At 39.0% G+C, this 72,089-nt stretch overlaps 1 pseudogene; it reads right to left on the reverse strand.

Annotated features, from left to right (window-relative positions):
• Window positions 1–31,054: 31,054 nt before the first annotated feature.
• Window positions 31,055–31,141, reverse strand: LOC122701182 (annotated as a pseudogene).
• Window positions 31,142–72,089: the final 40,948 nt, after the last annotated feature.

Below are 72,089 nucleotides of genomic sequence, written 5' to 3' on the forward strand. Positions count from 1 at the left end.
TTGTTTTGACATTGTTTTCTTTTAAGTCAGCTTGAACATTTTTTGTATATAGAGTGAGGTAGGGATCCAAATCCATCAATCAATCTCAATCTTTTTATTGCATTTTCCTATTTTTATTCTATGTTTGGCAAATTCATTAAATCCTTTCATGCCTCAGAATAATTTTTTTCAGGAGATACTATCAGGATTTCAGATTGAAATTTTGAGAATAGTTTTATGTATATTATTCAGACACATGATTGATTATATCACAAATGTATTTAGCATCTGCTGTCCAACTGTGAGAGTTATGTTCTTGAAAATTATGCAGCAGAAGAATCTGTGGTTGAGGAAAAGATGTTATGAAAAAATAGAAATAGGGGACCAGGTTCCAAGTAAATATGTGAAGGCTTTTTGGAATGGTTTTTCCATTCACCAAATTAAGACAAGTAAATTCCTACTCAAAATATTATGGGCACAGTGCAAATCATTGCCATTCACAATTCTTCAAGCTTGGTGGTTTCAGCCTTTTCACTGAGATTCTTGAATGTTTGTTTTTCTCTGTTTACACAAGATGGATTGAAAGAGGATAGGAATATTTTTCCTTCCAGGGATAGATTCAGGTTCTGTGGAGCCTGAAGATGATACAATTTGGAGGACCTTCTTTAAGTAAAAGAATACAAGCTTAAAAATGCACTGTTAGGTACTGGTTAGATGTGAATACTGATTTAGAATGAGAGAAATCAAAACAAATAACACATTTAAGGAAAGCTAACCAGTTCTACAAACTTCCCAAAATTCAGAAAATAGCAGTACTTTTTATTAATAAACTGTTGATGCATTTAGTGTGCATACTTTTCCTTACATTTTATATAAAAATTTTATAGTCTAGCTTTCTTCCTTGGTGGCTAAGATGGTAAAGAATCTGCCTGCAATGTGAGAGACCCAGGTTTGATCCCCTGAGTTGGGAAAATCCCCTGGAAAAGGGAACAGATATCTGCTCCAGTATTCTTCCCAGGAGAATTCCATGGACAGAGGAACCTGGTGGGGTCACAGGGGGTTGCAAAGAGTTGGACACAGCTGAGTGACTAACACTTTCACTTTTCTTTAGAGAGAATAAGATACATCAGTCCTTCCTCTAGCATGCTTTGTTTAAGGAGAGGTTTGAGGGGTAAGGGGCATGCAATTGGGAGGGCTGAAGGTGATGTGACAGTGGATGTGGCCTACAGCACCTAGCACTGGAAGCATGTATATGGTAGAAAAGAAATACATGGATTTGATTATGAACTATGTAAATATATCCTATTGATCCCAAACATATCTCCTGAACATATCTCTCCTCAACTCCCCCATATCCAGATCCCCAAAATGCCTGCAGCAACCCCAATGCTAAATAATGAGGGTAATGGAGGGGAAGTCTAAATGGAAAGAATACCAGTCTTGATCAGGTTTTAAAAGTATCTTACTTTTGAAAATTTTACAAAAATATGTGATTCATTGCCAAGGCTCTTCTCAGGGCCCTTGAAGGGCGCCATGCAAATGAGGGACAATGAAGTTTAAGCTTATTATTAGTTTTCATAGTAAATTTGCCTTCATATATCAGATATTCCATTCATTCCATGTTTAATGTCTTCATCATTTAATATCTAAGTCTTGCTATGATTGTTGTCATTGTTTTTGAGATGTAAAAGTACTTAGATAACTGATATAGAAAATATTTCTATCATCCCAAATGGGTGGGTATCACCTAGTATGCAGTATTACTGAGTTTTAACTCTTCCTGGAAATCTTTCTGTAAGGATGTTAGAATTTGTCAGAGCACTATGAATTATCTCCATTACCCTCCTCCACCTGTGCCTTAAAGCTTTCCTCTCTTACAAATGGCCTGACTTCATTTTTTATTTTTAATAGTCCTCATTTTGCCTTGCATCTTTTTTTTAAAATTTATTTATTTATTTATTTTTGTCATACATTGATATGAATCAGCCATAGATTTACACGTATTCCCCAAGCAACAACTTTATTGAGATATAATGTGCTTACCATATGATTTTCCTATGTAGAGTGTAGAATTCAGTGACTCTAGAATACGCAGTACAATAGTATATATTCAGTATTTAGTATATATGTACTTATGTGTCCATCACCACAATTTTAGAACATTTTTATTACTCCCAAAAGAAATTTTACACCCTTGTCTATTATTCCTTGAGTCCCCATATCTCTATCCTTAGGCAACCACTTAATCTACTTTCTGTGTCAATAAATTTGGCAACTATCAGCATTTCATATAAATTGACTCTCACAATATGTGATCCTTATGATTACCTTCTTTCACTTTGCATAATATTTTCAAGTTCATCCATTTTGTAGCATGTATGAGCACTTCATTTATTTTACTTCTGAAAAATATTCCATTGTATAGATATACCACATTTTATTTATCCAATTATCACTTAATGTATATCTGTACTATTTCCACCTCTTAACTATTATTAATAATATTTTGAATATTTGTGTACACATTTTGGTGTAGATGTATGTTTTAAGTTCTGAGTATATATTTGTGGGTAGAATTGCTGGATCACAAAATAAATCTATGTTTAACATGTTCAGGGACTGCCAAACCATTTTCCAAAGTGGCTGCACTATTTTCCATTCCCACCAGCAGTGTATGAGAGTTTTGATTTCCGCACAGCCTTATCAATGCTTTTAATCTAATATTTTATTCCAGTCATCCTAGAAAGTGTGAAGTGGTATCTTATCATGGTTTTGATTTGCATTTTCCTGATAAATGATGCCAACTTTACTTTGTCACAATTTTCTCTGTCTCAAAGGTGCCAGCAGAAGAATCTCTACTCTTCTTTCCCTGCCTTTTGCTGTATCTTCTTTCTTTATACCCCCTAGTATCTGTTAGTTCAGGGCAGAACTTGGAAATCAGTCCAGATATTTCCAGGAAGGATTTGATATAGGGATTTAGAAATTCGGAAGGACCAGGGGAGCAGAAGCAAGGGGGCTGCAGCTTATCTATTGATTTCAAGGGTTTAGATGGTAGCTAGCATCCAAAGATCAGGAAACTGCTCTACTGTGGCTTCTGCTGCCTCTGTCATTGTCTGTCTCCATCTGGAATCCCAAGGCTGACTACAGAAACTCACGTCCCTTTGAACCTTGCAATTAGTACCAATAGCAGCAGGAAGAGGGCCTCTTCCTCACTCCCCGAATTCCTGCAAATGTATTTCATTGGAATAATTTAATATACATCTTGAACTTACTGTTTTTCATGTTCAAGACCCATCTGTACAGAAAAGTATATAGAAAGGGCTGAGAATTAATGCTAAGTACTCATGACCATAACCAGCCACTGTTAGTTCCCTCATAACCTGATTGAGAGCATTGATTATGAATTCATGAGCTGGTTGAAAGCATTGATTATGAATTCATGACCTGGTTGAAAGCACTGATTATGAATTCATGACCTGGTTGAAAGCATTGATTATGAATAGTTCCTCTCTCCCATATCTTTTGCTATCAGTGACAGCAATGGGCCTGGGGTTTGGCTGCAGGTATAGTGATAAAATTGTGAATTTAAAGGAACCAAGAAAGACTCAATTTATATCAGATTTATATTGGAAAGGGTAACAAGTTCAACTTGAAAGAAAGATTTAGCTCAGAAAAATTCTGAATTATGGGGAGAGAAGAGTCAGTTTGGGCTGCATCTTGAGGAACTATTAATATCTGAGGAGGCTGAAGGGTAGGATTAGGAGGGTGGTACAAGTCTGTGCTGAACTGAGGGCTACTCATTACAACTAGACGGGTGAAGAGAGCTTTATACTTTTGAATATAATATAGAGTGATCCTGTGGGCATTTTTCAAGAGACTGGGTTAGTGATTTAAATTGCCTCTCAATTTTTTATGAATTTCATATTTAATGCCTTTTTCTGAATGTGACACTATGCTGAGCCCAATTGAGGAGGAACCCACCTTTATTCTGAATTCATCCTCCTTCTCTAATTATTATTAAGAAGAGTTGCTCAATTTTTATGTGAACTGAACTGAAATTTTGATGGTTGGGTAAGAAGACATCAGATATGAAAATAGCAGAACTTGGAGAGAGATATTTGTATTTAGTGGGATCTCTGTTGTCTCACACCTATGGCAGAGGCTCCCTAGGGACACCCCTTACCCTTCTATATGTCTGAACTTCTTAGTTGAGATGGAGAAGAAGATGATAAGGAAGGAAGGGGACACTTGACTTTCATTGGAATAACTATCTCTAATCTAGGGGGCTTCCAGCAGTAAAGAATCTGCCTGCAATGCAGGAGATGCAGGAGCTGTGGGCTCGATCCCTGGGTCAGGAAGATCCCCTGAAGGAGGAAATGGCAACCCCACTCCAGTATTCTTGCTTGGAAAATCCTGTGGACAGAGGAGCCTAGTCAGCTACAGTTCTTGAGGTCACAAGGAGTCAGACACTACTGAGCTACTGAGCACACAGCATGCATCCTCAACCCAATTGATGAGAACCTCTTTGTAATCAAACCATTCTGTAAATTGTGTTTAAAGCCTGTTCTGTTATGTTTGAAATAGGTTTAACGGTATTCATTGTGAAAAAGATTTGACAATTTTAATAGACTCAGCAAGAAACAGCTTTTCTTATTTTATAATAAAACTACTTAAAATGGAAGAGTTTTGAGAGTAGAGTTAGTTATTTTTAATACAGATCTTAGTGAAAAACAAGTCTAACCAGCCTGATAAGCTTCAGAAGAGGCACTGATTCATTGTGTGTTTGTTAAGTAGAGCAGGAGAAATTTGGGGAATTTCTCTTCTGAGGAAAATAATAAGGATGCTAGATTCTTTTTTTTTTTTTTAAGAAATAAGCTTTATTTATTTTTTAATTTTAGACTGTGTTGGGTTTTTGTTGCTGTGCACAGGCTTTCTCTAGTTGCTGCAAGTGGGGGCTACTCTCTAGTTGCGGTGCAAAGCCTTATCATTGTAGTGGTGGCTTCTCTTGTTGTGGAGCGTGGGCCCCAGGATGTGTGGGCTTCAGTTGTCGTGGCATACAGGCTCAGTTGCCCTGCAGCATGTGGGATATTCCCAGACCAGGGATTGAACTGGTGATCCTTGCAATGCAAGGTGGATTCTTAACCACTGGCCCACCAGGGAAGCCCCAGGACGGTAGAATCTTTGCCCTAGTGTTCCGTTTTGATTTAGGCATTGGTTCAGGTTGGAGGAAGATTCATTTCTAATCCCAAAGAGAATCCACAAAACACCTTAGAATTAAGCAAAGAGAAAGATTAAATTAGAATACATTGGAAAGCAGAGGTGAAAAGCTTTTTTTCCTTTTTCAGAGATAGAACTAAAGAATCATTCATTTTTTTTCATTTATTTTTATTAGTTGAAGGCTAATTACTTTACAATATTGTAGTGGTTTTTGCCATACATTGACATGAATCAGCCATGGATTTACATGTGTTCCCATCCTGAACCCCCCTCCCACCTCCCTCCCTATCCCGTCCCTCTGGGTCATCCCAGTGCACCAGCCCTGAGCACTTGTCTCATGCATCCAACGTGGACTGGCGATCTGTTTCACACTTGATAATATACACGTTTCGATGCTGTTCTCTCAGATCATCCCACCCTCGCCTTCTCCCACAGAGTCCAAAAGTCTTTTCTATACATCTGTGTCTCATTTTCTGTCTTGCATATAGGGTTATCATTACCATCTTTCTAAATTCCATATATATGCATTAGTATACTGTATCAGTGTTCTTTTAACAAATAGCTTGAATATTAGAATCAAAGGCAGTTTCATAATTTTAGGATTGGAATGGACTTTAGAATTTATCTTGTCTTGTTCCCTCATGTTTCTGAAGAGGATGCTGAAAAGTGCAGAAGATTGAGAAATTTTTCCTTAAGGTTATACAGATTGAATTTTGCTTCTCGTCCATTATATCATCTACTGTGTTAGGATCTATATGCTAAGAGGCCATAATGGAATTTAGTGGTGTCTCCTTTATATGAAAGTCACAACTACTGAAACAGTTTGGAGTGGAAGATAGGAGTAGAAGAGTCACTGAGAGCAATGCATGTGATCTAAAAGATTTCACTGAAAGACCTAAGTATGTTTGCTACCCAAGTTTGAGCAGCAGAGACAATGAGGAGAATCAGAGTTAGGGTTGTGCCTCAATATTATATCGTTCTGTAACTTACTAAAGGCTGTGGCCCTGTGCTAATTTACCTCTTATGAAGAGTAGTTTACAAATCAAGATTTTAAAATACAGTGACATTCATGAATGAGTTGTCTGTTTTTAGTTTGGGTATCAGATCATCATGTATAAACATGAAGATAATGGAATTTCATAATTGTGTTGCCTACAATTGCCTACAAACAATTGCCTTTTTGTTTGCTGTCCTAATAGAGGAAGTTAGCTGTTGCTTATGTATAAGAGGACTTCTTGTATAAGATAGTTTATCAACTGGTCCATCACTAGTGTTTGCGTGATGCTAACAGGGAGCTATTCCTTTGATTAAGCCTTTCTTCATCCGACTACATTTTTAAAATCCATGTACCCATGGAAAAGTAGGTGTGAGGAAATAATTTCCACCTACTTGACAGTTGGCCCTACATTCCAATGTTTGGAATAATGATTTTCAGGGATTGCAAGACCCTGCATCGTTAGTTTATTCTCTCCACTCCTGTTATAAAAACAGATTCTAGTTCTTAAATTGGACGATGGGTTTGGATGTCTTTTGTATTATTATGCTTCATAGCATGTATGTTTCACATATATTCTTTTGTATATATAGAATTTTGCATCATAAAATATTTAAAATTAAGTTATTGCATGCAATGGAAACTTGAGAATAGGGGTCATTTAAAGTTTTCACAAATGTCAGTATTTTTAAACAAAACACTTAAAATATCTTGACCAAGAGCATATCATACTTTGAAAGCAAATGTCTGAACAGGAAGTATCTTTTTAATTGTTTTTGTTTTCAACTATATTCTTACTAGGGTCTAGTCTAGCTAGATACTGCATTATATGGCTTATTTAAAAGAGTCACAATTGTTCTTAGGACATATGAAATGCTCCATGCAGATTTCAGACTGGCTATATGACTGCTGTTGGTTCCACATCCAAACTTAAAGTGGAATTTTCAAAACATGGGAGATCTAAATCAGAGGAGTAAAATTGGCAGTTCATTTTGGAAACAGTGTGAATAACATTCAGTTGGATGTGTAGTCCTGGCCTTTAGTGTGGTAGGAAATGGGGAATGGGAGGAGGACTTTCTTGCTCTGAGTTTTTGAGACTGTGGATGTGCAATGCCCACTAAGGCCAGTGACTTCATAAGGAATGATGCACAGTTCTGCTCTCTGTCTATTCTGAACAGACAACCCAGGGTTTGAGTGTTGCTTATTATATTAGAGTTCTCCAGAGAAAAAGCTAATAATAAATACACACACACACACATGTGCATATAAATAGATAGAGATATTTTTTAATGAAGAGTTGGTTCATGTGATTAATGGGGGTGAGAATTCCCATGATCTTCCCTCTGCTAAGGGGAGACCTATGAAAGCTGGTGGTATGATACAGTCTGAGTTTGAAGGCCTGAGAACCAGGGGAGCCAATGGTGTAAATTCCAGTCTGGGGCAGGAGAAGATGATATGTCCCAGTTTAAGCAGTGAGACAGGAAAAAAAAAAGGAAATAAATTCCTCCTTCTTCTACCTTTTGTTCCATTGAGGCCCTCAGTGGATTGGATGAATGCCCCATCACACTGGAGAGAGCCATCTACTTTACCGAGTCCACAAAGTCAAAAGGAATCATTCTTACCTGGAATCATTCTCATAGACACACCCAGAAATAATGTTTAATCTGGGCACTGCATGGCCAGTGAGGTTAGCACATAAAATTAACCATTACACTTGTGCTATGACTACATCATTCCCTGGAATAATTGATAGGATTGGGTTTTTCTGTACCTGTTATGTCCTTTCCCAAGAAGCAACAAAAGTGAACCTGGCTTGAGTGCAAGGCAGCAAATAAAATGGTTCACTAATATACTTCTATAAGAATAAAGCATTTTTACATCCTACCAAAATGTATTCTCATCCTTTATTTTACTGAATCCTCCATCAATCCTGGTAGTTATATGGCTCAATTTTTCTTATTCTCATTTTATGGGTGATTAAACAGGTCTAGAGAGGTGAAGTGACTTGCTCAAGATTGCTTGGCTAGTAAATGGCAGAACTGGATCTAGATTATGGATTAAGATAATAGATCAAGTCTTCTGTTTCTTAATATTGCTTTCTCTTCTTGAAAATAACCATAAAATATGCTGTTGCTGAGTTGACCAATTTGTGTATTCAACTAACTCTGTGTTCTGCTTTCAATTTCTGAAAGAAAGCAGGGAAAGGAAGGAATTCCACTTTTGAACCTGTTGTTTCTTTAAACTAAGATGTTCCACATTCTTTCTTGCATTGGTATAGTAAGTGACAATTCAAATTTTTAGAATTTCTATAAATGCTTAATATAGAACCATGAAAAATTTAGTTTATGGGAGAAGGTGGTCTGCTTGTTTTCTGTGTTATCTCATTACTCTGCAGTGCCACTTAAAGTGGGTTTGGGCCCCAGTGGAAAAAATTGGACACCTCCTAGCAAGGGGGAGATTTGTATTGAAATGAAACTAGTAAATCAAGACTACCTTATTGGGTTTATGGTTCACCTCAAAAGTGTGGTTTGTATTGATATACCATGTCCACAAAGAGGTATCATCAACAAGGCCTGATCACATCCAGTCCCATCACTTCATGGAAAATAGATGGGGAAACAATGGAAACAGTGACAGACTTTATTTTCTTGGGCTCCAAAATCACTGCAGATGGTGACTGTAGCCATGAAATTAAAAGACACTTGCTCCTTGCAAGAAAAGCTATGACCAACCTAGACAGCATAATAAACAGAGACATTATTTTGCCAACAAAGTGTGTGTAGTCAAAGCTATGGTTTTTCCAGTACTCATGGATGGATGTAATATTGGACCATAAAGAGGGCTGAGTGCTGAAGGATTGATGCTTTTGCACTGTGGTTTTGGAGAAGACTCTTGAGAGTCCCTTGGAGTGCAAGGAGATCCAACCAGTCCATCCTAAAATAAATCAACCCTGAATACTCATTGGAAGAACTAAAGCTGAAGCTGAAGCTCCAATACTTTGGCCACACGATGCGAAGAATTGACTCGTTGGAAAAGACCCTGATGCTGATTGAAGATTGAAGGTGGGAGGAGAAAGGGATGACAGAAGATGAGATGGTTGGATGGCATCACTGATTCAATGGATATGAGTTTCAGTAAGCTCTGGGAGTTGGTGATGGACAGGGAAGCCTGGTGTGCTGCAGTCCATGGGGTCGCAAAGAGTCGGACACGACTGAGCGGCTGAACAGGACTGAACTTCTCAGCCCTGGTATTTTGTTTGTTGTTGTTTAATCACTAAGTTGCATCTGACTCTTTACAGCCCCACGGAACCTGTCAGGCTCCTCTGTCCATAGGATTTTCCAGGCAAGAATATTGGAGTGGGTTGCCATTTTCTCCTCCAGGGGATCTTCCTGACCCGGGGATAGAACACACATCTCTTGTTTTGTAGACAGATTCTTTACCACTGAGCCACCTGGGAAGCCTGATATTTTGTCAGGTGGGTTTATATAATTTGGTCCTCTCTTTGGGCTAGCTTACCTCTTGTTCCAGGGACAGTGGGTGCTGGGTGTGTTGTATATCCTGAAAGACCCAAATGTTACTGTGCATTCTTTCTGCAGTTCTGCTTTCATCTGCAGCTGTGGTTGGTATCAGAGTCCTCCCCAGATCCCTGATCCACCCTACGAGGTAACCCCAGAGCCTCTTGTTCCTTGTGGCTGCCTGTTAGCCTGGACTGGCAGTGCCTTTTGTTTCCAAATTGACCACAGCTGCACTGAACTGTAGCCTTATGTTTCCCTGTGTCTGGTCACAAGCTTGTGGTCACTCAGGACAGCTCCCCAAAGAGCAGTTGTTCAGGTCAGATGTTAGCAAGGTCAATAAAAATAATAACAAGAAATATGAAACATTTAAAAGGGTCATTGAACTTCTCAAAATGAAACTGTTATGTAATCACAGAATCTTGTTTTATTGTTCTCATTGGGCTGGAAATGATAAATGTATGCACATAAAATTAAAACCATAAGATAAGCTGGGGAATTTCAATAGAGCCTGTTCCTACTTCTTCCATTTTTAGAGTGAAAGGCTGCTCCCTCAAGCACCCGGTTTGGAAGATTCATTTTTGAAACTTGTGGTTATTTCTGTTGTCCTCCTAAAGGTATAAACAGATACTGACAGGGAACAGCAGATAACACACATAAATTAGGTCTTACTTGGAGGGCTCTGTGAACTGCAGAATGCTGCCACCCCCAAAGCAGGCAGGGGCTACTCTGTTCGAGAAGATGTCCTCTCCAGGCCCTGTGTTGCTGAATCTTCTGATTTCAACTTGAATCAGAAATCTGGGTTTTAAATCTTGGTAAGTAATTCACCTTAACAACAACAGCAGCAGCACTTGGGGACAGGCCAACAAAAACACATCTGGGGGCCAAGGTCACTGGTGTGCTGCCCCTGGATTTCACATTTCTTCAGACTATAGCCCAAGAAATGCCCTTCGTATAGTTTTCTGTTTTCCCTTCTCATGTAGCTACACAATAATTATTGATTTAAAATGCAGCAGGAAAAAGAAATTAATGAAGCTCTAATATTAAAATAGCTATGAGTCAGAAAAGAGAAAAGTACAGCGGATAACTAATCTACAGTTGCTCTGTACAATATTCTGGCCTTTCCAGTTTATGCTTTTCTTCTCCCTGCCTCTGTGTGTAGCCTACTTTTACTTCTTTTTTGTCCCCCTCTTTCCTATTTCATTCCTGGTCTACCCTGATCCCTCTGTCTGCAGGATCAGTCCTGAAAGTTTTCAAGCCTCAAACCTGGCTGCTGGCTGAACTTGACTCTGCCCGTGTGGCTAGAGCTTTTCATCCGAGTCAGCTCTCCTCTCCCTCCAGAATGTAGTCTCTGTTCCAGAACTCAACCCACTTCTCTCTGGTAATTTGTGCTCACATTTCTTCAGTTCTCCAATGTCTGGGTCTCTGTGCTTTTAATGATTTAATTCTACTTCCTAGTCAAAACTCTCCTGGCTCATGGTCCAAGCATAACAGTTGATGGAACACATTACTGTTATGCATCTAACATCAGATATGTGTTTTTATATATTTATAATTTTTACATATGATTAAAAGTTAACATATTACAAAGTTATAACATCATCAGAGAATGTCACAGTGTCTCTGCATGTAGATAGTAAAGTGTTATTAGTTCATATCAATAATTTTATTAAATACTGAATTTGTGCAAAGAAAGACTACAATGTATGTGGAAGATATTAAATTAACACTAAAACACAAATGTGAGTCCTATTCAGTTTAATATATGGAATGTTTCAGTACTTTTGAAGGTCCTTTTATGTCCATTAAGAACACATCTGCCTTTCCCTGGCCTTTTAGAGTAAACAAATGTGCTTAATTTCATGTTTGTTATTCTTCTGCTTTGTTTGAAAAAGTAAAAATTTGTTTCATGTTGCAGGTTTTGGATTTTACATATAAGAAATTGTACTGTATGTGGTTCTCTTGACTAACAGTTTTGCTGAATTTTGTAGTTTGAGATTTATCCATGTTGATGGGGCTACGTGTATTTAATTATTTTCTATTTCTGTGTAATATTTCATTGATTATCTATTCTACAATTTATCTTCCAACTACTGGTATGAATAGTAGGACTGTTTCTGTTTTTCCCTATTACAAAAATTGTCATTATGAATTACTATGCTCTCACTGTAGCTGGCTAGGAGTGAACTGTAGGATATGCATATAGATAGTCCACATACATGCAACAAAGCCAAATTGTTTGCCAAAGCAATTGCACAAATTTACACTCCCGCACCAGCAATGTATGCATTTCTGTTGCTTTAAATCTTTGCTAACTTTTGTCATTTTTAGATTTTTTTACTTTTTGCTAACCTGTTGGTTGTACAATAGTATCTTTTCATGATTCTAATTTTCATATAATGCAATTCAAATTGATCATCTTTTTAGATGCTTGTGTTTCCTCTTCTGTAAAGTGACTGCTCCTTTCACTGTTTTTTGCTTTTCTTTTTTTTTGTATTTTTCTAGCTTATTAGTACTTCTTTATAGGTTTTGAATATGAATCCTTGGTCATTCCTATGTGCTACAAATTTTCTTTCAGTTTTTAGTTTGTCTTTTTATTCTTTTTTTTTTTTTTCGTGGTATACTTCCACCAACAGAAGTGCTCAGTTTAATTTAGTTGACTACATTAATCTTTTCATTTATAACTTATGATTGTGTGTGTGTCTTTTTAAAGGAATCCTCTACTTTCAAGATCATATTTTCCTCTCTGTAATACATATTGATATCTGTTGGGGTTTCCCTCTATATCTACATTCTTCTTCTTCAGGAGCATCTTGGCTACTTTTAAAATTATAGTTGATTTACAATATTTTATTAGTTTCAAATGTACAGCAAAGTGATTCAGTTATATATATATCATATATATATATTCTTTTTCAAATTCTCTTCCATTATAAGTTATTACATGATGTTGAATATAGTTCCCTGTGCTATGCAGTAGGACCTTGTATACAGTAGTTTATATATAGTAATTTGTTAATCCCAAACTCATAGTTTATCTCTCCCTCAGCTTGTCCCTTTTGGTAACCATAAGTTCTTTTTCTATGTCTGTAAGTCTGTTTTTTTGATTTTTTTCCTTTTTTAAATAAATTTTAGAACCAGTTTATAAAGCTTTGTGGAAAGTCTGAATTAAAAACACTAACTTTATTTATTTCTGACTGTGCTGGGTCTTTGTTGCTGCATGGACTTTTCTCTAGATGTGGAGAGTAAGAGCTACTCTCTAGCATGGTGCACAGGCTTCTCACTGCAGTGGCTTCTCTCGTTGCAGAGCATGGGCTCTATGGCGAGCAGATCTCAGTAGCTTTGCAGTTCCCCGGCTCTGGAGCACAGGCTCAGGAGTCATGGTGCATGGGTTTAGTTGCTCTGCAGCCTGTAGGATCTTTCCAGATCAGGGACTGATCTGTGTCTCCTACTTGGGCAGTCAGATTCCTTACCATCCAGCCACTAGGGAAGCCCAAAAGCCTGGATTTTTATTAGAATTAATTTATCTCAGATTGATTTGAGAAGAAGTTACCTTTTTATGGTTTTAAGTCTTCATATCTATGAACGTAATATTTTTTAATTGATTTAGAACTTCTTTAATTTCATTTAATGCAATTTTGTTGTTTTACATATAAGATGCTCACATACCTTTTATTACATTTATTTCTAGATACCTTGTATTTTTGTTGCTATTATAAATGGTGTTTTAAGAAGCATTAGTTAAATGGATCTTTTTTGGTATAAAGTAAAACAATATAATTGTACACATTGATTTCTGTCCAGCTACTTTGCTAAACTAATAATTCATCTGATTCTCTTGGGTTTTGTACAGGGAAAATGAAATTATCTATAAATAATGACAGATTGTTTTTTCTTTTCCAGTCCTTACCTGTTTTCCCTTACCAAAATGTGCTTACTGGGACCTCTAGCACATTATGGTAAGGAGAATGATCATGATGATATGAGCATCCTTCTATTTTTCTTGATATTAATGGAATTGCTTTCAATTTTGCCATGATGTATGATGTTTTCTGTGAGCTTTTTGTAGATTCTTTAAAAAAATCATATTAAGGAAGTTTCCCTCAATTTGCTCTGATTAAATTTTCTTCATGACAAAGAGATGCTGAACTATGTCAAAGGCTCTTTATTCATCTATTGAGATGTGTGTGAGAGATGAGACTTGCTGCCAGAGCCACGTTCGAGTAGGACTTGCTCTCTGGTTAAGGGCATGCAGGAAGCAGAATGCCTCCTGCCTGGCAGCTTGTTTCTGGTCTCCTGGCCCAGGCTCACAGATTTCCCAGAGCAGCCTTCTTCCAGAAACTGAGCAAGGTGAGGGTGTCCTCGGATGTGGGGTAACTCTGACAGGGCTCCCTGCTGCTTGGCGGAGCTTTTGTTGGGCCTGTATTATAGTTCAACTTTCCCCTCTGCCCAGTCCTGCTGTCCTCCCTTCCTTCTACAGACCTTGATTCCTAATAAATGTTCGATATTCCAAACTCAGTCTCAGGGTTTGCTTTGGGGGAACCCACCTTGTGAAAACATGATTGTTTTTCCTTTACTCTGCTCATGTAATGAATTGTATTAATTGGTTTTTCTGATATTAAATCAACCTACATTTCTGTGATAAGCTCAAATTTATCATTTTCCATTATCTTTTTTATACCTTGATGGAATATGTTAATTATTATTATTTTAGATTCCTATCATCTATAAGTATGAATGAAACTGGTCTGACATTTCTTATATGTATAACCCTTTTTTGCTTTTATTATCAAGGCTTTTTCTAGACTCATTAAATGAGTTAGGGAATTTTCCCTTTTTTCCCTCTATTTTGGCAGAGTTTTTGTGAAAAGATAATTTTAAAAATAACTCACCAGAAAACTTATCTATCTGGTGTTTCCTTAGAAAAAAATTTTCTTTCTTTTCCTAGTCAGATTATATGGTGTCCTTTATGAAACCTTGTGATAGTTCCCCGACAAGGAACAATCTCCCCAGTGATTCTGGGGAGAATCTGAACACAATTAGAGAAAATATTACAGGAAAATTTCCCTAGCTGATCAACTAAATGCATGCATGCATACTAAGTCGCTTCAGTCATATCCAACTCTTTGCAACACTGTGGACTGTAGCCCTCCAAGCTTCTCTGTCTATGGGATTCTCCACGCAAGAGTATGAAGTGGGTTGCCAAGCCCTCCTCCAGAGGATCTTCTGACCCAGAGATTGAACCTGTGTCTCCTGCAGCTCCTACATTGCAGGCAGATTCTTTACTGCTAACCCACCGGGGAAACCCTAAGGGAAGGTTAATGGGCGGTTCTTCTGTGTGATCACCATGGACAGTAGTTGTCTGGGGACTCCAGGTAGCTATATTCATTCTTTTCCTCTACCCTATATCTTACTGGTGTTATGGTCCAGAAAATCTCCCTGTGAGCACTGGTGAAGGCACACGTTTCTCCCAGTTTGAAGTCAAGGAGCATACACAATGCACTAACTCAGCACTAGCTTAGGCCTCTGGAAATCTGAGATCTAGTCTTGGCTCTGCTATACGGAAATGACCTTGGGCAAGCGGTGAAGTTCTTACATGGGCGTCTTCATCTATAACCAGAATTATACATTTCTTTTTTTTTTTTTTAGTAAATAGATGAAATATGCATGCTTAGCATCATCTAAAGTGACTATCTTTACTCTCCTCCAGAATAATATGCAAACCTGAAGATACTTTAATTTTGGTTATCTACCATCTGACTTATACTCCACAGTTAGACTGTATTTTAGTTTTTTGCTTTAAATTTAGATACTATTGTTGTTTTATATTTGTCCACATATGCGCCACGTTCTTGTTTTACTCTATGTTACATTTCATATCTTCCCACTAGTATAGCTTTTTCTTTCTGCTGGTAGTACATCCTTTAGAATTTCCTGTAGGTCTATGTTGGCAGACTCAGTTTCTGTCTGAAAATATAATTGGCCCTTGAACAATGGGGGGTGGTGGTTAGGAGAACCAACCCCTCATGGATTCAAAAATATACATACAGCTTTTACCTCCTCCAAAACTTAATTACTGTTAGCCAGGAGAGGCAGGCACACTCAGTGTAACTTCATGGAAATACATCGTAATTTCTGTCTGACTTTAGCTTTTTCATTTTTGTAAAAATGTTTCTATATGGTACCAAACTTTCTTTCACAATTTGCTTTAGTTTCAGTGCCCATATCATAGAAGGTACATCTGGCAAAAGAAGTCAAAATCACTCTTGAATAATCTGAAGGCTTCTGCAGGATTGTTTAATGCCAATTTGTTATGTGACTGCTTCTTCTATATCTTATTCCTCAATGTCTGACGTTGGTTCAGAAGCACTCATCTCCATCAAGTCATCTTCTGTTAATTCCTCCGGTGCAATGTCTTTTAGCTTTTGAATTTCTCTAAGATTCATATCTTCCAACCCTTCTTACCTTTTTTTTCCGGCCATATCTATAATTTCTTTCATGATTTCCTTGACTGGATCTGTTGTACATCTTGTGGAGTCCTGTGCAACATTTGGACAAAACTTTCTCCAGCAAGTATTTATTTGTTTGGATTTCATGATTTCATAGCTTTTTCTATAACAACAATGACATCTTTAATGATATAATCCTTCCAGACTTTCATGATCTTTTCTCTATTAGAGTTTTCTTTTATAGCATTGACAGTCCTTTCCATAGAATACTGTGCATGCTGTGCAGTCACTCAGTAGTGCCTGACTCTTTATGACTCCGTGGACTGTAGCTTGCCAGGCTCCTCCATCCATGAGGATTCTTCAGGCAAGAACACTGAAGTGGGTTGCCATGCCCTCCTCCAGGGAATCTTCCCAACCCAGGGATCAAACCCAGGTCTCTCACATTGCAGGGCAATTCTTTACCGTATGAGCCACCAATGAGCCTTAAAACTCTCTATGACTCCCTGATCTAGAGGCAAGTAGACCACTTCAACATTTTTGGTGTTGAACTCTTGGGCTTCTGGGTGGCCAGAGGCATTGTCCAATCTCAAAAGAATTTTTAAAAGCAGTCCCTTACTAGCACAGTACTTCCTGAGCTCAGGGATAAAGCATAGATGGAATCAATCTGGAAAGTGGTTCTCATTGTCCAGGCATTCTTGCTATACAACCAACAGAACGGCAGCTGGTGTTTACCGTTTCCCTTCAAGGCTTGGGACTTAGCAGCTTTTTCAGGCAGATATTCTTTCACCTCAATGATTTTTTTTTCTTTTTTCAAACTTTTTATTTTATACTGGAGTATAGCCAATTAATGGGTTTCCCTGGTAGCTCAGTTGGTAAAGAATTTGCCTGCAATGTAGGAGACCCCAGTTCAATTCCTGAGTCAGGAAGATCCCGTGGAGAAGGGACAGGCTACCCACTCTAGTATTCTTGAACTTCCCTGGTGGCTCAGAGAGTAAACGATCTGCCTGCAATGCGGGAGACCTAGGTTCGATCCCTGGGTTTGGAAGATCCTCTGGAGGAGGGTACTACAACCTACTCCAGTATTCTTGCCTGGAGAAATCCCACGGACAGAAGAGCCTGGCGGGCTACAGTACATGGGGTTGCAAAGAGTCGGACACAACTGAGTGACAAAGCATAGCACATAGCCGATTAAAATCCTCAATGATTTTTTTAATGGTGTCTGGGAAATCATTCACTGCCTCTTGGTTGGCTGAAGCTGCTTCTCCTGTTATCTTGACATTTAGAAAACCAAACCTCTTTCTAAAATTATCAAACCATCCTTTGCTGGCATTAAATTCTCCAGCTTTAGAACCTTCATATTCCTTTTACTTAAAGTTGTCATATAATGACTGTTTTTTATCTAATCACACTAGAATCTATAGCCATGCCTTTCTTATTGCAATCTTGCACCCAAATAAAAGCTGCGTTTGAGTACAAGATAAAACGATACTTCACAAAAAGTGCAAGGTTTCCGCACCTGCTGTCATAGCTGCAGCAACACCTTCACAAATTTCCTTTTTTTCTTCTCTTTTTCACAATGATTCTTACTCTGGACTTAATTATTTTGAAATGGTGGCCATCTGCAGCTGCAGACCTCAGTCTGTAGTACATATGAAGCAATTTACCTTTTTTTTTTTTTGTAATGTCATGGCTTTTCTCCACCTCTTGGGAGCACTTCCAGCATCATTAGTGGCACTTCATATAGGTCCCGTGGTGTTATTCAAGGTTTACACTATTGCGCTAAATAGGATGAAAATTTTGTAAGAACTGTGAGAGATCACTTTTTACTGCAGATATGCAAATTACCAGAGAGACAAACTGCTCATGTGGAGATGATTAAGATCAAATGGCATTTTAAGCAAATACTTGTAACAGAATTCACTGCAGTACCAACAGGAATGGCTACAAATTATTATATTGCAGTAGTACAGCATATAATATAGTTAAATTTATACAGTTATGATATAATACTGCATATTTATGTTTTCTAAGTTGTGAATAGAGCCATGTACAGTCTTTTAAGTTTTTGTGCACGTTCAGTTCAGTTGCTTAGTCGTGTCCAACTCTTTGCGATCCCATGGACTACAGCATGCCAGGCCTCCCTGTCCATCACCAACTCTCAGAGTTTACTCAAACTTGTGTCCATTGAGTTGGTGATGCCATCCAACCATCTCATCCTCTGTCTTCCCCTTCACCTCCTGCTCTCAATCTTTCCCAGAATCAGTGTCTTTTCAAATGAGTCAGTTCTTCGCATCAGGTGGTCAAAGTATTAGAGTTTCAGCATCAACATCAGTCCTTCCAATGAACACCCAGGACTGATCTCCTTTAGGATGGACTGGTTGGATCTCCTTGCAGTCCAAGGGACTCTCAAGAGTCTTCTCCAACATCACAGTTCAAAAGCATTAATTTTTTGGTGCTCAGCTTTCTTTATAGTCCAACTCTCACATCCATACATGACTACTGGAAAAACCATAGCCTTGACTAGATGGACTTTTGTTGACAAGGTAATGTCTCTGCTTTTTAATATGCTGTCTAGTTTGGTCATAACTTTCCTTCCAAGGAATAAGCTTTTTTTTATTTCATTGCTGCAGTCACCATCTGCAGTGATTTTGGAGCCCCCCCAAATAAAGTCAGCCACTGTTTCCACTGTTTCCCCATCTATTTGCCTTGAAGTGATGGGACCAGGTGCCATGATCTTTGTTTTCTGAATGTTGAGCTTTAAGTCATCTTTTTCACTCTCCTCTTTCACTTTCATCAAAAAGCTCTTTACTTCTTCTTCACTTTCTGCCATAAGGGTGGTGTCATCTGCATATATGAGGTTATTGATATTTCTCCTGGCAATCTTGATTCCAGCTTGTGCTTCTTCCAGCCCAGCGTTTCTCATGATGTACTCTGCATATAAGTTAAATAAGCAGGGTGACAATATACAGCCTTGACATACTCCTTTTCCTATTTGGAACCAGTCTGTTGTTCCATGTCCAGTTCTAGCTGTTGCTTCCTGACCTGCATACAGATTTCTCAAGAGGCAAATCAGGTGGTCTGGTATTCCAGTCTCTTTCAAAATTTTCCACAATTTATTGTGATTCACACAGTCAAAGGCTTTGGCATAGTCAATAAAGCAGAAATAGATGTTTTTCTGGAATTCTCTCACTTTTTCGATGATCCAGTGGATGTTGGCAATTTGATCTCTGGTTCCTCTGCCTTTTCTAAAGCCAGCCTGAACATCTGGAAGTTCACAGTTCACGTATTGCTGAAACCTGGCTTGGAGAATTTTGAGCATTACTTTACTGTGTGTGAGATGAGTGTAATTGGGCGGTAGTTTGAGCATTCTTTGGGATTGCCTTTCTTTGGGATTGGAATGAAAACTGACATTTTCCAGTCCTGTGGCCACTGCTGAGTTTTCCAAATTTGCTGGCATATTGAGTGCAGCACTTTCACGGCATCATCTTTTAGGATTTGAAAGAGCTCAACTGGAATTCCATCATCTCCGCTAGCTTTGTTCATAGTGATGCTTCCTAAGGCCCACTTAACTTCACATTCCAGGATGTCAGGCTCTAGGTGAGTGATCACACCATCGTGATTATCTGGGTCATGAAGATCTTCTTTGTACAGTTCTTCTGTGTATTCTTGTCACCTCTTCTTAATATCTTCTGCTTCTGTTAGGTCCATACCATTTCTGTCCTTTATTGAGCCCATCTTTGCATGAAATGTTCCCTTGGTATTTTTAATTTTCTTGAAGAGATCTCTAGTCTTTCCCATTTTATTATTTACTCTATTTCTTTGCACTGATCACTGAGGAAGGCTTTCTTATCTCTCCTTGCTATTGTTTGGAACTCTGAATTCAAGTGGGTATCTCTTTCCTTTTCTCCTTTGCTTTTTGCTTCTCTTCTTATCACAGCTATTTGTAAGGCCTCAGACAGCCATTTTGCTTTTTTGCATTTCTTTTTCTTGGGGATGATCTTGATCCCTGTCTCCTGTACAGTGTCATGAACCTCCATCCATAGTTCTTCATGCACTCTGTCTATCAGATCTAGTCCCTTAAATCTATTTCTCACTTCTACTATATAATCATAAGGGATTTGATTTAGGTCACACCCAAATGGTCTAGTCTCTTCCCTGGTGGCTCAGATGGTAAAGCATCTGCCTACAATGTGGGAAACCCTGGCTTGGGAAGATCTCCTGGAGAAGGAAATGTCAACCCACTCCAGTGTTCTTACCTGGAAAATCCTATGGACAGAGGAGCCTGGTAGGCCACAGTCCATGAGGTTGCAAAGAATCAGACACAACTGATGGACTTCACTTTCTTTTCTTTGAATGGTCTAGTAGTTTTCCCTACTTTCTTCAGTCTGAATTTGTCTGAATTTGTCAATTTGTCTGAATTTGTCAATTAGGAGTTCATGATCTGAGTCACAGTCAGCTCCCCGTCTTATTTTTGCTGACTGTATAGAGCTTCTCCATCTTTGGCTGCAAAGAATATAATCAGTCTGATTTCGGTGTTGACCATCTGGTGATGTCCAAGGGTATAGTCTTCTCTTGTGTTGTTGGAGGAGGGTGTTTGCTATGACCAGTTTGTTCCGTACTCCAAGGCCAAATTTGCCTGTTACTCCAGGTGTTTCTTGACTTCCTACTTTTGCATTCCAGTCCCCTATAATGAAAAGGACATCCTTTTTGGGTGTTAGTTCTAAAAGGTCTTGTAGGTCTTCATAGAACCGTTCAACTTCAGCTTCTTCAGTGTTACTGGTCGGGGCCTAGACTTGGATTACTGTGATATTGTACGGTTTGCCCTGGAAATGAACAGAGATCATTCTGTGGTTTTTGAGATTGCATCCAAGTACTGCATTTCAGACTCTTTTGTTGACTACAATGGCTACTCCATTTCTTCTAAGGGATTCCTGCCCACAGTAGTGGATATAATGGTCATCTGAGTTAAATTCACCCATTCCAGTCTATGTTAGTTCACTGATTCTTAGAATGTCGATGTTCACTCTTGCTGTCTCCTGTTTGACAACTTCCAATTTGCCTTGATTCATGGACCTAACATTCCAGGTTCCTATACAATATTGCTCTTTACAGCTTTAGACCTTGCTTCTATCACCAGTCACATCCACAACTGGGTGTTGTTTTTGCTTTGGCTCCGTCCCTTAATTCTTTCTGGAGTTATTTCTCCACTGATCTCCAGTAGCATATTGTGCACCTCCCAACCTGGGGAGCTCATCTTTCAGTGTCCTATCTTTTTGCCTGTTCATACTGTTCATGGGGGTACTCAAGGCAAGAATACTGAAGTGGTTTGCCATTTCCTTCTCCAGTGGACCATATTTTGTCAGAACTCTCTGCCATGACCCGTCCGTCTTGGGTGGTCCTACATGGCATGGCTTAGTTTCATTGAGTTAGATAAGGCTGTGGTCCGTGTGATCAGATTGGCTAGTTTTCTGTGATTGTGGTTTCAGTCTGTCTGCCCTCTAATGCCCTCTCTCAGTGCCTACTATCTTACTGGGATTTCTCTTACCTTGGACATGGGTTATCTCTTCATGGCCTTTGCTCCTGACTGTGGACGTGGGGTATCTCCTCTAGTCCGCTCGCCATTTCCACGCCATGCAGCGGCTGCTCACTGCTCCAAATTTTAATAAACTTAAACTTTTTGGATACATTTGTGTATATTTTGTGGTTGTTGTTTAGTTGCTAAATTGTATCCAACTTTTTTGCGACTCCATGGATTGTAGCTCACCTGGTTCCTCTGACCATGGAATTTCCCAGTCGAGAATACTGGAGTGGGTTGCCATTTCCTTCTCTAGTGGATCTTCCTGACCTAGGGATCGAATCTGTGTCTCTTGCATTGGTAGGCAGATTCTCTACCACTGAACCACCATGGACGCCCATATTTTGTGGTAGTAGATGATAAAATAGACTAATATTTACATCTATTTTATGCATTCATGACATACTTAACATTTTCTTATTTTTTGGATATTTTTAGGCTACCCAGTTTGGGTTTTTTCATGTTGTTGCAAATGTCCAAAATGTTTTCCAATATATTTACTGAAAAAGATTCACCTATAGGTGGACCTGTGTAATTCAAGCCTGTGTTGTTCAAGAGTCAACTATATCTATATTTCACCCTCAGTTTTTTCAAAAGACTTTCACTAGGTATGCATTTTTAGTTTGTCCTAGAATTTTGATTATATTATTTTGCTGTCTTCTGGCTTCCACTGTTGTGATGGATATTGAAGGATCTGCCATCAATTTGATATTGGGTTCTTTGTATTATCTCTCTGACTTGTTCCTGTTGTTGTTTGGCTTCTCATTCATGTCTGACTCTTTGCAGCCCCATGCACTGTAGCATGCCAGGTTTCCCTGTCCTTTATCATATTTCTGAGCTTGCTCAAACTCATGTCCATTGAGTCAGTGATGTAATCCAACCATCTGGCCCTCTGTTGTTCTTTTCTCCTTTTGCCTGCAATCTTTCCCAGCATCAGGGTCTTTTCTAATGTGTTGGCTCTTTGCATCAGGTGGCCAAAGTTCTGGAACTTCAGCTTCAGCATCAGTCCTTCCAATGAATGTTTAGGCCTGATTTCCTTTAACAATTGACTGGCTTGATCTCCTTGTAGTCCAGGGACTCTCAAGAGTCTTCTCCAACACCACAGTTCAAAAGCATAAATTCTTTGGTGCTCAGCCTTCTTTATGGTCAAACTCCATACATGACTACTGGAAAAACCATAGCTTTGACTAGATGGACCTTTGTCAGCAAAGTAATGTCTCAAGTTTTTAGGTTTGTCATACTGCTATCTAGGTTTGTCATAGCTTTTTTTGTAAGGAGCAAGTGTCTTTTAATTTTATGGTGGCAGTCACCATCTGCAGTGATTTTGGAGCCCAAGAAAATAGTCTGTCACTGTTTCCCCATCTATTTGCAATGAAGTGATGGGAACTTACTATCCTGAAATTTCCTTTTAATTTATCTAAATGTGGATTTAAACATGTTTTTCTTCTGGGCAGTTACTGAGATTTTTGAACTTGATTTACAATCTTCAACTCTTAGTCATTCTTAGAAGATTCTTAGTCATTCTCTTTGTTTATTGTATCTCCTTCTTCCTTCTTTCCTTCCTTTCTTTCCTGCTGGACATCTACCAGAGATTGTTAGATTTTTTACTCTATCCCTCATGATTTTTAACTTAATTTTTTTGGAGTTTTTGTCTATTTATGCTGCATTCTGAATGTCTTTGTATTGTAGTTTACAGATTGTCTCAGCTGTGCCTAATTTATCATTGATTTCATGCAGGTATGTTTTTAAAATTCATTAATTTATTTTAATTGGAGGCTAATTACTTTACAATATTATGGTGGTTTTTGCCATAAATTGACATGAATCAGCCATAGGTGTACATGTGTCCCCCATCCTGAACCCCCCTCCCATCTCCTTCCCCATCCCATCCCTCTGGGTTGTCCCAGTGCACCAGCTTTGAGTGCCCTGTTTCATGCATTGAACTTGGACTGGTCATCTCTTTCACATATGATAACATACATGTTTCAGTGCTATTCTCTCAAATCATCCCACCCTCGCCCTCTCCCACAGAGTCCAAAAGTCTGTTCTTTATAACTGTGTCTCTTTTGCTGTCTTGCATATAGAGAGTTGTCATTACCATCTTTCTAAATGCCATATATATGCACTAATATACTGTATTGGTGTTTTTCTTTCTGACTTAATTCACTCTGTATAACAGGCTCCACCTTCATCCACCTCATTAGAACTGATTCAAATGCATTCTTTTTAATAGCTGAGTAATATTCCATTGTGTATGTGTACCACAGCTTTCTTACCCATTCATCTGCCAGTGGACATCTAGGTTGCTTCCATGTTCTAGTTATTGTAAACAGTGCTGCAGTGAACATTGGGGTGCACGTGTCTCTTTCAATTCTGGTTTCCTTGGTGTGTATACCCAGCAGTGGGATTGCTGGGTGATATGGCAGTTCTATTTTCAGCTTTTTAAGGAATCTCTACACTGTTCTCCATAGTGGCTGTACTAGTTTGCATTCCCACCAACAGTGTAAGAGGGTTCCCTTTACTCCACACCCTCTCCAGCATTTAGTTTGTAAACTTTTTGATAGCAGCCATTCTGACCAGCTTGAGATGGTACCTCATTGTGGTTTTGATTTGCGTTTCTCTGAAAATGAGTGATGTTGAGCATCTTTTCATGTGTTTGTTAGCCATCTATATGTCTTTGGAGAAATGTCTATTTCTTTGGCCCATTTTTTGATTGGGTCATTTATTTTTCTTGTATTGAGCTGCATGAGTTCTTTGTATATTTTTGAGACTAAGTCTTTGTCAGTTTCTTCGTTTGCTATTATTTTCTCCCACTCTGAAGGCCATCTTTTCACCTTGCTTATAGTTTTTTTCATTTTACAAAAACCTTTAAGTTTAATTAGATCCCATTTGTTTATTTTTGCTTTTATTTCCATTACTCTGGGAGGTAGGTCATAGAGAATCCTGCTGTGGTTTATGTCAGAAAGTGTTTTGCTTATGTTTTCCTCTAGGCGTTTTATAGTTTCTGGTCTTACATTTAGATCTTTAATCCATTTTGAGTTTATTTTTGGGTATGGTGTAGCATTCTAGTTTCATTTTTTTACTGGTGATTGATCAGTTTTCCTAGCACCGCTTGTTAAAGATCTTGCCTCCTTTGTCAAAGATAAGGTGTCCATAGGTACGTGGATTTATCTCTTTCTATTTTGTTCCATTGAGCTATATTTCTGTCTTTGTGCCAGTACCATACTGTCTTGATGACTATAGCTTTGTCACATAGTCTGATATCAGGCAGATTTAGTCTTCCAGTTCCATTCTTTCTCAAGATTGCTTTGGCTATTCAAGGTTTTTTTGTGTTTCCATACAAATTGTGAAATTATTTGCTCTAGTTCTGTGAAGAACACCATTGGTAGCTTGTTAGGGATTGCATTGAATCTATAGATTGATTTGGGTAGTATATTCATTTTCACTCTATTGATTCTTCCAATCCATGAACATGGTATATTTCTCCATCTATTTGTGTCATCTTTGATTTCTTTCATCAGTGTTTCATACTTTTCTATATATAGGTCCTTTGTTTCTTTAGGTAGATTTATTCCTATTTTATTCTTTTTGTTGCAATGGTGAATGGGATTGTTTCTTTAATTTCTCTTTCTGTTTTCTCATTGTTAGTGTGTAGGAATGTAAGGGATTTCTGTGTATTAATTTTGTATCCTGCAACTTTACTATATTCATTGATTAGCTCTAGTAATTTTCTGGTGGTGTCTTTAGGGTTTTCTACATAGAGGATCATGTCATCTGCAAACAGTGAGAGTTTTACTTCTTTTCCAATCTGGATTCCTTTTATTTCTTTTTCTTCTCTGATTGCTGTGGTTAAAACTTCCAAAACTATGTTGAATAGTAGTGGTGAGAGTGGGCACCCTTGTCTTGTTCCTGACTTTAGAGGAAATGCTTTCAATTTTTTGCCATTGAGTATGTTTGCTATGGGTTTATCATATATGGCTTTTATTATGTTGAGGTATGTTCCTTCTATTCCTGCTTTTTGGAGAGTTTTAATCATAAATGAGTGTTGAATTTTGTCAAAGGCTTTCTCTGCATCTATTGAGATAATCATATGGTTTTTATCTTTCAATTTGTTAATGTGGTATATCACATTGACTGATTTGCAAATATTGAATAATCCTTGCATCCCTGGGATAAAGCCCACTTGGTCATGATGTATGATCTTTTTAATATGTTGCTGGATTCTGTTTGCTAGAATTTTGTTGAGGATTTTTGCATCTTTGTTCATCGGTGATATTGACCTGTAGTTTTCTTTTCTTGGTCATGCAGGTATTTTTAAATTTCAAATATTATATTTTCTTAAAGTATTATTTTTTTCAAAATTTCTTCATTTATTTTCTATTACTTTCTTCACATGTTTTAAGTATTCTTTCTAATATCTTTAAACATATTAAATATACTTATTTTATGATCTGAGTTGATAATTTCAGTGGATAAATCTTTTTTTTTTTTTTAATTTTTTTATTAGTTGGAGGCTAATTACTTCACAACATTTCAGTGGGTTTTGTCATACATTGATATGAATCAGCCATAGATTTACACTTATTCCCCATCCCGATCCCCCCTCCCATCTCCCTCTCCACCCGATTCCTCTGGGTCTTCCCAGTGTACCAGGCCCAAGCACTTGTCTCATGCATCCCACCTGGGCTGGTGATCTGTTTCACCATAGATAGTATACATGCTGTTCTTTTGAAACATCCCACCCTCACCTTCTCCCACAGAGTTCAAAAGTCTGTTCTGTATTTCTGTGTCTCTTTTTCTGTTTTGCATATAGGGTTATCGTTACCATCTTTCTAAATTCCATATATATGTGTTAGTATGCTGTAATGTTCTTTATCTTTCTGGCTTACTTCACTCTGTATAAGGGGCTCCAGTTTCATCCATCTCATTAGGACTGGTTCAAATGAATTCTTTTTGACGGCTGAGTAAAATTCTATGGTGTATATGTACCACAGCTTCCTTATCCATTCATCTGCTGATGGGCATGTAGGTTGCTTCCATGTCCTGGCTATTATAAACAGTGCTGCGATGAACATTGGGGTGCACGTGTCTCTTTCAGATCTGGTTTCCTCAGTGTGTATGCCCAGAAGTGGGATTGCTGGGTCATATGGCAGTTCTATTTCCAGTTTTTTAAGGAATCTCCACACTGTTTTCCATAGTGGCTGTACTAGTTTGCATTCCCACCAACAGTGTAAGAGGGTTCCCTTTTCTCCACACCCTCTCCAGCATTTATTGCTTATAGACTTTTGGATAGCAGCCATCCTGACTGGTGTGTAATGGTACCTCATTGTGGTTTTGATTTGCATTTCTCTAATAATGAGTGATGTTGAGCACCTTTTCATGTGTTTGTTAGCCATCTGTATGTCTTCTTTGGAGAAATGTCTGTTCTTCTTTGGAGAAATGTCTGTTGGATAAATCTTTATATATCTGATTTCTTTTGGTTCTTATTTGTATGTGTGTGTTTTATAGTATTATTCTATGTACTCTGAGCTTATATTCCACATTAAGTTATTTGATGGGCTTTTTATAGGCTGAGAATAATGTGTGTATATGATATATTTTTATTTTTGATAGATGTTTGGTGATACTACTTCCCTCATGTCTCAGTTAGTAAAGAATCTGCCTGTAATGCTGGAGACCTCGGCTTGATTCCTGGGTCGGGAAGATCCACTGGAGAAGGGATAGGCTACCCACTCCAGTATTCTGGCCTGGAGAATTCCATGGATTCTATAGTCCATGGTGTTGCAAAGAGTCAGACACAACTAAGAGACTTTAACTTCACTTCACTTCACTTCACTGACATAGGAAATTAAGTAATTAGGTTGTTTTTTTTCTGGATCACAAAGGTAGTGTTAGGACTCAGGTTAGAAGCATATATGGTGGCTGGTGATGGTTATGAAATATCAGAGGAGACCAATTTCAGATCAGAGGAGGCCAGGTTGAGAAATGTTAAGTTTCTCTTTTATCCCTTGCTGAAAGGAGCATTTATTTCTGTTTCACTCTTGCACAGGCCTTTAGAGTCCACTTTATGCACAGATCCCCTATTAGACAGCTCTGGGTAGCTCCAGGCTTAATTTCTTTCCCACTTCAAAACTGAGGCTTAAGATCACTGGGTTAATTTGATGACCTCAGGATGAAAACATTCCTTGAAGCTCTGTTCACCTTTCTAAATTCCAGTGTTCACTTTATTTTTTTTCCTACTCTGAAGAGTCCTCATTTGCTTGCCTTGTCAGTGATGGATTTTAAACATTTTAAAAATACGTTATTCAGTATTTTTGGTTATTGTCCGTGAGAGGGCTGCTCACAATATTGTTCCACCATACTGTTGGAAATGAAGTCCAGTTAGTCCTATTTTTGTTTAAAGATAAGGAAATTCAAGTTTAGAAAAGTCACATGTCTTCCCTAGGTCATGGGACTTGCAGGTGTCCAGGTGGAGGATGGTAGATGCCATGCCAATTGCTCTGGTGAGTTCCTGGCCTTCTGAAGATTTCAGTGGTCAGTTAGAAGGAGTGCTCATAGTAGACATTCAATTACAGAGATAATTTTCTAAAAGATTTTGAAGAATTTTTCTTATTTGGAAAGGTACTCACAAATTGATTGTTAAACAATCTTCTATTAAGGATACAGAGTGGGCATTAATATCTTTTGATTTAGAGACTGATACAACAGAAATTCACAGGCACCTAAGGATGTGTATGTTTGTAGTTGCTCAGTCATGTCTGACTCCTTGTGACCTCATGACCTGCAGCATACCAGGCTCCTCTATCCATGGAATTCTCCAGGCAAGAATACTGGAGTGAGTTGCCATTCCTTTCTATAAGGGATCTTCCTGACTCAAGGGTCAAATCTGGGTCTCCTGCATTGCAGGCAGATTTTATACTGTCTGAGCTACCAGGGAAGCCCCACAACTAAGTATCAGTTCAGTTCAGTTGCTCAGTTGAGTCTGTTTGCAACCCCATGCAGCACGCCAGGCTTCCCTGTCCATCACCAACTCCTGGAGATTGCTCAAACTCAGGTCCATTGAGTCGATGTTGCCATCCAACATCTCATCCTCTGTCGTCCCCATCTCCTCCTGCCTTCAATCTTTCCAGCATCAGGGTCTTTTCCAGAGAGTCAGTTTTCATGTCTATAGTGCATGAATTTTTCCCATGTCAGTTTTGGAAAGTTTTGAAAGTAGTTTTTAACTTCTAGTAATTTAGATAAAATTCTCAAAAATAGTGCACACCGATCATTATGTAATTTCAATATTCTCACTTAGAAAAGAAGAATCAAGTTATCCAGGTATATTTTCTAAACAGCAAACAACTTGGCAGTTTTTGAAAATAAAGCTTTGTGGAGCACTTCATACTGAAGAATGTATTAGATGACTCCTTTAGTAAGTTTCTAGATTGAAGGCAACTTTTCTTTCCATAGGTAATTCTATAAATACTAATCAGACTGTATCAGGTGAGAAAAAAGAGACAGCCAATTCCATGTCCCTGATGTCTGGGTGTCAGTTGGTATGGTAGCTACTTTGGGTATAACCCTATAATATGAAGGCGGTTATAAGATAATTTGAGATGGAAACAGGTGAAGTTTAAATAATTTCAGGCTGAGAAGAGATGAGCAAATGGCAGTTATTCCAAGCATCCCTGGCAGAGTTCCTGTGGTGTTTGGACAGGCATGATTCCTAATGTCATTTTATTACACTCACATTAAAGACTTGAATTTTAGATCAACAGCATGCAAATTTGGTTTATCACCTGTGTTCAAAAAAGAGCTGACAGAATTCTAACAGGAGAATTTCAGTGTTTGCCAAGAGTACCAGGAGGAACATAACTCTAGGTCTCATAGAACAAAAACTGACTAGAAATGTGAGATTATTCATATTAGACACTAAGGAATAGTTAATATTCCAAGAACACTCTTGAATCAGGACTCTTCACGTATGTGTGTATCTTTGTGTGTTTATATATTTAAAAGTAAGTTTGCTTTCTATTTGGTGATTTTAGCCCATCCAGGACTTTGTGATTTTGAAGTAATTGTACTCAAACCAAATGAATCACAGTGAAATACTCAATGCTGATCCCACCCAGCTGATTCTGTAATCACTGGCCCTGCAGAGGATAGGAAACACATTGTACAGCCCGATTTGTCCTTGTCAGAAGCACAACAAAGCTTAGGACTAAAACCCAAAGTTATACATGACTCTAAAAAGAGCAATTTGTCAAGCGGTTCATTGGCACAAATTGAAATGAAATGAGGTCCTGGGCTCTTGAGGTCACTTTTCAACAGGAAGAATTCATTATCTGACTATACACAGAGGAAAATGCCTCACAATTGTATTTGCTTGTAAAGGACGAGTGCCCACACATAAACCCACAGTGGCAGAGGTCACTTAAAAGAAATAAATGACATAAAAGCAAAGACTCAAGTGTCCCTTGGCTGATAGCCTCTGGCTTCTTCCTCCCAGTCAGAGCTGCTTTGGGGCTTACTGCTCAATGGACTGAAGGAAATACTTGGAGAGGTCTTTGTTGTTTATGCAAAAATCACTTGGACAGGTCCTGCTAATTTGTCTACTAGAAACACAGTGTAGTCTTATGAGTCTCTCCTCCTTGGGGTGGGGAAGCTTGTTCCCCATCATTCCCCACATTCCACATTTTTCTGAAGTGTACATTTTCTTTTAAGACATTCTATGGCATTCTCTTCACTTTGTGGAGAAACTGCAACCTTGAATGTTTAACAGCTCATTGGGTGATAACTGATAGGGTATTGTTTTCAGCTTAGAAAGTGGAGAGAAAGGAAGTGTACACTGAACACATCAAACCTGAGGATAGAGTTTTTCAACATATTTATAAATAATTTGGGACAGAGAATTGATTACTGTGTTTTCTATTGAGCAGAGTGGGGAAGATAACAAAAATCAAAGACTTTTTTCCCCCCAGTTCATCTTAGGGTTAACCTTAATGAAATAAGTAGTGTTGCATATTCTATGGGTTTGGACAAAGGTTTAATAACATATATCCATCATTATAATGTCATTCAAAGTATATTCACTGCTTATAAAAGCTTTTATAACAATGATTTTATCATTGTTTCCATAGTTTTGCTTTTTTTCCAGAATGGCATATACTTGGAATCTATTTTTCTTTCTCCATTCAGAGCCTTTATAAGGTCTCTCATGGTCCACCCATGCATGGACCAGACAGGCTGTAGGTGGCAAGCTCCCCCGCTAAATACTGTAGCTTTTCTTCCAATATTCAGCCCCATTCCATTGGTCCTGCCCAGCAGCCACATGGAGGTGCAGGGGATGTGTTGGGTGTTTGTTCTCAGGAAGGCTGCAAGTTTTGTGCCCCTTGTCACCATGAACCTAGATTTATGTCAGGTGAAAGACATTTTAAGTGAAAAAGAAAAATGACATGGTTAAAGAGGATGGATTTAAATAGGGATGGGGCAAGGAAGAGGATGTAGAGATCAATTCCCTTGATCTCTTCCCATATTTCAACCCCCACTAAACTCAGACAATAGGAGGGAAGGGCTGGAGAGGCCCACATGTCAAGTCCAGCGTCCATTTTTCATTCCTGCCTGTTTTCCCCTGTCCATTCACATCTCTTAGTCTTTTTTTCAAAGTTATTTTCTAATAACGTGGCCTCTCATTCATTCTCTTTCTCAAATTTTTTTATGGCACCACCATTGATAGAAATTGGACATCTTAACCATATTATGTCTTCCAATCCATCAATATAGATGTTTTCCCATTTGTTTCTGTCTTTAAAAATTCTTTCAGCAGTGTCTTTTCCTGGTTCTCAACTGTTATTGTAGGTGACTGTTGCATGTTCGTGTTATAGTTTTTCTTGAGTGGTAGGTGACTTTGGACTTGACGGTGATGCCCTTAATTGAGACATAGGATTCATGAAGAGACTCAGTATGTAGAGCATGGGGGAAGCCATGATCCCAGTGCTGGCTCTGTTGAGTTTTAAATACTAGTATGGCATCTACAAAATTTACTTAGATGCAGAGATTTTGAGTTAGACATTAATGATGGATAGAATCAGAAGAATGAGTGAAGATGCTTAGGGAATATATATACAGGGAGGGAGAAGAAAATCAGTTCTTTCTTTCCATTTTCTCCAATAAAAAGCTGTGTAAGTGAGACAGTATTTCCAACTTATTAACCCTACTTCTACTTTGAGTGCATGATACAACGTCCAGCAGGAAAGCGGGAAACATTAAAAGAAGGATTTGGACAAACAGAACTAAGTGTCAAGGGAGCGAGAGCATGGATACCTGCTTACTGCTTCCTTTCAGCTGTCTGAAGACTGTGTATTATATAGTAACAATGATGCTTTATCCAGTAAGATCTCCCTCCAGGGGCTTGTAAGTCATGTGATTCTTTTCTCATTCCCCTGATTGAAATAACTTCGGTCCTAAAAGCTTAGGGAGGAAGGGACCGCTCCATTTCTCCTTTTTCTTGTCCAGCAGAACCAATCTCCTCCAAATGCCATGTAAGACATTTAAAAGTGGCACAGATTCTCTTTAGTCTAGAATGATTTGAATGTGATTCAGTATTGGAGGGGACTGGACTGGATGGACATAAAGTTCTGTCATTTAATCTGTGAAGTGAGATGACAGTAAAGAGTGAGTTCCGTCAGCGTCCCCCAGCAACTTAGTTCCTAAGTATTTCTTGGTCCAATTTACAACCCTTTTCCATTATTTTCTTATGGTTTATATGTGAGGGGATGAAAGATATGTGATTAAGGAATATTAAATGTTGTGTCTAACTGTTATTAGAATGTAACTTCCATGAGGGCAGGGACCTTGCCTGTTTTGTTCACAACTTCACCTGCAGTGCTGAGAAAAGTGAGTGTGTAGCATGCAGGGGTCACTCACTAGAGAGTTATTGAAGTAATTTTTATGGTCAGACCATGTACTAGATATGTATTCATTTTTGGTGTGGAAAATATGTTAACTGTGACCATGTGACTTTGCATTAAACACAGTTACTAACAGATTTTAATAATTTATTTTATAGTTGCTTTGATGCCTTTTCCTAATGTCTTATTTTACATTTGATCTTGGGTTTGCTGTTGGATACTGCTATCAGATGTGAAAAGGTAGCAATGTCTTTGGCAAGTTTGATTTAGACCTTACATTCATTGTTACTTGTCTAGTCTACAAAGAGACCTTGATAATTGCCAATTGTATTCAGGTCCTGAAAGAACTCAGTGAGCTGGCAATTAGGGGTGCCTTCTAGCTGTCACTTTGATTTTGTTGGGATTGTACTTCAATGCTTTGCCTAGGAGCACTAGGAGAGAGACAGTTTTCTTTTGCAGGCTCCCTGTAGAAAAACGTCACCAGCTTGGGGAAAAAAAAGGCACCTACTGACTTACTTATATCTGGAATTAATGCAATCAGTAACATCTAAAGAAGGTAGATAAAGTGTGTTTTCATTTCAATGAGATCAAAATTTTAAAAACTTTTGAGCTGCTAATCCTACTCCCTTCTTTCTGTTACTTTTCCCTCTTTTCTTCAATGCAATGTATGCATCAAAGCTACATCTCTGACATGACCAGAACAATTGGAGGCTAGGTGAAAATGCGCTGCATAATGATTGAACACCATGACTTCGCTGAACAGCACAGATCTAAGATGGAGTTCACAGTAGTGACTGCCCCATCCTGGTCACCAGCACTCCAGGAAGTGGAATGAAAGGCATCAGCTTGAATTATCCTGAGGCTCCTCAGCAGCTGTGAAACTTGTTGTAGTCTTTAATGAGATTTAAAAACCCCTAAAGAAAGTCAGGTCCCGGAAAATGGGGAGGATAGGACTGTTTCTCTGTAGTGAAGACCAGTTTCCATTTATCCTGTCATGGTTTTTGGAAATGACTTTGCATTGACAACTGAGACTATTGGAATGAGGGGGTCTGGAGGAGTGGGAAAATGCCTGAGGATTAGGTGCCCTGACTTGCTAATTAGGTTAAATTTAGACAGTGTGACATGTTTGTAAATGAAATACTGTGACTGTAGAAGAGGCATCTATGAACCCCATAGCAAAAGCAGAAAGAAAGCAAAATCAAAACAAGGTATATTGGGGAACTCACAGTTGTTTAAATCAACATGAGGCTATTTTGGCCTTCTGTGTTACGGAAATTGGAAGTTAAATTGAGGATATCACCAGGGTGAAAGAAAATACTAACTTGAAAAATATCTTAGCCTGTCCATCATGGAAAGTGATCTTTTAGAAAATTAGCTTCTTAGACTGGGTGGACAATCTCTCACCATATTTTAAAATGGTCAGTTTTAAGCCAGGATATCCAAAGAGGAAGCTTGCTCTGTGGACTTTATTTTCTGTCCTTCTAAACTTCAGTTCTGAGGTTCAGGAAATCTTAAGTTCTTACTGACTTGGCATGCCACTGAGAATACTTTGAAAAAAGAGGGAGAGATGAAATTAGGGTAGATTCTGTTAATATAAGATCTATTCCCAGAGACAGAAGGCTGCATGCCTCTCCCTTATATAACTAAAATTCTGTGTGGCAGTTGAGAGGCAAAATCTTTACCTGAACCATCTACCTAATGAAAAGTCAAAGTTTGCGTAGACTGTGGTAGGAGTCTTATGTAATGAAAGCTCTGGGTGTAAGGCAGTGGAACAGGGCAGTTAGGAGCTCAGGCTCTGGAACCACTCTGCTTGGATTGGGGTCCCCACTGGGGATCCTTGGGCCCTGAGCAAGTTACTTAGTCTGTGTTTGGATTTTCTCAGACATAGACTCTGAGATGAGTTTAGTATGTGTGTGTGTGCATGCTAAGTCGCTTCAGTTGTGTCCAACTCTTTGTGACCCCATGGGCTGTAGCCCCCCAGGCTCCTCTGTCCATGGAATTCTCCAGGCAAGAATACTGGAGTGAGTTGCCATTCTCTTCTCCAGGGGATCCTCCCAACCCAGGGATCAAACCGTCATCTCCTGTGGCTCGTTCATTGCAGGCGGATTCTTTACTGCTGAGCCATCAGTGAAGCCTGAGTTTAGCGTACAAGTTTTCTACTCTGGTGCGTTATTGGCCTAACACATGAAAGAAGAAGGCAATAGAAGCAGGACAGGGCAGAGGGACAAGTTGGGCAGCCACGAAGTGAAGCTCTGGAGCGTTAAGCAGGGCAGAGATACACTCGCAGGGGTCAGTCACTGGAGGTGGGTCACCCTGAGGGGGACAGACTTGAGTAGAGGCAGTTCTGTTGCTGAGGCATCCTTGAGGGGCTGCGAGTGGGCAGCTCTCTGCCAGCAGCTGGGGCAACAGGCCTTCAGGAGGGGTGACCTGGGTGGCATCATTGTCCAGGATACTCAGCTTCTCTGGACCTCTCTTTCCTAAGAATATTTAAGAATTAAATGAGGTGATACCTGTAAAGTGCTTAAAACTGTACTCATCGTGGAGTGCATACTTGATTATTGATGTGTACCAGGCAGAGATTAAATAATGAGCCCAGGGTCTCCCAGGTGGTAACATGAGAAAGCCCTCCCTGGCCATAGGTGGCTGGATTTGCCTTACTTCCTACTGGACAACAGTGCTTCCCTGGTCCCTTTTCTTTCCCTCTCCTTTCCTGCTAGAGAACTCTCTCCTCCTGAGGCAGGAGATAGATGGGTTCCAGGTTAGACATTTACAACAGGCCTCCTGTTTGCATTTCCTGAGATAGGAGATAGGTGGGCTCCAGCCTCCTATTTGCCCTCTGAAATGGAAGTAACAAGAGAAACAGAGTAAATAGGCAGTGTTTGTCTCTTATAAACAATTTGAGATAATTGTCATGGCAAGGATAAAGAGGGGCAAGTGGCCTGCAGGACCTTGAACTGACACTAGCCCATCCCAAATTTGCATGCCCTAGACGACAGTTTGTAGAGAACAGTGCACACAATCACAAACAAATGTAAACTCCTGATATAACGTCTCCAGCAGTCTCTGAGCAGTAGTCTTCCCAGAGCCTTCCTCCCCCTTCTGTGCACTTAGGAGCTTACTGAAACCCTGCTGTTTTTGCTTTGAATTGAGCCATCTGGCCTTAGTCTGAGAATCCCAAAGCGGTCCATCCATGGTTCCTAAAAAAGCCATGTGCTCTCTGCCTGCACCCTGTCTTGACTTCCCCATGGGCACCTCCAGGTCTGTGCTGTGTACCTTCTCCAGAACCTTTGAGTGATAAACTTCTCTATTCTGGTTTCCTTGTGATCTTTAGTTGAACTATTGCTCATCATTTGACACTCTAGGGCTCTGCTTAATACATGTTAATTTAACAAAGTCACAGCAATGTGGCCTGGGGATGAAGATGAGAATATGAACCAGGGAGGTAAGAGGGGTGGTTCTTTATAGATCACTGGAAGGCTTTCAGTCTAAGATGTTCTTCACACTCCCAGTGGGAACAGATACAGTTAATGAAAAGGGCTTCCACATCAGAGAGGAAAGTCAACTGCTGCCCAGCCTCTCCACTTTACCTCAACTATTTGTTTACCGTCTACTACAGAGAAGGCAATGGCACCCCACTCCAGTACTCTTGCCTGGAAAATCCCATGGATGGAGGAGCCTGGTAGGCTGAGGTCCATGGGGTCGCTGAGGGTTGGACACGACTGAACGACTTCACTTTCACTTTTCACTTTTCACTTCCATGCATTGGAGAAGGAAATGGCAACCCACTCCAATGTTCTTGCCTGGAGAGTCCCAGGGATGGGGGAGCCTGGTGGGCTGCTGTCTATGGGGTTGCACAGAGTCGGAAACAACTGAAGTGACTTAGCAGCAGGCATAGCAGAACTTGGTGCTTGTCCATCTATTTATTACCAGTAAATTTATTACTATTTATTACCAGTAGTAATAAATAAGATCAGGATGAGAATTTCCCCTCCCCCGCTGAAGAGAAGACAGCCAAGTCCTGCCTGCCTTCTGCTGCACACGGTGTGGTATCACTCCAGGACTTTGCTCCATATGTACAAGCTTCCCTATCCATTAAACCGCTGTTTTCTCTGTTGCTGACTCCTAGCTATTTCTTAGGTCTTGAAGCTGGGTAAGTATAGGCCTCACAGACCTGTGGGGTGCAACCCAACAATTGGCAGAACCAGCCAAGAGACCAAGGAAACTCCTGTGAGAGCTGAGATGTCAGGAAATATAGGACTGGAATGGAAAGCTGCAGGTACTCTCCACTAGCATGTAGTGCTTGAGAGTTGCAGGTAAAATTCCTGGCTGGCCGACAGCTGACATGTGGGGCCCAAAACTTCCAGGGGTGACTCTGAAAGATGTTGTGGAGGGAGGAGGGAATCCTGGGGTAGGTGGCTGTCTACTGTTATGTGGGGCCTTGTGGGGGCTCTCCTGGTTTAATGGGAGCTGTCAAGAGATCTAGAGGACAATGGCCTCTCATGGCTCTGGTATTGTATCAAAGTGAGCTTTTTATAATTGGTTAAGCTAGGTTTCTAGAAGGAATTGGTACTTCTATTATGCCTTTGAGATGTAAATGATCTACCTGACCTCTCTGAAACTTTAATCTTCTGTGATCTCTAAGAATAAAGGAGATAAAAGAGATTTTAGGTAAACTCTTTAGAAATAATTGTTTGGGGGAACGTCTATCTAAAATAGTCTCTTTGGATTTTGGTAACTTGAAACTAAAGTTGAAAGAAGAGAATTCATGGGTCATTTTAAATAGGATAAAATATTGGAACATTAATTGCTGAGTGGGTCTCAGTTTACCTTCCTTTGGCTGAAGATTGAAGCATTAATTTTTCCAGTCAGGAAAACACAATAACTTGCTTCTTGGTTTTTGCCAAATATTAGAATTTTCAAGGGTTAAGTTTATAAACAGTCATAATTCTTATCACCAGATTTCTTTATTAATTACATTGTGAGCAGGTGTGATCAGGTGTATCTTACTCTTGATACTCTTTGGCTGCTGCTGTCTGCATTGCATTTATGGTATCTGGTTGCAGTCCCCCTCTACACACCTGACCCCAGGGAACTGCAGAAGAGAGGAGGACCAAGATTGACCAACATTTTAAGGGTCATGCAGGGTACGTTGGGGCAGAGTGTATGGTCATGCCACTCAAGATGGTTGTTCTCTCGTTTTCTCTACATCTTCTGCCCTTCAAATGCCTATTTCACTTATACCATTTGCATTTGACTGACCTTCCTAAGTACTTGCCCCAGGCCCCAGCTGATGATTGTTTTAATCAACAAGGGCATAAAGGGCATGCCCCTTCACTGGTTTCCCTGGTAACTAATGAGGCAAAACCTGACATCAATTCTCTTGGTAATCTCCCCTTCCCCTGGAGAGAAGACAGCCACCAAGTCCTGCCCGCTGTCTGCTACACACCGTGGGGTGTCACTCCAGGACCCTGCTTCAGACATGTAAGCTCCTCCATCCATTAAACCACTGATGTTTCTGGGGGAAAAAAAGAAAGGTCAAAACGTGGCAGTGAGAGTCACAGTAGTCTGCCACAGTGGTCTGCAGTTTGGCCAGATCCCACTTATTTTAGATGAGTGGTGAAACACAAGGTCAAACCTTAACGTTCCTTATTCTTTTGGGAGCTCTAGATATTTATTTCAAATGCTCATTCTGATTGTGTTTGAAGATTTGGCCAAAGTGCTTATCATTGAATTTAAAAAACCATTGACTGAATGCCTACTGGGTTCATGGTGTAGGAACTTAGTTATTATATAGTTTAACTTCATAAGAATCATTTGAGGTAGATGTTACTATCTTGGTTTGATAGATAAGATAGATGTTGCTGGAATTTGAACTTAAGTCTTCCATAAAAGATTTCTTAAAAGTTACACAGATTTAATGAGGTCATATCATGTATTATTAGCACACTGTCTACTACTTTTATGCATTTTAGAAACGCAGAAAATCATCATGAAGAAAATAAAAATCACCCATAATATCACAACTCAGTAATAACCACTATTTAAATTTTGGAATATTTTCATCCAGTTTTATTGCATAATGTTTACTTTATCCCACAAAAGTGAACTTTTGCATTCTATATTATTTAAAATCTTCTCTTAGATATGTTATGAAGGGTTTTTCCCATATTAATAGTTTTATAAAACTTGATTTCTTTTTCTTAAAGGGCTCATTTAAATTATCTGCATTGCTGTGCTTTATTTAAAAAAAAATGTATTTGGCTGCACTGGGTCTTTTTAGTTGTGGCACATGAGATCTTTCATTGTGACCTATGAACACTTAGTTTTGGCATGTGGGATCTAGTTCCCTGACCAGGGATCAAACCCAGGGCTCCTGCATTGGGAGTGCAGAGTCTTAGCTACTGGACCACCAGGGAAGTCCCCAAAACTTGATTTTAAATAGCCACATTTCATCAGTGGATGAAGAAAGCCCTTATTATTTAAATATGTTTCCCATTTTACCTTATTTTAAACAATGATGCCACAAACATCTTTGTATGTAATTCTTTTGCATGTCTCTATTTCCTTAGAGTAGACTTGAGAGGAGTAATTCCTGTGTAAGATGTTATTCCAGTTATCTGGTACCATGTAACAAACCAACTGCAAACTTAGCTGCTGTAAATAACTACCATTTTATTACGCTCTTGAATGCTGTCAGAAATTCAGAGAGGACACAGCAGGAGTGGTGGTTTTCTGCTCTATGAGATCTGGGATCGCAGCTGGGAGACTCAGAGGCTGGGCTCCGCTAGGACTGCTGAATGTGGTTCCTACATGTGCACTCCAGGCTGGCGATATTCATCTAGTACTTTTATGATGGCTCAGTGCTCCAAGAATATGTCAGTGGCACAGGGCAGGTATATATGGGCTTTATGAACTAGCCTGGAAGGTTACTTGGTGTCATTTTTGCTGGCTGAAGCAGTCACAACCCCACCCCACTTCAGAGAGGAGAGAATGTAGATTCCCTACCTCTCAATGGAGGGAGTGTCAAAGAATTTACAGCTGTGTTTTAAAACTACAAGAGAAGATATAAACCACTTGCAAAATTTTGACACATACTATCAGGCTGCCCCTCAGAAATGCTGTATAAATCAACACTTTTTCCCTCTAGTGGCTGATAGTACACTCTTACCTACTCTGGATATTACAATTTTAACAGATATTTTTCAATTTGATAGGCAAAAGCTAACATATCATTTTCAAATATCTGAATACTAGTGAGATTTTATATGTGTTTTTTTCAGTCAGTTGTCAAAATTTTATGTAAATTTTCTATTTTTTGCTTCACTTTTCTGTTGGAGTAGTCATCTTTTTCCTCATTAATTGGTAGGTGTTGCTTATGTATTAAGACTAAATCAAGGTGTTCTAATTCTAAATTGAGTTCTTTCACCACCATCCCTTAGCAACACTAATCAATAAACATTTTTAGTACTATGTGTAAAGGCACTGTTTACTTGTAATTCAGATTTTGCCTCTTTCAAGCTATGTGACTTGAACAATTAAGACTGGACCCTGGTATCCTCTCCTGTAATTTTGGGATAATAATATTCCTATCTCATTGGTTATTGTGAGAATTCATTACTGTCCATGTAAATGCTTAGAAGAAGGCTTGTTACATGCTAAGTGTTCAGTAAAGGTAAGTGGTTACTCAGTATTATTACTGTCACCATAAGGATTAAATATGATACTAAGATATTTGTGAGTATTCTAGTGACTATTTCTATCATCCAGTTTGTAAGTGTGTAACTGAGGATCTCTAGTCATGTCAAAGCTATTTAGGTTTTGAATTCAAAAGAGTCAGGGTTAATCGAGAAAGATTTTGTCTTTTCTTATTATTTTAAACTTGATTCTCAAGTTTTCCAAAGGAGGAAAATCACTAACAATACAGGACGGCCTTTGGAGCAGGGTTGTGGGGCATCCTAGTTAATGGGTAAGATGCTTGGAAATAATCACCACTCTTGATTACCATGCCAGTCCAATGTAATTAGAAAAATGGGGTGGGGGGTGGGACACGCAATTGTTTGTGAAACTCCTGAGACAAAAACTAAATTTGATGGCATTTCCTCTGCCTCTTTCATTTGTCTTTCAATTCCATCAGACCAACTGAGCTCAGAAATGAGCATTGTGGAGTGCCCTGTAGAGCAGCATTGATGAAAGAAAAAAATAAAACCCTTTTCTATAGAAGGATAAATCCCAAAGGATTCTCGTTGCTTCAAATCAGGAGAGGCTATGGAAAGAACAGGCGAGGGCCTGGGTCTGAGTGACCACAGGCAGGGCCCAGTCTCCAGGCTCTCCTTACCTCCAAGTCTGTGCCTTCCTCCCCTGCCCAGCACATCCTCCTCCTGTTCTTTCCTTTTGGAGCCTCAAGAGGGTGTTGGAGTGCCACGCGTTGGTGGATGGGAGATGGGGGATGGGGAGGATGCACCACCCCAGGGCACTGAACATTTGTTGTTTCCAAAGAGGGCTTCTCTGGCTTCAGCCCAGCTGTCCCTGTGTGATAACCACCATGGCTAATACTCCAGTGATGAGCCTCTTTGGGTCTCTGCCTCACCGCCTCTGATCACTGTGAAATATGAGTTAGGGGAGTTTTCTGTAACAAATGCCTGCTTGACTGAGCCCCTGTTCAGGCGTCTGGTGTCAGCACTTGTCCCAGACAGCCGCTTCAGCCATTCCAGCCAGACAGTGACAGATTCAGCCTCCTGCTTAGGCTGTCAGGGGAGTCCACCCCTCAGGCTTGGGCTTGTCACAGGAGCGCCTGGCTGAATCCTGCCAGGGCTCTGGGCTGCACCTGTGCTTCCAAATGTCAGTGGGCATGAGAGCCAGCATCTTTTCACCACCCTTCCTGTCAAGGTCAACTGGCCTGATGGGGGAGGGGACCTCCGGAACTGAGATAGACCTGCCTATCTGCTTCTGCATCATCAGGCAGAACTTTTAACACCAATGGCCCAGGACTTGCCAAAGAAAGCATCTGAGGGTGTCTTGGGTAAATTAAAAGAATTTAATTGATTGACTGGAGACAATTAGTCAGGCAAGTTTACTTCTTTGAAACACATTTTCCAAGTTCTGTTTAACATTATCCGGTGAGTCTTGGTTGATATGGAGGGAAAAACAAAGCTAGTCATAGGTAGTAAGAAGGAAAGGGTTCACATTAGTGGCCACTCTTGAGATTCTGCCAGGGTTGGCCATATGGTGATCATAATGATGATTTATAAATCAGAAATTGCAATCTGATGGCCCATGGATTGAATTTGGCACAAAGGATTTTCGTTTGGCCTCTATTGTTCATTTGTTTTTTATAGCACTTGATGCTAATATTTAGAATTCAGAATAGTTTACATACAAATGTGATTTCAGGCTTTTAAAAAACCAAGCTCTGGCAACACTGGACTTTTGTTCTTATATACGGAGAACTGAAGTAAACCATGTTGCTGCCTCTGCTCACTTTATTTTCTAATTTTTTATTTTTTATCTTTGCTCACTTTAGAAAGGGCATGGACTCTTCAGTTTGTCAGTCTGCCTCTTTCCCAACCTGCTTCTCTTATTTCCATTATATGGGTGATCCCTATGCTTGTGTTGGTGATCATTGGTATAAGTGCTGAGTTTCAATTTTATACTTAATGAACTCTGTCTAATAACATTTATCTCTCCCACTGAGATGATATGTGATGAGGCATTGCTTGAACTATCATGATTTAAATGCAATGAATACTAAGGACAAAAAAAGTGGTTTTATTGATATCTGAAGACTGTAGTTTACCATTGCTAGGCCTTAGCTCTTGACTTTAGCTCTTGACATATGTTTCATAAATGATAAACTTTGGGACAAGTTTGGTGTTTCTACTGAAAGGGAAATAGAAATGCAGTAACAAAACTATTACATCATCTCATTTTTAATCTTAATGAAAGTGCTTCTGAGTTAGTGAAATGGTCTCTTTTTCATGAACAAGGATATGGGGTCAGAGTTAAGAACCTTTCTCAATGCTTTGAAGCTGGAAATTAAGGGAACTTGGACTTATATTTATGCAAAAGTACTTATTCTCCTCTACAAGAAATTGTCCAACTCAATGGAATTCTGTGGCATCTATTTAGGCTAAAAGTCAAATATTGCTGAAGAGATAATGTATACTAGCTTTACCAAATAGGCTGCATTTGGACTTTAGAAGCTTGTGTTTAAGAGCCTCGTTTTAAAAAAAATGAAAATACCTTATTCATGCTGAGGATTTTTTCCTTAATTTCTTTTAACTCACATGATATGCAGATCAAAACGGTGCTTTACTTTTTCATTTTTATAATGAAAAATTAGAGCAAACACAGAAGAGTACTTGCTATGTGTTTATACTGATTACCTTATTTAACACTATCAACACTCATACAAGATACTTAAAATATTATCCCTGTTTTATAGATGAGAAGACTGAGGCACAGAGAGAGATTGCTGAGAGACTTGAGTAAATGACTTGCTAAACCATTGTGTATGTTGGGGTCAGAATCAATGCATCTTAGGTTTCTACCTTTCTAACCCTTGATGAATACAAGCTAAAATATTGGACATGCTATAACCATTGTCTTTCTATCATCTACAGAGCTATGCCAATTAGCTTTCTCCTGTTCTTCAAGGGTAAGATTGCAAAAGCCCCTTGAGGGTTTGTTTGCCCAAATAGAAATCTTGAAAGTGCTTCCATAAATGATGCTTAGAAGGTCATTAGCAGTTCTGATAGCTTTAAATAAATTGTTTTTTGAAATGATTGCTTTGGGATGGATCTCTTATGGTTAAGTGTTATATTGTGGGAATTGTCTGAATTTTCAAATACAATGAATTTTATTGATCATAAGAAGAAAATGTTTTGGATGATAATAATTCCACTGTTCTAAGTTGCTGTTTGAAGTCTGCATAGATTGGGTTAGTTTAAATGTTTGAAGTATTTGAATTGAATGCATTTAGGGTATAGGAAAGTGATTAGGTCCTCTCTGTCCCTGTATTGCCCAGCTTGAAGTGGAGAAGTTAACCTGGAATGTGTTTGAGGGTCTAGCTCCTGATGACTGCCTTTGAAGAATTTCTTGCAGCCATTTGCTCTTAAGGCACTTGGAGGCTGGTCTATGTCTTTTGGAACTTCCCAAGTGGCTCAGTGGTAAAGAATCTGCCTGCCAATGTACGAGATGTGGGTTGGGAAGGTCCTCTGGAGGAGGAAATGGCAACCCACTTCAGCATTCTTGCCTGGGAAACCCCATGAACAGAGGAACCTGGCAGAGGATAGTTCATGGAGTCACAGAGAGTTGGACATGACTGAGCACGCACGCACTGTGTCTTTTGGGGCCCAGAACCCAGAACTCTAACTGTCTGCTGTCCAGAGAACACATGAGAAACAGTTTTGTCAGCCTGCTTTTCCTATTATTCCTTCCTACATTCCTGGGCTAAGTTGGGATCTGAGAAGTGTCCATAAAGCTTGTATGCATACAACCACACAACTGGCTACTGTGCATTCCCTTGTTGTGACCAAAGTCTTTTTGTTTGGGGGAGTAAGCAGGTAGAAAATAACCTGAGCCTTTCATGATAAAGACATTATGAAACCTCTCACTGCAGATTTAAATGCTAGCCATCTGACATAATCTCCTACCCTCTCTAGAGATAGAATGGATTCAAATAATCAGGAAAGCTACGCTTGCACAGGTTTTATGTCTGCTGGTTCAGTAGAATCAGGGCTGAACCCAGCAGTTTTTTGTGCTGTTACATGCTGTGTTTACTTGTGAGCTACTTTCCCCCAAAATATCCTATGACTCCATATTCCCAGGTTAATTTCAGGCTTTTTCTAGTTGCTTTCCTTCTATATGCCCCAGGATGATTTTGTTTAAAAACCACCTATATTTTTAGCTGTCACTTAAAAGCTGTTGACTCCTAAAGAAAACAACTTCAGACCTTTTCTTTCCCCAAGCTGGGGTCCTGTATTGCCTACTGCTCATGGAACCCATCCATGTAGATATTCCACTGGCTTCTCAAAAGCAACAGGCTTTAAACTAAACTCACTATCTTCCTCACTATCTTTTCTGCTCCTCTTTCTGTATTTTTTACTTGTGTTCAGTGTGTATCAAACATCATTATGCATAAATTCTGACTCATTAAATGTAGGATGGTATGAGGAATTGACACTGTTTGCAAATACCTCTAATGGTTCTGATGTTTATGGTCCACATACAACACTGAGAAAAGCAGCTTAGTGAATGCCTCTCTTTTCACCTCATTACATGAACTAGAAACCTTGGAATCATCCTAGACTCATCTCTTCTGCTCAACTCACAGCACAAAGGGCTGCTATGTCTTATGAATTCCATTTCCTCCATGTGTTTTAAGTCAGCCCCTTTCTCTCCGTTCCCACTGCTGCCCGCTTTATTCTATCCTAGATCATCCCAACTGAATCTTTCTTCTTGTATTGCTCTTGTCTCCATTAATTCACTTTCTCCAATGCCATGAGAGTGATCATTCCAAAAGGCAAATATTGTATTGCTACTGCCCTTCTCAAAAGTTTTCAGTGACTTTTTATTCTAAAGGTAAATTTTTAATATGGCATATGAATTCTTTCATGATCAGGCCCTGGCATATGCATTCAACTTTATCTCTCTGTCAGTCTCTTATTTCAACCCATATTCCAAATACATTAAGCCACTTGTAAGCCTGAATATTTTTTTTGTTTATATAGTATCCCCATGCTACTATGACAGATAGTCTTTGTGCTTCAAACACCCTTCCTTTTCTTTGGCTGGCCCAATTTTACTCTGTCATCTGGTGAATCAAGTCAAGCATTTCCAATCTAGGGAAGACTTCCATGACCTTGGTTGACTGACTTAAATATGTCTCTGGTTAAATTTCTTTAGAACTCTGTGTCTATAGATAGCAGAGCATTTCTTGCAGAGTGTGGTGTCTACTGGTTTACTTCTTCAAAACTAGAATGTGACTTTATTGAGAGCCTTGATTGTATCTTCAATTTCTTTGTGTCTAATACCTATCACAGTGCCTGGCATTTAGTAGAGATGTAAGAGATACTTGAGAATGAATAAATGGCCAAATATTTTTAAACACTTTGGTAAGACTGTAGTCACATTGATATTCAGTGTGTTGAGAAATGTCCTTTCATCATGGCCTTTGCAACACAAGTGACTCTCTTGCATTAGCAATGGAAGGTTTCCATTAGTTTCACTTTGGTTCCTCCCAGGGTCCAGAGGGATATGTGAAGATCAATGTATTACTCTGTTACCCTTCCCAAAGTTGCTTTTGCCATATCTATGTTCTTAGAATACACAAAAGAAGCTGGTGTTCCATTGCTAAAATAAAAATCCAAGCAGAGCCTCCAAGTTGATTTTAAGGTGTGTATTTCAAACCTAATTTGTACCAAATCAAATGGAAATTTCAGGGAGGCTGCTTTCAGTTCAATAGAGCAGTTGGATATTCCAGAGCAAGAGGACAGGCAACTTCTTGTTACTGGAACTCACATAGAAGCCAGCTATTGTAAAAGTGATTCCTCCTTTTGGGTGGAAGTGTGGGGTCAATGGCAACTTGCTTATCCAAACATTGTGTTCTCTTGTTTCTTATTAAGTATAATCCATGAAAATAAACTCAAAATGGATTAAAGATCTAAATGTAAGACCAGAAACTATAAAACTCCTAGAGGAGAACATAGGCAAAACACTCTCCGACATAAATCACAGCAGGATCCTCTATGACCCACCTCCCAGAATATTGGAAATAAAAGCAAAACTAAACAAATGGGACCTAATGAAACTTAAAAGCTTTTGCACTACAAAGGAAACTATAAGTAAGGTGAAAAGACAGCCCTCAGATTGGGAGAAAATAATAGCAAATGAAGAAACAGACAAAGGATTAATCTCAAAAATATACAAGCAACTCCTGAAGCTCAATTCCAGAAAAATCAATGACCCAATCAAAAAATGGGCCAAAGAACTAAACAGACATTTCTCCAAAGAAGACATACAGATGGCTAACAAACACATGAAAAGATGCTCAACATCACTCATTATTAGAGAAATGCAAATCAAAACCACAATGAGGTACCATTACACGCCAGTCAGGATGGCTGCTATCCAAAAGTCTACAAGCAATAAATGCTGGAGAGGGTGTGGAGAAAAGGGAACCCTCTTACACTGTTGGTGGGAATGCAAACTAGTACAGCCGCTATGGAAAACAGAGAATGAATAGATTTCTTAAAAAACTGGAGATTTCTTAAAAAACTGGAAATAAAACTGCCATATGACCCAGCAATCCCACTTCTGGGCATACACACTGAGGAAACCAGATCTGAAAGAGACACGTGCACCCCAATGTTCATCGCAGCACTGTTTATAATAGCCAGGACATGGAAGCAACCTACATGCCCATCAGCAGATGAATGGATAAGGAAGCTGTGGTACATATACACCATGGAATATTACTCAGCCGTTAAAAAGAATTCATTTGAATCAGTCCTAATGAGATGGATGAAACTGGAGCCTCTTATACAGAGTGAAGTAAGCCAGAAAGATAAAGAACATTACAGCATACTAACACATATATATGGAATTTAGAAAGATGGTAATGATAACCCTATATGCAAAACAGAAAAAGAGACACAGAAATACAGAACAGACTTTTGAACTCTGTGGGAGAATGTGAGGGTGGGATATTTCAAAAGAACAGCATGTATACTATCTATGGTGAAACAGATCACCAGCCCAGGTGGGATGCATGAGACAAGTGCTCCGGCCTGGTGCACTGGGAAGACCCAGAGGAATCGGGTGGAGAGGGAGGTGGGAGGGGGGATCGGGATGGGGAATAAGTGTAAATCTATGGCTGATTCATATCAATGTATGACAAAACCCACTGAAATGTTGTGAAGTAATTAGCCTCCAACTAATTAAAAAAAATAAACAAACAAACAAACAAACAAAAAACAACAATAAACTCTCAGAAGATTACTGTAAGGAATAAATGGGTTAATTTCTATTAAAAAAAAAAAGTATAATCCACGTTTGACAGGGTTTATTGAGCAACTATAATGACCCTGGAATTGTGTCACAGGCTTTGTATACAAAGATGAGCAGGTCACTGTCCCTGTCATAGATAGAAGAGACCAGCATCTAAACAAAAAAACCTACTCTTAGAAGGCCCTTGCTGATAATTTCTCAAAGTCCTCTTTCACATCAAACAAATAAGAACAGAGTTGGAAGGCAGGATGAAAGAAACTTCTGTTTTCTGTTGTGAGGAAAAAAATTTTCTTAAGGAATGCTGAGATGCAGTGTTTTAAGTGAGAATGTACCAGTGCTCTGGAGACACCTCATTTTGTTTTCTTAAAAAAAGAGCATTTCAGAGGGTAGGTATGTTTGTTTGATATAATAAAGGTTACCCTAGAAAAATTTGTGTTCACAGAACTAATGTGACTTCTACCCAACTAGGGTCTGTGGATAGAGGGCAGGGTGGAAAAACTGACGCATGCAGAACTAGACCAGGAAGGGCTAGGGAGTGGGCTCAGGGTCTTTTTGAGAGAAACCCCAGCAGAAAGATGTGATCAAGTAAAGTACTAAGTAGGATCTAGTAGGGGTATCTTTGGTTATTTGAAAATTGCATCATCTGCAGCTGAATCCTATTTCAGATTTTAAAAGTATGCCATTCCTCAGGTTTAAAAATCATTTGTATGAAAGAATGTGAAATGGTAACTTTAAATAAAGGGGAAGGAAGTAGAACAACTAATTATTTTTCTTAGACTTATGTAAAACTTATTTGATTATTTATGATTTTTTCCCTCAGAGAGCAATAATTCTATTGTTTTCACCATAAAACACATATATGTCACTGATGAGTTGGCTGCAGATTCTTTCTCTAAATAGAGTATTCCTTGAATATGACATTAGCCATTCAAACATCTGGCGTTCATGGGTTATTTTTGGAGGCAGAGTTGCTCTGTTTCTTCCTACGCTAAGAAGCAGGACACATCTAAGTTTTCCAGCATCACTGTCTCCTGAGGCAAGCTGTTTTTTGAGTTACTGTGGGCAATTAGATGATGGAAGGCAAGAACCTTTGCAGGCCTTGAAGTAGGCCTAGAGGAACAAACTGTGTGACTGCCCCTCACCCAGCAACCAGGAGAGCTTCTATCAGGGGGTGGAACTTTTAGAACCTAGAAAAGCCTCAGAGAGATTATTTGAACAGGTGAACTTATACTTTTTCAAAATTTATGAAAATTTTAACTCTCATTTTCGTCAATACCAGAAGCCAGGAGCTGGGTTCAGTAGGACTTTGGATAACTTTATTAAGGTCAATCACTCTGGACTTCTTACTGACCTGAAAGAGTAAAGTAACATCCCTCCTTTTTGGAGGGACCACACCCTCAACCAGCTAGTTCTAAATGATCAGGGACTCCTGATTATTCCCCCTCAGTTCAGTACTAGCAGCCAGCTAACTTCCCTCTCCTCATGTGTCTGCAGCATGAAAAGTAGCTGGAAGTTGAATTCAGCTTCCAGATGGAATATTTATAAAATCCAGTCACTTAATTTCACCAAATGCTGCAATTTGAATTATAATGTACTGTTAAAATAAATCTCCATAGGAAGCAAATGTGATGATTATAGTATCATCATATATCAATTTGTCATAAATTACTCAGTAAATCACCTATAGAACTTAGAGAGGCAAACCCTAGATTTGTCTTGTTGCACTTTATTATACTAAACCATAAAGGGGTTTTGGGGGTACTACAATGGCATAATTAGTCTGGTTGTCCATGCTCATCCTTTCAACACAGAATAAGAATAATTAAAGAACAGTGTGTGTGGGTCTCTACATAATATGGTAAGCCCCATGTATGTGCATGTGTGATCAGTCCTGTCTGACTTTTCTCGACCCTGTGGACTGTAGCCTGCCAGGCTCCTCTGTCCATGGAACTTTCCAGGCAAGAATATTGGAGTGGGATGCCGTTGCCTTCTCCAGGGTATCTTCCTGACCCAGGGATCAAACCTGAGTCTCCTACATTGGCAGGTGGATTCTTTACCACTCTGCCACCGTACAGAATAGGTTAAAGATGGGGTTTCCTTTAACCTACAATTGTACTATTGAATTTTAGTTTGAATTGAGGCTAGAGTCTTACGGATCTCAATCTCCAAAGAAGAAATTATACCCTTTAGAGTGAATTCTTGATTTTTTTTTTTTTTTTGGTGTTCATGAGCTTTTGTGGGGAATTTAGGAAACTAGGTTTTATTCAGGTTGGTATGCTGATTGTCAACCAGGAAATCACTCAAGTTCTGTGGGCACCGTTCCCTTATCTTTAAAGAAGAGAAAGTTGAATTGGATGCTTTATTTATTTTTGATCCAAAGTTATAAAGAAGTCCTTTACTCACTTTGATACTGATTCACTTTCCTGTCATTCATTCATTCAATAGATATTTAGAGTATGTACCTAAGTTTTAAGTACTATGCTAGGTTAAGGGATACCCCATATTGGTGAATAGCATAGCCTTGCTTCCAAGCAGCCCAACATATATTACGTATGTGGAGAGTAGGGGTGATAGCTGATACAGATGAACCAATAACAAGTATACAATGTAATGCATAATAATGAAGTATTGGGTGCCTTGGAAATGCAAAGGTTGGATAACTCACTTAGTCTTTGAGGTTAGAATAGATAAAGATGGCTTCTAAGAGGTAATGACATTGAAATTTGGTCCTGAAGGAGTTCTGCTGAGCAAGAGGATGAGGGTTTAGAGCTGCACATTGGGTCATATTCAGAGGAAAAGCCTTTGCACCAGGATTGATAGAACAAGGGAGAAAAGAGAATGAAAATGTTCTTATGGGACTAGAGGGAATTGACCATGATAGGTACAACCTGGAGAGGAAGGGGGAAATGGCACGAGACTGCTGGAAAGTGGGATGAGGGCAGGTCATGAAGTGCGTTGTTCTTCAAAAGAAGGGAATTTGGATATTATTGCGAAGATTGGCAGGGGAATGGAAGCCTGTGAAGCAGTAGAGTGAAGGCATCAGCACTTTGCCTTAGAAGGATCTTTGACTGCTGTGTGGGGTTTGGCTGAGGAACACTGGACTGGACAGAAAAACCAGTCAAGATGCTTCCCTTTCTTGACAGGGCCACCAGCTGTGTAATTGGAGGAGGTTTCCAGGCTGGCGGATGTGGATCCTGCCGCTGCTGAGCTAGGAGTGAGTGATGAGAGGGCACCAGATGCTGCTGTCTAAAGTGGGGCTCCCTCTGTGAGGGCCTCAGCAGGCCAGAGAAGAGCTGCTCACCGCTTCTTCTGAGTAAGGCACAATCTTGCGTCCAGATTGGGGCTGGCAGTTGCAGACTCACCAGGAATGGAGAGAGAGAGCCAACTCCCTCACAGGCTGATAGGAAGGAACTGAAGCTCCACGGGACACCATCAGTCAGGATTTGCTCATTGCCTGGCTGAGGTGTCCAAACAAGGCCATCCATATGCCCTGCAGTTTCTGTCCATGCCCTTGAATGACCTTGTCACTCTCAGCTTGTACTTTGTTGACTCACACAATACTTGGACTTGCCAAAGAGTGTGCAAACTCCTTCTGTGTTGGAAGCAGACATCTTGGTTCATGCTTCCAAAGGGCTGCAGGGCCCTGGACAAGGGACTGCCAGACACCCATGCAGACAGTGCAGGGCTACCAAGGAAAACAGGCCTGGCTGTGTAGCTCAGGGGCCTTTGGGGCTAGGTAAACAGAATAAGTGCACATACATGAGAACGCAAATATTTGGCAGCTATACCATATCCCATTCGCATGTGGGGAGCAGAAAGTCCAGTGAGATGGGCTGGGGTTGTGGGATGAGGGTGCTAATCTCTCTGCTCACAAAAACCAGTGCTTGTGCCTCTTCTTTGCTGTGCTTTACTTTTGGGCCTCAGGCTTAATCACTTTGTCCATGCTTTAGCCTGTGTGAGGTCCATGGAAGGCCCATGCTTTCTATGACTGTGGTTTCTTGGGTTGCATTTTGTCTGTCACCATCATATATGACTGTATGTTTAACTTCCTCAGTGGATTGTGATTCCTTGAAAAAACCAAATGCACTTATCCATCCTGCTTTTCCTGGACACTAAGCAGGATGGGTGTCTTGTACCCCTTACACACCCAATAAATGCTTCTTGGAATAAAAGGAATGATAAGCCAAGTATTTAGGTTTGGTCACTCAACTATTAAGAGTTTAAGATGTAAGGGAGATCCTGTAGTCAGGGTAGCTGCCATCAGTCTTGTGATTTAAATTATTGGATTCTTTTTTTTTTTCCTTTCATTTATTTTTATCAGTTGGAGGCTAATTACTTTACAATATTGTAGTGGTCTTTGCCATACATTGACATGAATCAGGCATGGATTTACATGTGTTCTCCCCATCCCAATCCCCCCTCCCACCTCCCTCCCCATCCCATCCCTCTGGGTCTTCCCATTGCACCAGCCCTGGGCACTTGTCTCATGCATCCAACCTGGGCTGGAGATCTGTTTCACACTTGATAATATACATGTTTCAATGCTATTCTCTCAGATCATCCCACCCTCGCCTTCTCCCACAGATTCCAAAAGTCTGTTCTATACATCCATGTCTCTTTTTCTGTCCTGTGTATAGAGTTATCATTACCATCTTTCTAAATTCCATATATATTTGTTAGTATGCTATATTGGTGTTTATCTTTCTGGCTTACTTCACTCTGTATAAGGGGCTCCAGTTTCATCCATCTCATTAGAACTTATTCAAATGTATTCTTTTTAATGGCTGAGTAATATTCCATTGTGTATATGTACCACAGCTTTTTTATCCATTCATCTAGGTTGCTTCCATGTCCTGGCTATTATAAACAGTGCTGTGATGAACATTGGGGTGCACATGTATCTTCCAGATCTGGTTTCCTTGGTGTGTATGCCCAGCAGTGGGATTGCTGGGTCATATGGCAGTTCTATTTCCAGTTTTTTAAGGAATCTCCACATTGTTCTCCATAGTGGCTGTACTAGTTTGCATTCCCACCAACAGTATAAGAGGATTTCCTCTTCTCCACACCCTCTCCAACATTTACTGTTTGCAGACTTTTGGATAGCAGCCATTCTGACTGGCATGTAATAGTACCTCATTGTGGTTTTGATTTGCATCTCTCTGATAATGAGTGATGTTGAGCATCTTTTCATGTGTTTGTTAGCCATCTGTATGTCTTCTTTGGAGAAATGTCTGTTTAGTTCTTTGGCCCATTTTTTGATTGGGACATTTATTTTTCTGGAATTGAGCTTCAGGAGTTGCTTGTATATTTTTGAGATTAATTCTTTGTCAGTTACTTCATTTGCTATTATTTTCTCCCATTCTGGAGGCTGTCTTTTCACCTTACTTATAGTTTCCTTTTTTGTGCAAAAGCTTTTAAGTTTAATTATGTCCCATTTGTTTATTTTTCCTTTTATTTCCAATATTCTGGGAGGTGGGTCATAGAGGATCCTGCTGTGATTTATGTCGGAGGGTGTTTTGCCTATGTTCTCCTCTAGAAGTTTTATAGTTTCTGGTCTTACATTTAGATCTTTAATCCATTTGAGTTTATTTTTGTGTATGGTGTTAGAAGGTGTTCTAGTTTCATCCTTTTACAAGTGGTTGACCAGTTTTCCCAACACCACTTGTTAAAGAGGTTGTCTTTTTTCCATTGTATATCCTTGCCTCCTTTGTCAAAGATAAGGTGTCCATAGGTTCGTGGATTTATCTCTGGGCTTTCTATTCTGTTCCATTGATCTATATTTCTGTCTTTGTGCCAGTACCATACTGTCTTGATGACTGTGGCTTTGTAGTATAGTCTGAAGTCAGGCAGGTTGATTCCTCCAGTTCCATTCTTCTTTCTCAAGATTGCTTTGGCTATTCGAGGTTTTCTGTATTTCCATACAAATCGTGAAATTATTTGTTCTAGTTCTCTGAAAAATACCATTGGTAGCTTGATAGGGATTGCATTGAATTTATACATTGCTTTCGGTAGTATATTCATTTTCACAATATTGATTCTTCCAACCCATGCACACGGTATATTTCTCCATCTATTTGTGTCCTCTTTGATTTCTTTCATCAGTGTTTTATAGTTTTCTATGTATAGGTCTTTTGTTTCTTTAGGTAGATGTACTCCTAAGTATTTTATTCTTTTTGTTGCAATGGTGAATGGTATTGTTTCCTTAATTTCTCTTTCTGTTTTCTCATTGTTAGTGAACAGGAATGCAAGGGATTTCTGTGTGTTAATTTTATATCCTGCAACTTTACTATATTCATTGATTAGCTCTAGTAATTTTCTGGTAGAGTCTTTAGGGTTTTCTATGTAGAGGATCATGTCATCTGCAAACAGTGAGAGTTTTACTTCTTCTTTTCCTATCTGGATTCCTTTTATTTATTTTTCTGCTCTGATTGCTATAGCCAACACTTCCAAAACTGTCTTGAATAGTAGTGGTGAGAGTGGGCACCCTTGTCTTGTTCCTGACTTTAAGGGAAATACTTTCACTTTTTCACCATTGAGGATAATGTTTGCTGTGGATTTGTCATATGTAACTTTTATTATGTTGAGGTATGTTCCTTCTATTCATGCTTTCTGGAGAGTTTTTATCATAAATGGATGTTGAATTTTGTCAAAGGCTTTTTCTGCATCTATTGATATAATCATATGGTTTGTATCTTTCAATTTGTTAATATGGTGTATTACATTGATTGATTTGTGGATATTAAAGAATCCTTGCATTCCTGGGATAAAGCCCACTTGGTCATGGTGTATGATTTTTTTAATATGTTGTTGGATTCTGTTTGCTAGAATTTTGTTAAGGATTTTTGCATCTATGTTCATCAGTGATATTGGCCTGTGGTTTTCCTTTTTTGTGGCATCTTTGTCTGGTTTTGGTCTTAGGGTGATGGTGGCCTCATAGATTGAGTTTGGAAGTTTACCTTCTGCAATTTTCTGGAAGAGTTTGAGTAAGATAGGTGTTAGCTCCTCTCTAAATTTTTGGTAGAATTCATCTATGAAGCCATCTGGTCCTGGGCTTTTGTTTGCTGGAAGATTTTTGATTACAGTTTTGACTTCTGTGCTTGTGATGGGTCTGTTAAGATTTTCTATTTCTTCCTGTTTCAGTTTTGGAAAGTTATTCCAAAGAATAATTCTTTGGAATTTGGAATTTCTTCTTCCAAGAAATGGAAGAAATTCCATTTCTTCCAAGTTGTCCATTTTATTGGCATATAGCTGCTGGTAGTAGTCCCTTATGATCCTTTGTATTTCAATGTTGTCTGTTGTGATCGCTCCGTTTTGTTTCTAATTTTGTTGATTTGGTTCTTCTCCCTTTGTTTCTTGATGAGTCTGGCTAACGGTTTGTCAATTTTACTTATCTTTTCAAAAAACCAGCTTTTAGCTTTGTTGATTTTTGCTATGGTCTCTTTTGTTTATTTTGCATTTATTTCTGCCCTACTTTTTAAGATTTCTTTCCTTTTACTAACCCTGGGGTTCTTCATCTTCCTTCTGTAGTTGCTTTAGGTGTAGAGTTAGGTTATTTATTTGACTTTTTTCTTGTTTCTTGAGGTAAGCCTGTATTGCTATGAACCTTCCCCTTAGCACTGCTTTTACACTGTCCCATAGGTCTTGGGTTGTTGTGTTTTCATTTTCATTCATTTTTATGCATATTTTGATTTCTTCTATGATTTGTTGGTTATTCAGAAGCGTGTTATTTAGCCTCCATATGTTTGAATTTTTAAAAGTTTTTTTTTTCCTGTAATTGAGGTCTAATCTTACTGCATTGTGGTCAGAAAAGATGACTGGAATGATTTTAATTTTTTTGAATTTACCAAGGCTAGATTTATGGCCCAGGATGTGATCTATCCTGGAGAGTGTTCCGTGTGCACTTCAGAAAAAGGTGAAATTCATTGTTTTGGGGTGAAATGTCCTATAGATATCAATTAGGTCTACCTGATCCATTGTGTCATTTAAAGTTTGTGTTTCCTTGTTAATTTTCTGTTTAGTTGATCTATCCATAGGTGTGAGTGGGGTATCAAAGTCACCCACTATTATTGTGTTATTGTTAACTTCCCTTTTCATACTTGTTAGCAATTGTCTTACATATTGCCTTGCTCCTATGTTGGGTGCATATATATTTATAATTGTTATATCTTCTTGGATTGATCCTTTGATCATCATGTAGTGTCCTTCTTTGTCTCTTTTTACAGCCTTTATTTTAAAGTCAATTTTATCTGATGTGAGTATTGTGACTCCTGCTTTCTTTTGGTCTCCATTTGCATGAAATATTTTTTTCCAGCCCTTCACTTTCAGTCTGTATGTGTCCCTTGTTTTGAGGTGGGTCTCTTGGTAGACAGCATATATAGGGGTCTTGCTTTTGTATCCATTCAGCCAGTCTTTGTCTTTTGGTTGGGGCATTCAACCCATTTACATTTAAGGTAATTATTGATAAGTATGGTCCCATTGCCATTTACTTTGTTGTCTTGGGTTTGCATTTATACAACCTTTCTGTTTCCTGTCTAGAGAAGCTCCTTTAGCATTTGTTGAAGAGCTGGTTTGGTGGTGCTGAATTCTCTCAGCTTTTGCTTATCTGTAAAGCTTTTGAATTCTCCTTCATATTTGAATGAGATCCTTGCTGGGTACAGTAATCTAGGTTGTAGGTTATTCTCTTTCATTACTTTAAGTATGTCTTGCCATTCCCTTCTTGCCTGAAGAGTTTCTATTGATAGATCAGCTGTTATCCTTATGGGAATCCCCTTGAGTGTTATATGTTGTTTCTCCCTTGCTGCTTTTAATATTTGTTCTTTGTGTTTGATCTTTGTTAATTTGATTAATATGTGTCTTGGGGTGTTTCGCCTTGGGTTTATCCTGTTTGGGACTCTCTGGGTTTCTTTGACCTGTGTAACTGTTTCTTTCCCCATTTTAGGGAAGTTTTCAGCTATTATCTCCTCGAGTATTTTCTCATGGCCTTTCTTTTTGTCTTCTTCTTCTGGGACTCCTATGATTCAAATGTTGGGGCATTTCACATTGTCCCAGAGGTCCCTGAGGTTGTCCTCATTTCTTTTGATTCTTTTTTCTTTTTTCCTCTCTGCTTCATTTATTTTCACCATTTTATCTTCTACCTCACTTATCCTATCTTCTATCTCTGTTATTCTACTGTTGGTTCCCTCCAGAGTGTTTTTGATCTCATTTATTGCATTATTCATTTTTAGTTGACTCTTTTTTATCTCTTCTAGGTCCTTGTTAAACATTTCTTGCATCTTCTCGATCCTTGTCTCCAGGCTATTTATCTGTAACTCCATTTTGTTTTCAAGATTTTGGATCATTTTTATTATCATTATTCTAAATTCTTTTTCAGGTAGATTCCCTGTAGATTATTGGATTCTAAACTTCTGTGGTTTCAAGATAGATGAAATCCTAGACACAGAACAGTTTCTGGGGGGCTCAACAGTAAAGCATCTGCCTGCAATGCAGGCACTATCTACAACACAGGAGATGTGGGTTAGATCCCTGTGTCAGGAAGATTCCCTGGTGAAGAAAATGGCAACCCAGCCCAGTATTCTTGGCTGGAAAATCCCACAAACAAAAATCCTGGTGGGCTACAGTCCACGAGGTCACAAGAGTCAGACACGGCTTGGCGACTAAACCACTGCCACCACCACAACTCACAGCAACTGACAGATCTATGGAAAACACAGTTTCACATGTTCACACCATCCCTGGAGACCATTCACTGATCGTTAGTCATCATCTCACAGCCTGTCCCCCACACACCAGGCCTCAGTGCCAGGCCCTGTGCTCAGCGCTTTATATTTGACATGTCTTAATTCTCATCACACCCTGGGAAAGTAGTATTCTATTTTTAAGACGTGGCCAACTAGGCTTATGGAGATTACATCCTTTTGTCAAGTTTAAGTCTCATTAGAGCTGATACTCAGATAAAAGATCTGCCTGATGCCGAAGCTCTTCTCCTTTAGTTATGCAGCTCACTGGTTGTGTTGATGGGAATGGATAGGTAGAACAACTTGACTGGATTGGCCCTGGAGGAACAAGAATAGGTATGTGTGCGCAGGGATTTGCTTCCTGGAAGATGCCACAACAAGTGGAGTACTTCCACAAACTCTATAAACTCTCTCCTCCTAGCCCAGGGATAATGACAGATGGTCACAGTGACTTCCAGGTATGTACAAGTATGATCTTGAACAAAAGGAAGAGAGACGTGATTGTGGCAGAGGGGCCATTTCTGGGCAGGACAATAGAAAGCTATAGTGTGTGTGTGTGTGTGTGTGTGTGTGTGTGTGTTAGAGCAGAGAGTTGCTGGTTGCTGGTCTCTTGGCCCTCTGGCTGACAGCTAGAGCGACATAAACAGCAACCTTACAACTTGGTGAGTGTGTTTGGACTCTGTGTAAGGTGACCTGAGCAGGTGGTACCTGGTCTCTATCACATTGTTACATTTATGCTACAAACTTATTTAGGGGAACAGAGAAGCTGTTTCTTTGCATGGTTTTCCCAGATTGGAGGGGCTTGAGGGAAGAAGCAGCAGGTATAGAAGACGGGAAGTGTAGAAACAGCAAGAGATAAAGCAATCAAAGAGCCACTGATTGCTAACATTGTTGAAATAGTCTGTGTTTCAGTTTCTGAGACAGCAGATAGAATCATTCTTTCCTCTGTGTGTCTTGGGTCCATGGAAAATATAGTATTCTCAAATGTGCTTGAAGTTTGTCAGAGCTGTGTGAACTGAAGGTGTTATTACTATAGTGTAGAGATTTTTACTCTGCCAACCACCCTGGTATTTTCTTGTAAACACAGTCAGGAAGTTGAGACACAATTTTCCAAAATTCCAGTTTTTGTTGGAAGAGTAAAATATGCTCTTTAATGCCTCATTTATAATTCCAGAGAAAGTTCTCTTTTCTCCCCTGTGGACTATGTTTTGGAAGATGAAGGTAGAATTATAAAGCTGAGCACACAGCTTTGATTTACCTGTTTCCATTATTTTTTCTTTGTGGGAGGGAGATGGCAATTTTGTTTAAAAAGGGTCTGGTAAACACCGCCCCCCTGCCCCCCCAATCTAATTAAAGGCATTTTCCTGGTGTTGTTAGAATTTCTCAGAAATCATTGCCACTGGCAGAGGAAATGGCTGGAATTTTTAAAGGTAATCTATCAATAGCACTGAGTTGCCTGTTTTTACCTACATAGTGAGTGTGCAGTAATCCCTTTCATCCTGGCAGGTTTAATTCATCCAGTGAGGCTGTGAGTGGTCACTTTCAGATATGGCTCTTACATGATCAAGGCCTGCTGTGACAGGGAGAAAACAAAAAAGATAAATTGTGGTCATGCAGCAGAACAAATGATTATAGCCCTACCTGGCTTCACTACTCTTCCCCCTAACAAAACAAGTGCTATGAGAATTGATCTGTTTACAGAGAGACAACTTCAGAGCATAATGACCCATTCCTGGCTCACCACGTACTCTAGACTCATTAAATCCATTTCAGTCTTCTGTCTCCTTTGTTGAAAAAGCTCTCAATAGCACTACTGGCTGAAACAACTCAAATTAGTAACTTGGCTTTTAAAAACCTCTATTGTTTTGTTGGTATCTGCACAACTCATTTAACTGAGTTAAATCAAATAAAATTGCACAAGCATTAACCTTACCAAAGAAAGAAATGTGCAACAAACTTTTTGATTGAAATTTGGCTGCATTTTTCAAATGGTATCTCTTATCTTGAAGTCCTTTTCAGTCTGAATAAAACCTATAATTCTGAATGGCAGTAGTTAGAGCAACCAGAGCTTATTTGGATCAATCCTTATGGGTAAATGTCCATCTATGGCCTGGGTTTGAAATGTTCAATTTGTCCTCTTTCTCTATAGAGTTCAGTAATCAACAAGTTTCAGACATAGGCTTTAGGGGGAGAAAAGTTGTGATCCTGAGATGTGAAATATCTTGAAATAAAGGTTTACTTTAAAATCACTATGGGATGTTTCCTTACCATTCTCTTGCAATCATTAAAACTGTTCTTAGCTAAGAACACTACATAGGAGTGGCAAAAATATGAACTTCTGGCTTTATGTTGTAATAAGTTCAGCGAGAGCCTGGAGTGAAGAATGCATCCATGATATCATCAGAGAAAACATTTTTTATGCTTCAAAGGACACTACTAAGAAGGTGAAAGGATAAGCCACAAAATGGGAGAACCATTTCAAAAATCATGCATCTGATATAATATTTACATATAGATTATATAAATAATTATTACAACTCAATAATAGAAAGACAAGTCAATTAAAAAATAAAAGGTCTGAATAGACTTTTTTCGAAAGAAGGTATACGAATGGCCAGTAAGATTTGCAAGGATGTTCAACATTATTAGCCATCAAGGAAATGCATTTCAAGACTACAATGAGATACTACTTCATACTCATGAGGATAACTATAGTCAAAAAGACATAATTGGAGAAAATTATAATTCAAAAAGGTCCATGAACCTCAGTGTTCACTGCAGCACTATTTGTAATAGCCAAGACACAGAGGCAAGCTCTATGTCCATCAACAGAGGAATAGATAAAGAAGATATGGTATGTGTATATATGCATACACACACACTATGGACTATTACTCAGCCACGGAAAAGAATGAAATAATGACATTTGCAGCAAAATGGATGGACCTAGAGCTTATCATGGTAAGTGAAGTAAGTCAGAGAAATAATTATCATATGATATAGCTTATATGTGGGATCTAAAAAATGATACAAATGAACTTATTTACAAGGCAGAAATAAACTACCAGACACAGGAAACAAACTTATGTTTAGCAAAGTGGAAAGTGGAGAGTGATAAATTGGGAACTTGGGAGTAATAGATACACACTCTTATATATAATACAGATAACCAATAAGGACCTACTGTATAGTACAGGGAACTATATTCAATATCTCATAGTAAGCTATAATGGTAAATAATCTAAAAATGAATATATATGTATAACTGAGTTACTTGGTGATATACCTGACAAGTGGTAATGAGGAGGTAGAGAAATCAAAATCTTCATATATTTCTGGTGAAAATGTAAAATGATGCAACTGCTTTGGCAAACAGTTTGTCAGGCCTTCAAACGGTTAAGCAGAGAGATTTTTAAAAGTCAATTGTAAATCTTGTAAATATTGAAAAAATGCAATATTATATGTGAACCCTTCATATTCCTGATTTGACCAAGCACAGCTAAATCCCAAAATTGGGTGAGATGACACAGAGGAATTATCTTTCAATGCTTTATGCCTTTGTAACCAAGGAACACATTTTGTGGGAAATGCGATAGTTTCTAAGTAATTCCTGTAATGGCCAAAGCAGGAAGTGCACAGACTTGGAACTAAAAAGGAAAAAAAAAAACAACCCAAAAAACAACAAACAACAAACAACAGAGGAAAAGACCCATTTCCAAAGTGCAAGAAGCCTTTGAACCTGATGTTTTTGTTCCACCTGATTCTAGGGCTGGTAGTGACTTTCTGTGGGCCTGTTTGTCTGTTGTTGGGAGATAAAGAATCAAAGCTCTGCCCATGGCTACTTTCCTTAAAATTGCACCTTACTGAAGGTTTTTGTCTGTCAACTGCCTCTGTAGTGTGCATGGGATAGACATTGTCAGAAAGAAAGTGTGACAATCTACAGGCTGAGGCAACATTGGAAACTGTCCAGCCATCCTGCAGAGCATGCACAAAAGAGATGTATAAAGCAGGGCTTTATTTTGAAAGGAAATCCTTAAGGGAACATGTTTTAAAAATTCTTTAAAAAGTCTTTGTTTGGCACATGAAAGTGAAACTAACAGGGGGAAGACGAAGAAGTTAGACACAGCTGAAATCCAAACTTCAGGGCAGTACCTGTTTTTCATTCTTCCTCATTGTCTTCCTCATTGGATCAGCTTTCCTGTTTCCATTCACTATCTTAGTGATTGATGAAGGAGAAAAAGGAACCTCAGAAGAAAAAGACATATAAAGTTCCTACCAATGAATTGGATTTAAATAGCATCCAGGTGTCTAATAAAACAAAAAACAAACAAGATTCTAAAACAATAGTACCATTAATCAGAAGCCTGCTCTCTACTTATGCTATGGCTTAATCAAAGGATTTAGGATTATAGGAAAATTTGCCCTTCCACTCACCCTCTTTTTTGGTTCAAGGGTATGTTTGAAGAGCTTAATTAAAAAATATAAGATATAAAGAACTAGGAGAGACTGAAACAGAAGTCCTTCAGAGCTAGAGCTCAGAGATTTTTGCCATATGCTTTTCTAATATGGCTTATCTGTGCTGTGTGCTTGTTGGCATATTGTTTTATTAATTGGTGCTGACTTTTCTGCATGCTAATCAGTGGATACATGCCGATATTGATGTTAATTAGTGTTCTGTTAAAAAACAAAACAAAACCAAAACTCTTCTTGTATGAGGCATTCTTTGGCATGTGTATTTATAGGTAATTTGGTCCCCCACTTGGGCTGACCTCTTATGCTATTAACAGGCAATTTAGTGTAACACCTTTTATGCTGTAGGTGTTTCCACAAAGGAATTAATACCAGGCCTGTAAAATAGCCAAGTAGCCTGTGAATATTTTCTATACATGTTGAAATAGGTTGTCTTTGGGAACCGACAGCAGGGATGGTATCGCTGTATCTCATTTTAGTGAGAACTCAAAGAACCAGGCAGATACCTGTACTCCAAGATCACATTGTCATATCCACCTTTCTCCTCTAGTGTACTTAGCACTTGGGATGGTGAACTGTTTCCAGAGTACTATTAATATCTAGAGTACCTGGATTGCAGACAATGGCACTTTGAGCTTGGCTGAGATCCTTAATCTCTTTTTAATTCTGGTTTCCCTTTTTCAAGTAAGAAATTGAACTGGATGAACTCTCACATTCTTTCTAGTTCTCAGATTCCATCAATCTATGATTTATATTCTGCTACCTCAGGACTTTCATTCTTAGAACAGGTCAAGTCTAAATTACATAAATTAAAATGAAGAACAGTAAAGCCTAAAGGACAGAAAATTACACTTATCTTTGTTTTCCGTATCAAAAAAGGAAAATATGTTTGCATATAGAGAAAGATGAACACACATATATGCAATACACTAAAATAATCTTTTTATTAGTAATTAAATTGAACTTTGATAATGGAACTGTTCATTCCATTATCCCAATTACTTATGACCCTGTTATAAATTTCACCAGCCTGCAAAACTAGTTGCCACTGAAGCCAACTTCTATCAATCCCTTTCTCAATTAACAAGCCATTACTACTTTACATCCAATATGTGTTCACACTGTGCTAGGACTTTTAGGGCAATTAAATACATTTTAAAAACTTAATCCAATTAAGAATAAACCAAAGTTACATTCTTTGGTGTTAATTGTGTGCATAATGGGGATTTAAGGAGAAGACAAAAAGAGAAAGTAGTTTTAGATAGAGAAAGCTTTATTGGGTTTGTGACAAATGAGTTGGACTCTGAAGGTTGGGCAAGATATGGACATTCCAGTAAGAACATGGAACAAATTAACATAAACAAATGAATGGAGATGGTGCCAATCATGTCATGAGCAGCGGAAACAGCAGAGGGGGTTTACTGACACAAACAAACCACATTGCTACAGAACACTACAACGAAGGTGTTTTTGACTTGAGGTCATGGCAACATGGACAAGGTATTTTGAAGAAATCATCAGGGAGGGATGAATCCTCATGCCCCCAGATTACCTGCTCTATAGAACATTCCCTATGTTCTCAGATGGAATTAAAATGTCTATTGCATGCTCTTCTTCCATTTATTTTTGTAAGTGTTGGGTTGCAATTAAGATGGTGTTTGTTAAGGAAATCTAAAATATCCAAAACCTACCTTGGCCCAGGCTACTTCCTCTTGAGGTCTTCAAGGGAGAGATAATGCCTAGAGCAATCTTTTAAAAACATAGAGCATATAACATCACTCCTGTGCTTAAAATCTTCTAATAGACTTCCAGCATCACTCTTATGTGTAAAAAGCTTGAAAGTCATCACTTTCATCCTTACATCAAGAAAAAAGCTAATCATACTGAAAATCAATGAGTTTTTTTTTTTTTTTTGACCCATCAGAGAACTGAGGTCTCAGCACAAAGCACCACCATGAAATTTGGAGAGACAGGTACATCTGGAGAGCTATAGCCAAGATCTGTTTACCTTGAAAAGAAGCTGCTGGAGCCATAGACTGGAAGGAACACTTAAGTGGTAACTTTGATTAATTGCTAAAGACTGAGTGTGTACTAATTTGAGAGTGAGAAACACCTTGGGGCCCACACTATGAGCTTTACATCCCCAGCAGGTTGTCATGGTGAGGACCTGAGAAGGGTCCTCTTATGGCTCTGACTGACAAGGAAAGAATAATTACTATGAAATATTCATACAGCCTTCTCCATAACCAAGGGACACTCTCCAGGGCAAAAAGCTTACCATATTCCAGCTGTGGAAGGGGCATTCCTCTCACTCCAGGTTCTTCTAGGCTCCCTGTCTCACCGAAGGGTGGTATAGGGGTGGAGGTTAGAGTGGACTTAATTGACATGATCAGGAAGAAAAAAGAAACTGGAGAAACACTGTGAAACTCACAGCCCCAGTATGCAGACCAATCAGAAGATTTTTGAGGTTTAATTAGATCACAGAACACTCTCCCTCTCCTACACTTTACCACCATATCAAAAAGGATCTAGTATGTAACAGTCAACCATAGTTGAAAGAGCTGCAAGATACAGATTCTCTGTGGGGAGGACAATACTTAGTAAAGCCAAAGCCAGGAGATAAAAATGAGAACAAAGGAAGAATTTGAAGCTTCTGGCATCAAAAGCTACAGCAAACATTAAGCATAGCCCAACTTCTAGCCAGATTAAAATAAATAGTCACACTGAAGGCCTGTATACCTCAATTCCTATTACCTGATACATGTGAAACTTTCACCAAAAAATACAAGGTATACTAAAAGCTAAGATAAAACAATCTGAGGAAAGAAAGCAATCATCAAAACCAGACTTAGATAGAATGCCAAACAGGGAATTTAAAATTAACTCTGATTGATATGTTGAGAGCTATAATGGAAACAGTAGATGACATGCAAAAACAAATGGGTAATATAAACAGAGAGATGGAAACTCTAAGAACGTATCAAACGGAAATGCTAGACATCAAAATAGAAATGAAAAATACCTTTGATGGATCATCAGTGGACTCAACATGGCCAATGAAAAAAATCTGTGGCCTTGAAGGTAGGGCAATAGAAACTTCCCAAAATCGAATGTCAAGGGAAAAATGAAAAAAGTCAGAACAGAACATCCAAGAATTGTGGAGCAATTTCAGAAGTTGTGACATACCTAACTGGAGTAACAGAAGAAGAAAAAAAGAGAGTAGCAGAAGAAATAAGTGAAGCAATCATGGTCACAACCTTCTCAAATTAATGACATACCAAATCATAGATCCAAGAGCTGAGAGAACACTAAGCAGAATAAATACAAAAAACACAACAACAAAAAACCCAACAAAACCCTGACCTTGGTATATTATAGGTGATTTACAGAAAACCCAAAATAAAGAGAAGATTTTTAACAAGAGTTAAAAAACAACAAAAAAAGCCAAAACATACCTTATCTATGGAAAAACAAGGATAAGAAACCATGAAAATAAAAGAACAAAGAGAAATATTTAAAGTTTTGAAAGAAAAAAATCCCACCAACCTAGAATTCTATATCAAGCCAAAATAGCCTTCAAAATTGAAAAGCGAATAGATTTTCTCAAACAAAAACCAAGGGAATTCTTTGTCAGCAGATTGGCCTTACAAAAAATGATAAAAGATTGTTCTTCAGGGAAAAGAAAAATGATATAGGTAAAGCATTTGTATCTACATAAAGAAAGGAAGTATATTGGAAAAGGGATAAATGAAGGTAAAATAAAATATTTTATTTAAAAGAAGACCCAGAGGGATGGGATGGAGAGGGAGGCAGGAGGGGGGATCGGGATGGGGAACACATGTAAATCCATGGCTGATTCATGTCAATGTATGGCAAAAACCACTACAATATTGTAAAGTAATTAGCCTCCAACTAATAAAAGTAAATGGAAAAAAAAAAGATAACTTTTAAATTGGCTGAACATTAGAATCATAGAGAGAGCTTAAAAATTCTTATGCCCAGGCTACACCCCAAAACAATTAAATCAGAATTTTTAGACTTGGACCCAGACAATCTTCTCAATCTTCTGTTAGAAACTCTTCAGGTCATTCCAATATGCATGCAGTGAAGGTTAAAAAAAAAAAAATGGTTGGTGGTTCTGAGAGGGTAACAGGCAAGAAGGCCAGGGGTCTCCAAATGGAGGAAAGAGGCTGTAAGTGCCAGACATTTTTATCTCTCTTAAGCGGCAGGAAGAAACAAACCAGCGATCTGTTTTTCCTTCTCTATACAAATTTAAAAGGAGGTTTCTCTTAACATTCTGTGTTGCCATGACACCTGGTCTCACCTAAAGCTAACCACTCTCAAACTTTGAGTTAACCAATACATGCCTTTTTCGTATGGAAATGTGGTCTTAAGCTATGTTAATGAACCCCAGACTCAATCTTCAAGTTGGTTCTGCTAAACGGCCTAACTTACTTCCTCAGGTATTGTTCTCCTAATCTATGTAAACGGAACTATTTGTTGGTATTCTGCCCTTCTAAAAGATTCAAGTCAATCGTTTTATGGCCTGGGATGAATTATCTGATGCCATTCTAAATTTTATGACATTCCTTTCATTTCATTAACAGACTGTGAGTGACTATATAACATACAGCTAAAGACTAGGAGGGGGGTACTCTTTGGCCCCCTTCTGATGCCTATGTCAGAAGCTTTCCCTATCTCCTTTATACTTTAATAAAACTTTATTACACAAAAGCTCTGAGCGATCCAGCCTCGTCTCTGGCCCCGGATTGAATTCGTCTCCTCCGGAGGCCAAGAATCCCGCGTCTTATCTTATTGTTCAGCAACAACCTTTCAGTTCCATGATGGAATCCACGGTGTATGTTTAACATCTCCAGAGGGGAAGTCTAAAGAGCACTCTGGTTTAGAACTCCTGCACATACAAGTAAGAGAATTTATAAAGTTATTTGCTCCTTATTTGTTGAGTTTTCACCCTAGAGAGGCTGTGAGTTTGTCAGAATCAGATAAGCCAAGTTGTGCTTATCTTTGTCAGCACAGACTAATGTGTGATAAATATTTGTTTAGTGCCTGAATACATACTTAAAAAAAACACTCTTACTTATGCAACTTTTTGCCTCAACTCTCTCTACTACAAGATGCTTGGAATCTAATATTTGTGAACTGTTTAGTGGTTTCTGGAAGGGGCAGAGAAGGGCTGTATCATTGCAGTGGCAGAGGAGAATCACTTTACCCTTCCTCTCTCTTGCCTGCTGGCTCACCCATTTTCTTCACCCATTGCCCCTAGCCTTGTCCTCCACTCAGGCTCTGCCTTCTGCTACTGCATCCTATGGAACAAATACTCTTGATTGAGAGGAAGTGTATTTCCTGCTCCCCAGAAATGTGAGTATTGTAAGTAAGAAAACAGCCCACATCTAGAGGAGGTGATGCAAAGTAGTCTTTGTCAAGATTTTTTTTTCAATTTACTTGGAGCAACTACTTTTTAAACATGTGGGAACTACCTATGCTATTGGTAGTTCACTCAGTCACTCAGTCATGTCCAACTCTTTAGACTGTGGCCCGCAGGCACCTGTTTTCAGGGGATCTTCCAGGCAAGAAAACTGGATTGGGTTGCCATTTCCTTCTCCAAGGGATCTTCCCAACCCAGGGATAAATTTGTGTCTTCTGCATTGGCAGGTGGATTTTTAGAGCTAAGCCATCAGGAATTACTTATAACAGATGCATATTGTGAAGTTTTAAAGGGATACAATTCTTCTTTGAAGTGGGAGACACTCTTCATCAGCAAGTAGAGAATGGCAGGTGATATTCAAGAGGGGGAGATCATTGTCATTGAATCCCTCCTCTACCTCTCACTCATACTCCTCTGGCCACACTGGGCACCATCTTGTTTGCTGAATGTTCCAGACAAGGCCTACCCTTCTGCCTGAGAGCCTTTGGTTGAACTGAGCTGTTTTTCCCACTTGGATGCTCTTCCCCAAGAAATCTGCTTAGCTAATTCCTTGTCAAGTTCAAGTCTTCTTCCTAGAGGTTACACTCATCATACTCCTGTTCTTCTTGCCATAATCTACTTTTTCTTTTTCTAAGGTATTAACCACAACCTATTGACATTTAAGTGGGATGCTCATTTAAAAATTTTTCTTTGTTTCTACCTTCTGGAATGTAAGCCCTGCAAAGTCAGGCATCTTAATCTGTTTTGTTCACTGATGTACCTAAGGCCCCAGAACAGGTTCTGGCACATAGTTTGTGCTCAATAAATAGTTGAATGAATGAATGGGAGAAAAGGATTCCAAGAGCAAATGGAAAAGCTAGAGAAACACAGAGTTTGGAGGAAGAAGCTAGGGAACTGTGCAGTAAAAGCCTGAGGTGGAGAAAATAGGATGCAGCATCCAGCATCTGTGGAGAGAGAGAAAACTTATGTCCAGGTCAGTGAAAGAAGAGATATGGAGAAGTCAGCTGTGAGGAATGAGGTTGGGATGTCAATGCAGTTTTGATTAAAGTTAAAAGGGAGGAATTATGGGCCAATGGAAGAGACTTATTACTCTTGAGGAATCCAGAAAAAGGCTAAAGATGGTAATTTAACTTGGGAATTGGAGATGGAAGTGTGTAGATACTAATCATTTATAAGCTAAAAGTTCAGGCTTTTAGAATTAGGCTAGAGAAGACAAAAGGGCATTTAAGGAGAGTGCTGACAAGCAGTGCCTGGAAAGAATTGTGCTTAATATATTTATACCTGAGCTGTCACTAAAAATGGTAATGGTGCGACTGAGTGCTTTAATTAAATCTGAGCTGTGCTGACCATACAATGTGAAAGTGTAAGCATTGTGGTACTTCAGTGGAATATGATTTGTATGAAATTCCTTCACTCTCTGGCTGCCCCTCTGACTTGTATGTGCTGAACTACTCTGAATAACCAATGGTTGTGGCTGGGTGATGTTAGAGGAGGCAGTCTAGAAGGAATGCCCTAGGGATATCAGAAACTGGGGAGCAGACCCAAACCAAGGGTGTGGGGCTGTACAGCCATGTGTGAGGGCGTGCACACATGCAACACACACACACACACACACACACACACACACACACACACTCCTATAATGCTAAGTCTGGACCAGTAGGGATCATTTTGTACTGTTCAGTTCAGTTGCTCAGTCATGTGAGGTTTTAAAGTGATGTGATTCTGCTCTGAGTGGGAGTCACTGTTTATCGGCAAGCAGAGAATGGCAGGTGATATTCAAGAGTGGGGGATCATTATAATTGAATCCCTCCTCTCTTTGTGACCCCATGAATTGCAGCACACCAGGCTTCCCTGTCCATCACCAACTCCCAGAACTTGCTCAAACTCATGTCCATCGAGTTGGTGATGCCATCCAACCATCTCATTCTCTGTTGTCGCCTTCTCCACCTGCCTTCAATACTATTGGGTAGGCCAAAAAGTTCATTTGGGTTTTTCTGTAACATCTTATGGAAAACCTTAATGAACTTTTTGGCCAACCCATTATTTCTGTTTGCCTCATGGATCTTAGTAGAGTGATAAGTAAGCACTTGGAATTGATAGCATTGGTATTTGGGGGTGGCTTAGTGGTTCAGGGAACATTTTTTTTTGGCAAAGAGCTCAAAGAGGATTGGATTTAAAAGGTAGTTTCTATAGTTCCCTACATTATCCCACACTGTGCTGGAAATAAGAAGGTAAGCTGACCCCAGGACTATTAGGTAATACCACCTGATTGATCATGTAAGCCTGCTTGGACATCATGCTTTATATCTTACCAAGGGAAGGAATTTCTTTAAAATCTTTTCTTTAAAACCATGCACCATGATTGATTGGATCTTCAGTAAACATGAGCAGTGTTTGTTTGTTTGTGTTTGTCTCTCCTAGTCTGGGCAAATGAGGTATTTCTGGTAAGCCAGACAGTTCCACCTGCCATGGGGTCGGGTGATTTGGGAAGGGTAGAGGGTGAATGGATTGAAGGATCAGTGGAGTGGCACTGACTTATAACTAGAACATCCTCCTTCAGCTTATTCTTCCTATTATCCTTCTGAAATGGCTCTTAAAAATAAGTGAGTGGCCACTAATACTATCATGCAAAGTTTTTTGAAGTTAGAGTACCATTTCCTCCTTGTCTTTGAATCTACTGATGAGCTTTGATCCCTGGCATCTTCCCAATGTTGTTTGCCTTTGATTGCTGACATAATGGATACATTGTTATTTTCTGTAAACTCTACAAACAGGTCTTACATAACCTAATTATCATTGAGGTTAATTAATAGGGAGGAAATTGGCCTCTTGAAAAAAGTGCAGATTTATATGCAATGTCATTACACACTGAGGGCTGGAAGCAGAAAGAAGGAAATATAGAATGCTGTTTTTTAGGATTAATAAGACTAGGCTCCTTTTATGTACTTATTGGAAAGTAGAATATGAACCCTGATGTATTGCATCGTAAAGAACATTCTGGAAACAGCTGAGATACTCTTCATCAATAAGATGCTATGGCAAGCTTTTCCCTTCTAAATTATTGACTCTTTAGTACTTTGGGGAAACAACTTTAAAACCTGGAAGATAGAAAATCATGCTCTTCCTGGCCCAAGGATGTATACAAAGTGATTTTAAAAAAAAGCCAATGTAGATGATATCAGTGGTTTAAACATTAAGCTCATTAGTCCTTATGTACTATATTAAAAAAAAAAAAACTAGCAAGAGAAATGTCTGCTCCATGGAAACAAAAATACACAGAATTTATAATGTTAGTCATTTCTATCCATTGCCAAATGAAAAGGACTATTTTTTTTAGCTCTTTAAATAAAAACTATGAAAGAAAAATGACTCAGTGTTCTGGATGTCATTATGATGATTCTAAACAAAGAACACAGATCAGCACACAAAGGCAATGGTTAGTAAGACTGTGATTTCATTCTTGACCAGACAGGGGACTAAAAGGATGAGTATTCTCCCATCTATATCCCACCAGTCTTCGGGTGTGAACACTTACTGTAAACAGTACATAATTTTACTAGTTTTATGGAATTCTGTAAGAGCTTCTTCCCATTAGTGAGTATTTTAAGTAGTCAGTGTATAAAAACCATGATGATGGAGGAAGTTGAAGGGCAAAGATTAAACTATGTCCCCGTATCTGGAGTGTTAGGTACAGATTTTGAGTGTGAGAGGTTCCGGAAAATGGAAGCAGGCAGAGCAGCACAGAAGGATGCTGTGGGGATTTCAGAGGAATTGTTCCACATCTTGGGCAATTTTATTTTCAGCAGATGCAAAAAGGTAGAATGAAAATGGTAACTATGGAACTAGTCCCAGAATATCGGTCCCAGAATATCTAAGGAGAAGGCTGGCCAGGAAGACGGCTGGAGGAAAGAGACGGAAGCTGTGGGAAGAGCGTCCAGGAGCCAAAAATAGATTTGATTTTTCTGTTTTGTCCAATTTCTAGGTAAAAGTTCCCCTTGTGCTGGGGAGAGATGAAAATACATTTCTTATGCCAGACTGAACGTTTGGCCAGAATACAATCACCCTTTGGCTATTAACAATCTGTACACCTTTAGCAAACCCAAGTCTTGATATTATAGCACACTGGAAGCAGCTGGCTTCCTAGTGCCTCATTTTGACACTTGGCATAGTGACGTTAAAACCACTGACTTTCTGAAAGAACAGTTTGGGGAAGGCAAGGAATGGTATCAGCTTGTGTTAACAGACTGCTTAGTTATAAGTTGCTCTCAAAGGTCAGTTTTTGAGGCTTCCTACCATCTCTGATGACAACTGTAAATATATTTGCAGCTTTATTATATTTTCCTACTTTTTTCTTCATTTTGGGTATTCTTTCCGTTCAGAACATATATCAGGGCCCATTACCTACTATTTACATCGGTTTGCTACTTAAACCTCTTTGGGCCTTGAAAATGTGAAGTCTTGAGAGGAAATTAATCGTATATTTGTTAGGGTTGGAATGATACCATGAAGGTCAAGATTTATCATTTTTATTTTCTAAAAGGTTCTTAAGACATTTTACAAAGATCATTGTGCCTGCCTGAGCTGGAGAATGAAGGAGGACTAAGCATAAATAATTAGCAACTGTGAATACTGAATTAGCTCTAAGGACAGCATTCCCTATTTTGGGTTTCCATTGTTTAGAATTATTAACAGAGTCTGAAACCTGGGCTAACAGCGAGTAACAACTTTCATGAAGACATTGAGCCTTTTAGGGACAAGCATGGTGACATGCCAAGCTGTTATTAGAGGAGTTGCTCTCCTCCTGGCAGTAAC

Source organism: Cervus elaphus, chromosome 9 (assembly GCF_910594005.1).
Source record: "Cervus elaphus chromosome 9, mCerEla1.1, whole genome shotgun sequence".
Taxonomy (NCBI): Eukaryota; Metazoa; Chordata; class Mammalia; order Artiodactyla; family Cervidae; genus Cervus; species Cervus elaphus.